The 72089-nt window shown below is 39.2% G+C and overlaps 3 protein-coding genes, 1 long non-coding RNA gene and 1 pseudogene across 4 annotated transcripts in view; 3 read left to right on the top strand and 2 right to left on the bottom strand.

The window, feature by feature from the left end:
* Positions 1–2779, top strand: part of LOC120286753 — a 5830-nt gene extending 3051 nt beyond the window's left edge. Inside the window, exon 2 of the long non-coding RNA XR_005545460.1 lies at positions 1549–2779. This is a non-coding gene — a long non-coding RNA (uncharacterized LOC120286753). The remainder of the gene's footprint in view (positions 1–1548) is intronic.
* Positions 2780–7421: 4642 nt separating this feature from the next.
* On the top strand, positions 7422–9665 carry LOC104415147 (translationally-controlled tumor protein homolog). Its single transcript, XM_010026403.3, has 5 exons — positions 7422–7594; positions 8325–8398; positions 8896–9024; positions 9111–9268; positions 9359–9665. The coding sequence occupies exons 1-5, from the start codon at positions 7567–7569 to the stop codon at positions 9474–9476; spliced, it is 507 nt and encodes a 168-aa protein (XP_010024705.1). The 5' UTR covers positions 7422–7566; the 3' UTR covers positions 9477–9665.
* A 22482-nt stretch (positions 9666–32147) lies between these two features.
* LOC120287364 (acetyltransferase At1g77540-like) lies at positions 32148–32594 on the top strand. Its single transcript, XM_039300148.1, has one exon. It carries the CDS (start codon positions 32193–32195, stop codon positions 32592–32594), a length of 402 nt encoding a protein of 133 aa, XP_039156082.1. The 5' UTR covers positions 32148–32192.
* A 2378-nt stretch (positions 32595–34972) lies between these two features.
* Positions 34973–37104, bottom strand: LOC104415146 (inositol 4-methyltransferase). Its single transcript, XM_010026402.3, has 4 exons — positions 36639–37104; positions 36035–36345; positions 35849–35913; positions 34973–35503 (listed from the first exon to the last, which is right to left on the bottom strand). Exons 1-4 carry the CDS (start codon positions 37046–37048, stop codon positions 35195–35197), a joined length of 1095 nt encoding a protein of 364 aa, XP_010024704.2. The 5' UTR covers positions 37049–37104; the 3' UTR covers positions 34973–35194.
* Positions 37105–62373: 25269 nt separating this feature from the next.
* LOC120286902 lies at positions 62374–64474 on the bottom strand (annotated as a pseudogene).
* Positions 64475–72089: the final 7615 nt, after the last annotated feature.

The raw sequence follows: 72089 nt of genomic DNA, 5'->3' as shown, positions 1-72089 counted from the left end.
TGAATGATTTAGGTGTGACATATAATAATGCTGGGACTTTGTGACTTTAGTTACTCTTTTTGAACGCAAAAGATGTATTGCTTTTGATTGTTTTGATATGTGATGATTGTTTCTTTCATTTGTATACACCTAGTTATTAGTGTGTTAGATTAGATTTAGATTAGGGCCCCAAAGATGGACCTTTGCGTGAAGATGGTGGAGGTCGACGTCCACTCCGACCGTTGTCAAGTACTATTTGTTTTCCCGACATATGTCTCGGGTCTTATGCATTGTATAAAACCCGACGAGTTGCGGGTTTTCTTATTTTCTCTTTTACATTTTTTAGAATTGCATGATTAGGTTTAATTGCTTTACTTGATTGTCTACTTAATGTCCTGCACTTTCAATTTTATTGATTGTTTTCCTTTCTTTTTTAGAAATAAATTAGAATGAAGGTAATTCACCACACATGATCATTTAGTATAGAATTGACGATCCTGAAAATATTTATAAAAAAAAATGCATTGACATGTTAGGAAAAAACACAACATACTATTTAGGTATCGAAAGGGCGCTAATAGCAATATTAGCGTAACCCAAGTCCCCGAACCTAGATATCTGGTTACGTAGGAATCGAGGGAACACTCCCGACCCTCGATTGGGTTTCTAGCCGACCTCCAAAATGAGGTTAGTGGCGAATTCTGTATATTTTTTAGGTTGTTAAATACCTAGATCGTATAAATAAATCCGCTGTCGCGTGGGGTACAAGCTTGGGAGAGCTCGTGATCTCGTGAGGAAACTCTCGTGATCAAAGTACCCTTCAACTCGACCTTTCCCCTCCTTGGACATTACAAGGACGGCGAGATCAGGTCGCGACAGGCTTAGCGACTCCGCTGGGGACTGGTTATTAAATTAAGAGGACTTGAAGCCGTTCAAAAATGGTTGTTGTGTTTAAACTAACATGTCTTATGTAGGATCGGCTGCATGTCAAAGTCGCGTGGAAAATCAGGTTAGTCGCTAACCTCGTGTTAAATGGTTTTGTAGGTGGGAGTTATAAGGGGAGACGTGCTTGTAAACCCTTTGTTTTGCAGATGGTGTAAGGATGTATGAATGTATGTGGGTTTATATTAAAGTGCTGGATGTTTAAATTTAAATGCATGATTACAAGCTTTAGCACGACACTACACACACAACCGCGGTCTAAAACCTCGATCACCCAATTTAGGACCTTAGGAGGGTTTATGGGTGGAATCTACGAGTGGATGCTCGTGGTAATCCATTACTTACATAGACCCGCTCATCCCAACCGATAAAGATAGCACTGACCGACGATAGTAGCGATGGGTAAACTATTTTTGTCCTTTGGGATGAGGACCTTGAACCTTTAGTACCCTCACCTTAGGCGTCAAAACCTCACGGTTTCATGCGACATGTGATTTGTGCTTGTTATGTGTCTGGTGGGTAAGATATCGTTCCTTCTTCATCGTGCTTATCTTTTACTTTCCGTATTTTAATTATGCAATTTTATATTTCAGCGACGATATGTTTTAATCATGGATGCTCATTTAGGTTTAGGTTTAGATGGGTAGACCCGAAGTGGACGTGATCCCCGTGCCTGAAAATCTCAAGACTCTATGGGAGAATCTCGATCCAAGACATCAAGACTACGTGGAAAAGCGCATAGGCTTCCTCCCAACTTTATTAAAAGTCGAACCACGTATTGCAATGGTCAAAGCATTGGCTCATTTTTGGAATCCTGTGACTTCTACTTTCGTGTTTAATCAATATGAATTAACCCCTACAATTGAGGAGTTCCAGAAAGCCATTGGATTAGGTAAAGCTTCTTTAGGTTTCGTCACTCCTTCTATTGGCCAAAATCCAATCTCTCTTCTAAGTCAATTCCTCAATATCCCTTATGATAAAATTGAGGCTATTCTTATTGGAAATTTTCATGCCATGCCTTATAATTTCCTTGAACAACATTTCCTTAGCCTTAAGCCTAAATCTGGGAACCAAATTCCTCGTGTCTTCCTACTCATATTCTTTGGCTTTGTGATATTTCCATATACCCGAAAAACAATGGATCCTTTAGTCGCTCATATTGTCAACCAAGTGTGCGCATTTAATTGTTTCACACACATGATTCTTGCCGAAACTTTTGTGTCTCTTAATCAGTTCAAAGCAAATGGTCGAGGAACTTTTAAAGCCCCATTAGGACTTCTCCAAATTTGACTCTTTTCACATATCAAAGAGTTTGCCCCTCACATGAAGGTTCTTGATGTCACAAAATATCATCATCCAATTCTTAGATTTTCCCAAAGAAACGAATCCTTTCCATCATGGTCTTTCTCTAGGTGGTTCCATTTCCTCAAAAGCCTCAACCCTAGCTTAATTCAATGGCATGTTCGATGGCTTGGGAATCCGAGGTGCGCCTTTTTAGTGGAGTTGACCATCCACTCCCCCTCGTGGGGCTGACTGGTTTAACGTCATATTACCCTTTAAGGGTACTCCGCCAATATCGCGCGCTTCAAACGATCCCGCTAATCCTCAAGCTAGGGTTATATCGTATTGATTATCACGATAAAGTCATCAAGGAAAACCAAATAGACATATAATACGCTTGATTTGGCAATTGTTTGCCCTGTCATATGTTTGTTGCAAAATAGAAGTCAATGTCTTCATGAATTCTGCTCCTCATATCTGAAAGTCTGCTGTCCCAGAATGATTTTTATAAAATGGTGTGTTCTCAATCTGACAATAAGGTCATATAGCTTTAATGCTTGTCATGTTATACGTTTCACATGTGATTGATAGATGAATGATTTAGGTGTGACATATAATAATGCTGAGACTTTGGGACTTTGTGACTTTAGTTACTCTTCTTGAACGCAAAAGATGTATTGCTTGTGATTGTTTTGATATGTGATGATTGTTTCTTTCATTTGTATACACCTAGTTATTAGTGTGTTAGATTAGATTTAGGTTAGGGCCCCAAAGATGGACCTTTGCGTGAAGATGGTAGAGGTCGATGTCCACTCCGACCGTTGTCATGTACTATTTGTTTTCCCGACATATGTCTCGGGTCTTATGCATTGTATAAAACCCGACGAGTTGCGGGTTTTCTTTCTTTCCCAATTGTTTTTCTCTTTTATTTTTTTAGAATTGCATGATTAGGTTTAACTGATTTCCTTGATTGTCTACTTAATGTCTTGCACTTTCAATTTTATTGATTGTTTTCCTTTCTATTTTAGAAATAAAATAGAATGAAGGTAATCCACCACGCATGATCATTTAGTATAGAATTGACGATCCTGAAAATATAAAAAAGAAATGCATGGACATGTTAGGAAAAAACACAACATATTGTTTAGGTACCGAAATGGCGCTAATAGCAATATTAGCATAACTCAAATCCTCGAACCTAGATATCTGGTTACGTAAGAATCGAGAGAACACTCCCAACCCTCGATTGGGTTTCTAGTTGACCCCCAAAATGAGGTTAGTGGCGACTCCTGTATATTTTTTAGGTTGTTAAATACCTAGATCGTATAAATAAATCCGTTGTCGCGCGGGGTACGAGCTTGGGAGAGCTCATGATCTCATGAGGAAACTCTCGTGATCAAAGTACCCCTAAACTCGACCTTTTCCCTCCTTGGACATTACGAGGACGGCGAGATCGGGTCGCGACGGGGATCACCAATCCCCAATTGACTCATATTCTCCCAGCACCCTTAACTCATGCAATGTTGGGATTTTCATTTTGATTCAATTAAGCCTATAAGATTATATATGAGGAGACATCATAAACTTATTGAGGTTGGTTAGAAAAGTAAGCTAAATAAACTACCTACTCAACCAAAGATTTAGGCTCAAAGACTTGATTATACGGGATAAGTACACTATCGGTGCCATAAATTGTGTACGGTGTTCACTTTGGTGCCAAAAGTTTCTATCAGATCACTTAAGTGCCAAAGAGTTTGAAAAACGATCATTTTAGTGTCAACTCCGATCTGGTTGGCTGGAAATTCGATATGGCACTTTTTTTTTATTAATTTTTTAAGCTGATGTGGCTTACCGAAGAGTACAATCAACATCCTAACACCAAACAACGCCGTTTGGTGTCTCCCCCAATTTAAAACCCTAAATCTCCGACCAGTTGCCGTCCTGATGACCCCGCACTCCGCAGTCGTGGCTCCAACCCCAACCCAAACCCCGACCCTAACCCCGATGATGGCCACTCGGCGGTCGCGGCTCTAACCCCGACCCTAACCCCAACCCCAACAACAGCCACTCGACGGCCAAGTTGAAGGCTGTGATCTAGCCAATGCTCTGGGAGGCCGCCGACGAGTATGCCGCCATTAATGTCTCCCTCTCCATCTCCGATCTCCCAACGAATTCTTGGCATGCGTCTTCTAGTACCTAGGCTCCGGTGACCAGGGCTAGTGCTCTCTCATGTGCTGTCGAGGGCGTCCGAACAGCGTTGAGCAACGACGGCCGAGCAAGCAACGGTGGCCGAGCGAGCGACGGTGGCCTAGTGACGACGGCCGAGCGAGCTAGGTTAGAAAAATCCTAATTTCAATCCCCAAATTAAAAAAAAAAAAAATCCCAAAATGAGTTCAATGACATTGTTTTAAAGCAACCGAAACTTTTTTTTTTTTAAAATATAAAAGCCACATAATTAATCTGGTCGGAATCTCTCGCCGGTGGCACCAATGTGATCGTTTTTTCTCCGATTTGGCACTTAAGTGATCCGACGAAAACTTTTGGCAACAAAGTGAGCGTCGTACACAACTTATGGCACTAATTCACTTATTATACTAATTATCTAACTAGTGCACTTTCATATTTAAACTTGATTATTTGTCGAATAAGTGACCATGCAGTTTTTTTTACCAAATTATAAACCCTAAAATTCTTACCCACTAAGTGTCCATGCAATTTTTTTTTGTTTAATTATGGTCCTAAAATGTAATTTAACCATTCAACTAAAACATGCAAATCACAACTCAAAAAAGTAATATAAAAGAATCATAATCCATTCATTGAAGATAGTATAAAAGAACAAGTAAAATGTAAAATGTAGTGAAGCACCTCAATACAAGTCAAGTATAGAATATATTATGGTCTTGTTATCAAAGCCCACGACAACAACCCACCAACTAATTTTAAATCAAATTTGTCTTCTAAAAGATTGATCTTCCTAAACCTTAACTAAATCAAAGGAACTCTCTAATCCATGAACTATATGAAAATAAACTAATTCTAATAATAAAAACTAACAACCTAATCAAGTCCTATTGGTCCAATTTTTTATTTTTCGAAAAAAAAAGTTATATATTTATATATTTTTATTTTCATTACTGTTCTCTTCTATGACCATGTAACATTTTCCTTCTTTTTTTCCTCTTTCTTTTTTTCTTTTATATGCTGATAAATGGGATACTGGCCTAGGCCCCTGGGCCTGGTCCGAATATGCATCAAACTTGAGCTTTATGGGTCTGGACTAAGGACATAAATTGGGCTTTCTATAACAAGCACCTTCAATGGAATGAAAATCCAAACCACCAACGGTTTATATCTCACCATTTGAACTCCCTAAAACCAAATCAGGCCCAAAATCTCTAAAACACTAGTCAAACCCATTTTATTGTATAGCTACATTAAGCCCGTCTTTTCTATAATTGCACCAAGCTCGCCTTACGTACATTACTAAACCCATCACCCATCATTACTACTCTAAACTCATGGTCTTCTTCCTATATTGAGAACTCCATTTTTACTGATTCACCATCAACAAAACCTTATCCATGATCAACATATCCAAGCCTTAAATTGAACATCATCATATTCTACCTTCAATCATAGAACTGTCACCCTTATCCATTGGCCACAAGCCTACAAAAACAGAACATCCCCCTCTAGTGACCAATTCTGAATGCCATCATCATTCATGCACATAATACAATTTCAAAGCAAATGTAAACACAATTTAAAGAAAATTTGTATGACATATGCCATGAATCTTCAAACAATATTACAACTCATTCACAAAACAAAGTTGTCCAGTAATCATTGCACCGTAGCACAAAGAATGAACTAATAGAACTACTTCAACATGGAGAGAGCGTAGCAAGTTCAATTGACAAACAAATGGACATATGAATCAACATGGCTCTACTCAAATTCAGCACCTAATCTCATCAATGGGTTAGTTTCAAACACCGATTCAACTTTATCTAACAACCACCATAACTACTCAGAAATTATGCAAACAGCAACACGATCCTAGAGTTTTTGTTCTTACTCGTAATAAACTGAGATGGAACATATTGAACTCACCTTATTGGAGCAGAATTTCTGACTGTAGTTGTAGGTCAAGCTCAGTCGAGGAGATTCTAGAGAATGTTGTTAAGGAGGATCAACATTGGCAACGAAACTTCCATCGAGAAGGGACTATGCTCCGAGCGTTCTCGGCCAAAAGCAGGGGCGAGCAAGGTTCTGGGCTGCTAGGCTTCTTAGATTTTGTCTCTGGGCCGAAATGAATTTGAAATTAAGCCGGGCTTATGGGTAAAAGTCATGCAAGTATGGTTTGGTGGGTCTGTCCTGATTTTATTGGGTTGCGCTTGTGCACTTATGGTAAAATCAATTCATTTAATTTTATTATCTATTTTTTTAATCGTTTCATCATGTTTTATTACAAAAATTGCATACTTGATTTATTAGCAAAAAATTCAGGTGTTGACAAGGATGTTTTAAAAATTAACTACACTTATATGCCAAGTTATAGGACATCTAGTGCACCGATCCCTAACTTCTTTGGCCATATCGTTTTGAGTTATTGAGTTCATTTACTCGCTTAAGCATATTAAATGCACTTGCGATCCAACTATCTAATGACTATTGTGAGTTGGATTGATTTTTATGGCCTCATGGTCGATTTCTTTAAGACGTTAATGTTATTTAAATAGATAAATTGACCCTCATCTTTCTAATTTATCACCCCAGTTTATTCGTAAATATCTCAACCCATAATCGCTTGGCTCAATTATAAATTTATCATGGCTTAGTCTCTGGAAGGTTTTTTTTGTTCTTTCCAAAAAATGCTAATTTAGACATTTCATCAGAAAAGTTAACGCATGAAAAATCATTCTAATTCCTAATTAACATCAACTTAGAGGCGTCATTCAAGTCGAGTCGATCACAAAATATGAGTCGGCCCAACTTGCTTAAGTGCCACTGAGGACGGACCGGCGGCGGGCCGAGCGGTCCCGCTGCCCAGCCGAAACTGGCCATCCGACGATCCCCCGGAGCAGCCGCCCGCTGAGCAAGACGCCAATAATTGTGGGGAGAGAGAAGAGGGAAGGACGCTCTCGGAATATTCGCATTCCTCGGACCCATAATCGTAATTTTCGGGGCGATGTCGCAGCACGTTCCTCGGTCCGAAACCCTCGCCTATATATGCTCCCCTGTCTCGCCCGACGCACACCCCCTCGCTCTCGCCATCTCCCCTTCCTTCTCTCTCTCCTCCCGGCTCTCGATTCTCTGTAGGTACGATCCGAAGGGAAGCTCCGCCGCGCATCTCCAGCCATGTTGGTCTACCAGGATCTCCTCACCGGTAATTCCTTCGGGCCTTTTGATTCGACGAATTCTGCGCGTGGCTTGCGTTCTTGCGCGGGGGCGCCGCCGGTCGGCGACGGGCTTGTTTTCGATTTTGGGTTGGTGGGTTTTTTCGAGCATCGGGATCTAGATCTGGGTTGATGTGTTGGTGTTCTGTGGATCTTCGATCGGGTTGCGTGGTGGGATGATGGGATCTGGGTTCCTGGCTTTTGATGAGCGGATGAGGGGATGATATGAATGAAATTGCTGATTTTTCGTACGTTTTCTTATGTTCAGCGATTGATTGATGCTGTTAATTGATTCGGTGGATCGTGGGTTTTTGGATGGGAGCTTGAAAGTTGCCGACTTTATCGGTGAAATTGCGTGTCGGGTTGTGTGTCTTTTGAATAGGTGTGATTGATTATCTCGTGAGGGAGTGTCTGTCGAGGGTCTATGCCTGACAGACTGTGCCTCTTTGAGTTGCTGTCGCAGCCGATCCAAACATGTTTTGTAATTCCCTCCCTCCTTTGTCTGGAGGGAGATGGAAAAGTAATTAAGGGAAGCGACAGAGAAAAAGGAAGACTCATAGAGAAATAAATTGTATAGAGGGATGCATCGTGTAGATATGTATGTTCATCTTTGTATTTTGAGATCGGGAAGGTGGAATTAGACCGAAGAGCGATTGTTTCATTGAATTGATAGCTGTTACTTGTTACTAATCAGATGTTTGCAATAATTGCTTATCCCAGGTGATGAGCTTCTCTCGGATTCGTTCCCCTACAAGGAATTGTTTGAAGGAGTGCTGTGGGAAGTTGAGGGAAAGGTACTGTATCAAAATAGCCCTTATGTAATATCTTAACATCCATATCCATGGGATAGTGAGTTTGGTGATGTTAGGCTAATACGTCAGTGGGACATTGAGGAGTTTCACTAAGTTTATAGTGACAACTTATTTTATTAAACGTATTTTATTTTATTGAGGATAATAACATGTAGTTGTGCTGAGTTTTTTTCACAGTTCAGGTTGTAGCTTTTTTCCCCCCCTAAATATCAAGTAGCTAGGGAAAAAAAAAAATAATTGTATGGTCTTCTGGTAGTTTCTGCCCAATCACAGCAATTCTTTTGGGCATTCGGTCAAGATTTGTTCATTCTTAGATTGGATGAATTATTTGGGAGGATTGTTTAAATATTTGCTCTCTATTGTCTTGAGACTTATCATGATATGTGAATACATAAACTGAATACATAAAGTGGTTGATCTGTCTCTGCTACTCTTGCAAAGTCATGAACACTTGAACTCACTGTCCTTTGTTTGAACAGTGGGTTATTCAGGGTGCAGTTGACTTTGACATTGGTGCTAATCCCTCGGCTGAGGGTGGCGGCGAGGACGAAGGCGTTGATGATCAAGTTGTCAAGGTGGTTGACATCGTTGACACATTCAGACTCCAGGTTATGATCACTCTATCGTTGCTTGCATGTTTGTTAGCTTTCCTCGATTAAGGTATTTGATGAATTGTTGTTACAACCTTGAGCAGGAGCAACCCCCTTTTGACAAGAAGCAATTCGTCACCTTCATAAAGAGGTACATCAAGTTGTTGACACCCAAGCTGGAGGGGGAGAACCAAGAACAGTTCAAGAAGAACATTGAGGCAGCGACCAAGTTCCTTCTTTCTAAGCTTAGCGACCTTCAGTTGTAAGTGGAATGAACAACAAGGTTGTCCTGCGATGTCTTTACTTCTGCCGGTTGTTCTTAATTGTGCATTTGTCATGTGTTTCCTTGCAGCTTCGTTGGCGAGAGCATGCATGATGATGGCAGTCTGGTTTTTGCTCACTACAAGGAAGGTGCCACCGACCCGACCTTTTTGTATTTTGGTCATGGTCTGAAGGAAATCAAGTGCTAAGAAACCGGGGGATGCTGCCAAGTTAACCTATGTGTTTTCTGTAGTTTTAGCTATTTATTGAAGGACGTTTATTTGGATGTTCTGTATTGGATGACTCACGGCTTCAATAGGCCTGGTGTTTTGATCGAATGTTACTCTTGTGGTTTGATGCGTCGTTTCTTCGAAAATTCCTCTTTTATTAACTTTTCATACCGCTCGATATTATACCTAGAGATTCTGTCTGGTTGCCCGCAATTTGTATCATGCGGTCTTTGCTTTTCTCTTTTTCTTGAACATCTCTTGGCAGCAAAAGGAGTGTGTGGTCGGAAGAGATTTGGCATTAGATTCTCTCTGTTCAATTGACTGCAGCATGGATCAGATTCGAACTCCACTTCATCGCGATCTGCATGAAGTCGTTACATGAAGTCATTGAGTTGGGACGGTCGATGTTTCGATTCCACTGTCCGGTTGTGAGGACGGTATGTCCTCGATTCGCAAGTGGAGGAAAATACATCATACCCAGAATGATTTGAGGGATGAGAGATTGTTTATATTAATTATTCCAGTTTGTCGTGGTCTGTGTAGCTCATAAAAAATAGCATGTTAAGCGATAATCACTACTAGATTCTACATGAATCAAGGTAGAGAGCAAAGTGATTATTTGAAAATAGCTCATGCATACTAACGAAAAATTAGCTCGTTCCACAAAACAGATTGAAGACATTCGAGAAAAGTGAATCCTCTCTGCTTCAAGAACATCATTATCGACAACCAATGAAGAACTTAGCTCAAAGATGCAACGATTGCTTCTGTTGTGCATATCATATAGTTGGTGAAGACTGAGGAGAGCTTACATCACGGTGTGGTGTCTTCCATCTAAAATGCAATATAAGTCCTTCTATGGCCACGGAATCCTACTCTGAAGATCCGAGATATTTAATTATTCATCCACGATCCTTTCAATTTGATCACGTTTTGTTCTGAAATATCAAGCTTCGAGCCTCTATTTCATCTTTGGTTCCCTCAACCCTACCTTTTGTCCATTGAGGAATGTTTGTTGAGGCATACCGTTAATGTCCCGATCAGCTTTGCTCGATCTTTTAGTTTGTTTCTTTATACTTTCTTTGATCGCACTGACCTTGAACAGTATGTGGGAAGGGTTGAGTTGAGACTTATTTGTTCTGCATCTTCATTACTGTATGATGTGATATTGTTAGCTCAGCCTTCATGTGGCAAGTCTAATTCGCGTTTCTTGTCTACTTCGTTTTTATTAACGATGACTCGGCACTATGGAATCCACTAACAACTACATTTCCTCTGAGCATAATGCTGAATATCCTGCCAGAGTTTTCGTGGATAATTTCTTAAGAAATACCTGGTAAGAGTGATGTTAAAGGGCTCGTTTGGTGAAGAATGGAACGCCACATTACTCGAACTTTGCTCAAATGGTCTTTGAAAGGACAAAGCAAACAAACTAAGTAATTCACAAACTCCATAAGTGATCCCATACTTCGAATGGCTGATTCAAATTGGAATTGCGACGGCTTTAAACAAATTACAATTCTTGGAATTATAATTACTATGGGAGCTACAAGTTATGTCCAATCAAGAAAAATTAGAATATCATTGGATAATTAAAAAAAAGTTGGCATTTTTCGAGCTATGACGTGTAAGGAAAACTCACCATTACTCATGGAAAGTTACTAATCACATTGAATTACTTGTATAACGACCCACATCCCTAGTTAATCTAAAATTCCCCCTACAAAGGTGTTGACTTGGACAACCCATTTAGTCATTTATTGCATAAAAATTGGGGATTAATTTTTAACCCCTAAAAAATATTATAATTCAATCGCATTAATTTTTTTAGGTGCATTTATTTTTAATTTACATGTTTTGCATTTTATTTTTATTTTTAGGACCGGTGGTGGATGAGCTCAAATTTTATGTTTTGAGCTCTAGTTCGGTAGGCCGGGCTAAGCCCATGAAATGATAAAATTAATCAAAACTCGTCGTTATTTTTAATTGATTATCTTGCGAAAAATTAAGATTTGATACGATATTATGATTTTTGAAAATTAAAAAATCGCATTGTAATCTTATTTTTTATCCATAGGCGATAAAATCGTTAGAGATGAGGAGAATAAAAATATTTTTTGTGATCAAGAGGTTATCGGCAATCTTTTTGTTAGAGGAAATATTGATAAAAGATCACATTTCGTTTTGGCCTATAAAAGAGTGCGGACGGAGGTCGAAAAAGGGGGCTTCTCTGGAAAAAAATTGAGAAAAGAAAAGAGAAGGAGAAGAAAAAAAGAAGAAAAAAGTCAGAACGTGAGAGAGAGAGTGAGAGAGAAAGGAGAAAAGTAAAAACAGTAAAGGTTGATTTGACCTTTACCGTTCATCGTCTTCCCCAAATCCACTCCCTCCGCCCGAGATCCGGCCACGACGCCACGACGCCACGCCTCCGCACCCCTGCGCCGTCGCCACCCCGCCGCCCACGCCGCGTCTCCGCCTCTCCGCAACACCACCGCTATCCCGATCTGCCCACTTGAGAGCCCCGACGACCGCAGATCCGAGCTGGTCGTCGCTCCACGGCCGAGCGAGCCCTCGCACCGGCCCGCATCTCCTCTGTTGCTCGTGCCGCGCCACCACCAGGGTTCCCCTCGCCCGCGAGCAGCTACGTCGAGCCTCCTTCGCGAGCAACCCGTGACACCAGCCTAGTCGTCTGCGACTCCCCCCTGCTGACGCCGCTCCCGCCTCGAGTATCGCCGCTCCGTGCCACCCCGGCGCCGCCCTGCCGTGTCGATCCGCAACGACCTGCCGCTCAAGCGACGAGCTACTACCCCTGGATCCGAATCTGCTGCTGTCCTCGGTGCACCATCAGCTACTGCCCGAGAGATCAGCCGTTTTGTCGCAGGTTTACTTTCACCGGAGCCACCATCGTGCAACCACCGTCGCCGCCTTACCCTTCCCGCTGGACCCGCGCCGTTTGCGACCCGGAGCCGCCACAGCGAGACCACCGCGACGCCGCAGCCCCGACCCGCACAACCGCCGCTCCGCGTCTCGCTGATCCGCCTCCGCCCGCATCGGATCGCGATCACCCTCGCTCGCCACTGCAGATCGCGACCCCAACACCACCGGAGCCCGTGCGCCGCCTTGCCGCTGACTACCAGCAGTCCCGGCGCTGTTCAGCCCTCGCCGGAGTCCGAACTCACGCCGGCCGACCACCTTCCTTCCTCCGGCGTCACCCTCTATCTCCTTTACTTACCTAGGTAGTTTTTTTATTACTTTTTACTTTTACTTTTTACTTTCTTTATAATTTAGCTTATTTTATTTGTTATGTTATTTTTGTTTATTTCATTAGATAGCATTTTCAGTTTAGGTATTTAATTTGTAATATTTGATGTTAATATCTGTAATTTTTGTAGGCATTATCCACATGGATTTTGTCCGGAATTATTATAATTATTAATTTGGTCCGAGAGACATTGGATCATTTTTCTAATTATTTTAATTGTTGGGCTTTTTTTAGTGAGATTTTAATTGTTAAATCACAATAATTATTTAATTTGGTCCGTAAGACCTCGGATCGATTTGTAATTATTTTGATCTCTTTGATGTGATAATTAGGTTAGAATAACCGTTAATTTGACCTCGTGAGATAACATGTTATTTTTTCGATTATTTTAATCATTCCTTACTTGATTTTGTTGATAGTTTAGATTTAATAATTACTTATCTTTAAAAAAACTAAAAAATCATAAGATAAAAAAAAAAAAATCAAAATTCTGCATGAGCATATAGGTTTAGTAAATCAAGCATGTAGGTTTAACAAATTAGAATTTTCTTAGGATTACATTTTTAGGATTGCATTTTTAGGAATAAGTTAGGGTTGAACCTAAATATTTTTAGGGTTTTAGATAATGTTCGCATATTCCCAAAAAATAGTTTTTCTAAGATAGGATATGGTTTAAGTCAAATTAATCCCTAGAATAGATTAGAAAATTATCCATTTTTAGATAGATTAATTAGGGTTTTTATTAGTTTTGAATTTCAATAAAAAAATAAAAAATCCAAAAATCTAGGTGCATGTTAATTAGTTGCATAATATGATCATTTAATTAGAATTTATTAGTGAAGATAGGTCATAAGGTGCATAATAATTAGTTTGCATAATAGGCCCATTTAATTAAAATTTGCATATTAATAAGATTAAGTCATTTGGTCTAAAAATGCATTTTCATAAATCATTCTAATTTTTAAGAAAACCCAAAAAATGATTGCTTGCTTTGTGTGATGCAATTTATTTATTTGATTGCTTTAATAATGGATGAGCACCCGTGTGGTCACCACATTTGCATGATAGTAATTTAGGTTAAAATAAATCACCTGCTTGCAAAAACATTTTGAAAAATTAAAAAGAAATGGTACCGAAAGGGCATTAGAAAATTATAATGTAACGAAGTCCCCGTACTTAGTCTCTGGTTGTAGGAGTAAAATAAATCTCCATTTATTTTACTTAAGTGTCTAATCGACCTACCATAAACCGATTAGTGGCGACTCCTAGATAATCATCTTTTGCATGTTAAAAAAAAATTAAACCTAAGTCGCGATTTGGTATGGGCTTGGGAGAGCCCGAGCTAAGTGTAAAAGCTTAGCAGTCCATTAACCTAGTTTTAAGTGGCTTACACCCGAAAAATTCTGATCGCGACAGCTTGGCGACTCCGCTGGGGACTTGTGTTAAAACACTTAGTGGACTTAGGCCAATTTTTCTTTTTAAAAATGTTTTTGTTTGGCAACGAGGATCCCAGGTATGTCCCTAACATTCCTAAGGTGTTAAATGTTCTTGCAGATAGGAGGTATAAGGGGAGTAGTGTTTGCTAACCCCTGTCTCGCAGGTTGGAGTAGGGATGAATGTTTGAATTAAAACTATAGAAGTGTTGTTTGCAATTAAACTGTTGTGCATGTTTTATTGTTTTTAGCACTACACTATTGCACACACAACCTGCTGCCGGACCTGGGCTGCGATAGGATTCTTAGGATGGTGTTGAAAAGGATACTTCCTCTAAAGCGAGACTGCTATATAGAGGTTGACATTCTCTTTCCCGAAAGTTCTTCATGGTGTCAAATGTGTTTGTCCATATCCGCGAGACTGCGTGATTATTGGGCATTCCATTCGACTGAGTCAGGGTTAGGAGGACCTGACACGTTAATGCGAGACTGCAACGGTCAGATCATCCTCTTAGCTCCATTTTGTAAAGCCATCTAGATAGAAATCGAGCCTCACATTTCATGTGTGTGTTTATGTGATTGTCATCCATTACCAGTGAAAGTAAGTTGTTTAAATTCCCACTACTACAATTTACTTACTTGCAATTTCGTTGGTCCATGACAATTAGGTTTCGTCGTCGGTCTTATTTTACATGAAATGGGGAAAACCGACGTACAATTCATTTCCACTCCCAAAAAAGAGCTCAAGAGGTGGTTGAATCAGTTGAATCAAGATGGTCAGAGATATGTGAAAGCCAGGATTGCCCGACTTCTCCCACTGTTAGAGGTCAACGTCCACTCTAGTGTGATTCAAGCACTCCCTCACTTCTGGTGTCCACAAACTTCCACCTTCATATTTAGTAAGTTTGAATTGACTCCGACACTTGAAGAATACAGTGTTGCCATTGGAATGCCCCTGGAAAAGGAACTTGTTAGGCCGCCTATCAGTATAGATTCTATCTCTGAATTATCCCAATTTTTAAGAATCGAAGCCGAAAGAGTAAGGGAAGTTGTCAAAGCCAATTGTTTTGCATGTCCATTCTTAGAAAAGTGTTTTGCAAACCAACCAATGATTTCAAAAGCCAAGATTTTCATGTTAGCATTTTTTGGGCTAATCGTTTTTCCTTATCGAAAAAATGCCATTAATCCTTCAATTTCATGGGTGGTTAATCGTGTTTGTGACGGGTTGAATTATGTCAATATGATTTTAGCCGAAACATTTTTATCATTAACCCGTTTCAAACAAAATGAGGAAAAGACCATGCGTGCCCTCCCCAAACTTTTGCAAATATGGTTTTTCTCCCATATAAGAGGATTTGGGCATCTTATAAAACAATTCAGGATAGACGATTCTCGGCATCCCATACAAAAGTTTGCGGTCTTAGAACGCTTTTCCCCAAATAAACAGTATGCCCGTTGGATTAATTTTTTGAAAAATCATGATCCTAAGGCATTCTTATGGCATACTAAATGGCTCCACATTGAGGAGGCTCGTTTGTCTCACAAACACGATGGACCAATCCCACGGCGGGCCTTTCCTAGGTGCTACTTCCTATTATCCACATAGAGTGGCCCGTCAGTACAAAGCTCTTCAAGAAATTCCCCCACCTCTCAAAACAGATTTGTTCCAAGTTCATTTCATTCGAAAGGATTACGACTACTTCAACGAGATACAGATGATCATTACTACGTGGAGCGAATGTCATCCGTAAAAGATTTTGGTGCCCATGAGACTCGAAGGGCGAGGAGGAGATTCACCATGCATCGGCGTTCTACATCCAACAACATCGGATCCCTACCGCCTTGCGTCCAGTAGTCCCTGATGTGACTGAGAAGCCAACCCAACGAGCACAAATTGAGCATCTTAAGCGGAAAGTGGAAATGATTGAAGCAGAAAATGAGAAGCTTCGCAAGGCATTGAAATCCTAAAAGCATATAAAATGAGATGTCTTGAATTTTGATTCAATGTTTAGGACTTTGATTTCTAGTTCAGTATTTTCAATTTTTAGATTCAATGTTTAGGATTTTGGATTTCAATTCTTAGTTCATTGTTAGGAAATTTGGTTAAAATTTCAAATAAAATCAGGCGATTAGACCATTGTCATGGGCCATTTTTCCTATCTTGTCATTGGTTCTTACATTACTTTTATCCAGTTAGGTGATAACGGATCCTCCGCGTTCGCCCATCATTACACGATCAAGGGCTAAAATGGCTGACCAAAATGAAATGCGTGATCGTATGTCAGCTGTGGAGACTCAACTCCAACAAGTACTCGCCTCTTTACAACTTGTGACGGATCAACTCCAATTCCTCCAAGTGAATCCAACAGCCGCACATGCTCTTCCTGAAGTAGTTATCCCGAATCAAGCAAACAAGGTTCAAACGATTGACGACGACATGCCTGGGCTGGAAGATGACCCAGTCATTGTTGGAAATGCCAAGCTTGATGGCATTCCCAAGACAGATCAGGATGAGCGTGTTGCAAAGCTGGAGGAGAAAATGAGATAGCTGCAGGAGTCACAAAGGTCCCTCCCGTTCGACCTCTCGGTCTATGAGAAGGTCAAAATGCCGAGCAAGTTCAAAATGCCGAGTTTGAGAAGTATGATGGCACATCTTGCCCAAAATCTCATCTGCAGATGTACCACGTACGCATGGCCCAAAGACGTAAAAAATGAGCCCTCATGATCCAATCATTCCATGCGAGTTTGACTGGACCCGCATTAAACCGGTACGTGATGAAAAATGTGAACCTCGCTCGACACTTGGAATGAAGTAGCTGACGCATTCCTCAAACAATACAAGTTCAACATGGACATCGCACCTTCCCGTGAAGACCTGGAGCGGATGGAAAAGAAAAGAAGCGAATCATTTAAAGAATATGCTGTGAGATGGAGGAACTTGGCGGCTCAAATTACTCCTGAGCCTACCAACAAGGAGCTGATGAAGTTGTTCGTGAAAACCCTTCCGTCTGAGTTTCACAACAGAATGGCCAGTACATACGTCGAAAGCTTCAATCAGCTTATTCATGTAGGAGAACAAATTGAGATGGGGATAAGAGAAGGATGGTTTACTGAGTCATCTAGTAAAAGATTCACTGCCAAGAAGGAGAAGGAAATGGCTGTGGATGTGAATGTGGCTTATAGCCAAGAAAATGTCAAACGTGCCCCGGCCATCCAAATGAATCCAAGACAACCACAAACCATCAAGCCGCCAATCATTTGCCCAAGCAAATAATAGAAGGCAATTTTCTCTTATCCCCGGGTCTCCATCCCAAGTGCCGACGATCCTCCGAAAGAAGGGTTTGCTTACTAATGAACCAAAGGCCCCAATCGCGAAAGCATTCGCAGTTATGACCCTAAGCAAAGAAGTGTGACTACCATAACGGTGAATTGGGGCATTCAACTGATGAATGTTTCACCCTCAAGCACAAGATTCAAAATCTCTTGGACACAAAGGCCTTCTCATTTCAAACTGCTCGGCCAAATGTCCAGAAGAATCCGCTACCGGAGCATGAGGGTACAGTGAATGCTATCCTAGAACCTAAAGTTAGACGGATCAAGAACTCAAAGGTGAATGTGGCAGATGCCTACAATGGACTGGTGAGAGCTGGTTATTATCCAAATCAAGAGGATGTTCCCTTATCGTTGATGAAGGAAAGAATTGCCAAAATGGTGGATGATGGCATCATCGTGTATGCCGACCGGTGAATCGCGTGGTTTCCACCATTTCCCACATCATCATCGATTGGGAGGAGGAGCAAGCTGCTCTTGATGATGGTAAAGAAGAAGTAGATCCGTCACTCGCAGATATGCCCCCGCTAGAAGATGCAACTGATGAGGAGGTTGTGATTGAAATACCTTAGCCGTATGAGTATGTCGATAATAAAGCGGTGCCCTGGTCTTATGACCTAGATGTTGACCTCGTTACAAGGTCTGGTCGAACTTATGCTCAAAATAATGCTCAACCCGCAAAGCCCGTCACCGACGAAGAGGCTAAGGAATTTCTGGCCGTGATTAAAGCAAGTGAGTATAGTATCGTCGATCAATTGCGAAAGATGCCCGCTCGCATCTCTTTGCTCGAGCTCATCCAAACCTCCTATGTGCATCAAAAGTCGCCGATGAATGTGCTAAGCGAAATTCACCAAACAGCTTGAAGGAGATAAGCTGGAGGATTTGTGGGATCACCCTTCTTAAGGACATGATTGCTTTTTTCGATGAGGAATTTCCTCTTGAGGGTAGGGGGCATAATAAAGCACTCTACATATCTGTCAAGCACAAGGTTTCTCATGTGTCTCGAGTGCTCATTGATAATGGGTCTGCCCTAAACATATGTCCATTGGCCACTCTTCACCGCCTCAAGGTAGACCCGTCAAAGATACATGCTGCGAAGACTTCGATGAGAGCTTTTGATGGAACAAAAAAGGAGGTAATCGGGGAAATCCATCTTGACGTGCAAATAGGGCCGGTCGTCTTTAACATCCCTTTCCAAGTGCTGGATATCCCTACCGCGTTCAATTTTCTGCTAGGTCGTCCCTGGATACATACTGCCGGTGCAGTCCCTTCAAGTTTACATCAAGCTGTGAAATTTGTGATCGAAAGGAAGCCGGTCACTGTGTATGGTGAAGAAGACCACCATATTTATCATGAGACGGCTATCTCTTATGTAGAGCCGGATTCTGAGCTCGAATCAAGTTACCACTCATTTGAGTTAGTGTCTACCATACATGCTTCTCGAGGTTCATCGCCACCCACTCCTGAGGTTTCAGATGCTGCCCTCATGGTAGGAAGAGTAATGGTTGGGAATGGTTTTGTCCCTGGCAATGGTTTGGGAAGAAATGGTCAGGGTATTCGAAGCCCCATTGAAGCCCCTCAGAGGTCCCGATCTGCTGGGTTAGGGTACCATGGGAGAGGTGGAGGAAGTTCTGGAAGGCAAAGACAGGGAAGGCATAACTCATCACCTGAGCAAGGGCGAGGGAGGCAAAATTTACCACTTCCAAACATTCATGAGACGTTCCCTAGTCCTCCAATTATGATGCAGGATGAAGCTGAAGTGATGGATACTCTCGGATAGCCAAGTGGGAAGTTCGACTATATGGTGAAATATTCAGCTCCTCCCAGCTTTTACTTTGATGCCCCCAATATAGTTCTGAGTGGATGGGATGGCATGGATGATCCGGCGCCTTTAAAGAAGGAAAACTCTGATGACACCCTGGAAGGAATTTCAAGTTTGTTCGATGATCTCTCCATCGGAGCCATTGATGGAGAACCTCGGAAGAAACGGGCTCTCACCCACAAGAGTAACCCATTTATCACTTTTGCACATTCCCCGCGTGGGAATTTTTAATGCTTTCTAGGAAATGTTTTTGATTTCTTCTTTTTCACTTTCTTTTTAGGACTTGAATTGCATTTTCCATTCAATAAATTGTAATTGATTGATGAATCTCAATGAAATTACAAGTTTTATTTTGAGGGCATGATGAGGTACACCAAACCAGCCCGGTGATGATATCCACTGATAAAACAAAATTAAAATCCAAGGAGAATTCTGAGGCCCGGGCTTCATCATGCTTCCTCGTGTCAAAATGTTTCAAAAAAAAAAAAATGCTTTTGCAAGAAAAAAATTTCAAGAAAATTTTTTACAAAAAAATTAAATATGATTAACCCCGTTTTGTCTTTTTGATCCTTCTATTTCATGTTTCGTGGATGATCATATAACATGCAAAGGTATAGAAATGGTCCAATCCAATGCAACAAGTGCTGATAATGATTCTGGAGAGTCGATCAAGGATTCCATTGAAGATTCCGTTGAGGTATAAAGCAAAGCCGGGAACAACATGAAAAAGCCAAGACTCTCACATCCGAGCAGACCGTCACTATTAATTTAAGTGACATTGAAGAAGCCAAGGAGGTGAAAATAGGGGCGAATCTCCCCAAAGACGAGGCTAAGTGCCTAATTCAGTTACTGAAGGAATATCAGGACATCTTCGCGTGGACCTACGTCGACATGCCTGGGTTAGACCAGTCAATTGTGGAGCATTGTTTGCCTACTAACCCGGACGTGTCTCTTAAGAAGCAAATGTTGCGAAGAACTAAGCCTGAGCTCTCGAAGAAGATAGAGGAAGAGGTGATGAAGCTTCTAAAAGTCGGATTTATTGAAGTCTCGCAATACCCTAAATGGGTAGCAAACATCGTGCCGGTAATGAAGAAGGATGGTCGAGTTCGAGTTTGTGTCGATTATCGGGATTTGAACAAGGCTAGCCCAAAAGATGACTTTCCGCTACCTCACATAGATGTCCTTGTTGATAGTACTGCCGGATTTGAACTATTCTCATTTATGGATGGTTTTTTTGGATACAATCAGATAAGGATGAAGGAGGAAGACAAAGAGAAAACTGCATTTATTACTCCGTGGGGAACCTTTCATTATAAGGTCATGCCCTTTGGACTCAAGAATGCAGGGGCAACTTACCAGCGAGCTATGGAGCACTATTTCATGACATGATGCATCAAGAGATTGAGATCTGTGTTGATGATATGATCGCTAAAACTCGACCTGGGAAAAGCCACGTCGAAACCTTGAAGAAATTGTTTGATCGACTCCGTGAGTTCAAGTTTCGTCTAAACCCCACTAAATGCGTGTTTGGAGCAACATCTGGTAAATTACTTGGGTTCATTGTGAGCAGTAAAGGGATTGATATCGACTCGGCTAAAGCTAAGGCCATATGTGAGTTGCAACCTCCATCAACAAGTGAAAGAAGTTCGAGTCTTTGGGAGGTTGAATTACATTGCTCGATTCATTTCCCAACTTTCTGAAACCGCCAAGCCATTCTTTAAGCTCTTAAAGAAGAATGCACAAGTCAACTAGGATGATGAGTGTCGAAAAGCATTCGACAAGTTGAAACAGTACTTGATGAATCCACCAGTTCTTGTCCCACCATCGCTGGTATCCTTTGATTCTTTACCTCACCATTCATGGTGAGTCATTGGGTGCGATGTTGGCTCAGAAAGTCCTGTCGATAAAAAGAACGAGTCGTTTATTACTTGAGTAAAAATTCACAAAGTGTCGAGCTAAAATATTCTAATGTGGAAAAGACTTGTGCTGCATTAGTGTGGGTATTGCATAGATTGAGACAGTACACACTGCATTACTGACATTCCTCGTAACTAAGAACGATCCTATCAAGTATTTACTGAACCGGCCAGCTTTGGTGGGTAAGTTGGCTAAATGGCAAATTTTGATCTCGGAATTTGATGTGCAATTCATGCCACAAAAGTCGGTTAAGGGTCGAGTAATTGCCGATCTATTGGCTGAGAATCCAGAAGCCTCAAATAATGACGATCGTTCTTTGGATGACGCATCTTGAGTGTAAATGAAGATTCATGGACAATGTTCTTTGATGGAGCGTGAACTTGTCCGGTTCATGTGCAGGGCAGTTTTGATATCCCCTGCACGGATAGCATCACCCAAAGAGTCGTGAAATTGATATTCACATGCACTAACAATATAGCCGAGTATGAAGCTTGCATCCTTGGGCTTCAAGCTGCAATCGAGATGGGTGTAGCCAAATTAAAAGTGTTCGGGGATTCCGCGCTGATCATACTACAGACCATAGGCGAATGGAAGACTAAAGATGCTAAGTTGCTCCCATATCATGAGTACTTAGAAGACTTGATCAAGAAATTCGATGAAGTTTCATTTGAATACTTATCGAGGTCTCACAATCAATTTGCAGATGCACTCGCAACTTTATCATCTATGTTGCAAGTCACTGACGGATTAGAAGTTGAACCATTGAAGATAGAGATTCTTCCAAGGCCGGCTTATTGTATGGTAGTGAGAAGAGTCGACGGAAAACCATGGTATTACAATATCATGAACTACATCCAAAAACAAGGATTCCCCGAGGGAAGTACTCCACTGGTGATAGGAAGTACATCATAAAGATGGCCTCAAAGTTCTTCGTTAGTGGTGAGAATTTGTACAAGAGATCTTATTCAATCTTGTTGCGGTGTGTGGGTGCAAACGGAGGCCACTCAAATCATGCAAGAAATTCACGAAGGAATATGTGGCCCTCATATGAATGGACACATGATGGCTAAGAAGATCATGAGATTAGGCTATTATTGGCTCACGCTAGAAGGTGATTGTATACAGCATGTTCGAAGTTGTCATCGTTGCCAGGTCCATGGTGATAAGATAAATGTTCCTCCAACTGTGCTGCACCAGTTTTCCGAGCCATGGCCTTTCTCAATGTGGGGGATTGATGTGATCGGCCCAATAAACCCAAAGGCTTCCAATGGACATAGATTCATTTTAGTGGCCATAGACTATTTTTCAAAATGGATCGAAGCTACATCCTTACAAGTGTCACCGTCGCAATGTTGTGAAGTTCATCAAACGTGATATAATCGTCGCTATGGTGTCCCCAAACGATTATCACCGACAACGGGACAAATTTGAACAACAAGCTCATTGATGAGTTATTCAACGAGCTCAAGATCAAGCATCTCGATTCATCCCCTTATCGCCCTCAAATGAATGGGGCTGTTGAAGCGGCCAATAAGAATATTAAGAAGATCTTGGCTAAGACAGCCGAGAATTATCGAGACGGCATGACAGATTACCCTTCCCACCGATGGCGTATCGGACATCGATTCGTACTTCTACCGGGGCAACTCCTTTTGCTGGTATACGGCATGGAGGCGTTTTGCCTCGTGGAAGTGGAGATTCCTTCCCCGAGAGTATTATCCCAAGTAGAATTATCTCGAGGCGTAATGGTCGCAACAAAGACTTGAACAGTTGAACTTGATCGATGAGAAAAGACTGAAAGCTCTCTGCCATGGCCAAGCATATCAACAGAGAGTAGCCAGATCTTTCAACCGAAAGGTGCGGCCAAGACATTTCGAGGTAAATGATCTTGTTTTAAGGAAGCTGTTGCCAATTTTTCCAAATCCTGGGGGAAGTTTGCTCCAAACTACAGCGGCCCATGTGTGGTAAAGAAGGTACTTCATGGTGGTGCTTTGATCTTGGCAGAAATGGATGGTCGTGTGTTTTCCACTCCAGTTAATTCAGATGCTGTCAAGAAGTATTACCCATGATAGAGTTTGCCATGTCATGTTTTGAATTGCAAACATTTTATGATGAATAAATTGCCTCAGTGAATTGAATTGTTCAAATTTGTCGCAAATATTGCATTTTTCTTCCTTGATGAATTGTGTGAGATAAGTTGAATGTGTCAAATGGGATACTTTGAAATGATAAAAGGCCAACCCTATTCCATACACTTACCCCCAGTGAGTTGTGTGAAAAATTCCATGCTTACAAGGAAGAGGGTGATCTCGCAAATGGTACGTCAACCAAGATGATGAGAGGCAGTTTCTTCTGCTACCCAAAACACTACAGGTATATCCATTGTTCAGCCTTTTGAGCCCACACACATGAAGAGCTTTTTAAATCATCCCTGTCAAGAATCGTCTCATACTGGGACAAGATTTAAAATGACTGATAGGAATTTTCTTACTCACACTTGCATCAATCTTCGAGTATTGCTTTTACAGTGTGACTTGTACGATAATTTAAAGTGCCTTAGAACGACGAAGAGCAGTTCTTTCTTTATCCTATACACTTTATCCATTGCAGAGCCCCCTTTGAGCCTAAGAATTAATTTCACATTAAACCCAGTTGGTGATCATCCCCCACACTGGAGCGAGGCAAGAAAAATCAAACCACTCAAGTAGCATGATTTACAATGCTGATAAAATGGAGACTTTGTAAAAAAAAAAGTGTAAAAAATGGGGCATGAAAAAGCAAAGTGTGCCCCTAGTAAAAGCAAGGCCAATGCCCAAAAGAAAGAATCAAACACTTGATGAAGTGAGTTGTATCTCCAACAATGTGGTACCGAAAAAAACTCAAATGTTGTGATGTTGCAATCAGTGGAGTTATGATGTGAAGAAAATCTTCGACAATGGGGAGGAAAATTGTTGGAAATGTCAAGATGATCACCAACTTTGACCCCATAAACACTTTTTGAGCCAAATGATTATTTCCCAACCCATGAACCCAACCTACGTTACGTCCCTTACAAAGTCTCTTCAGATTAGGGCACTTGAATTAGCGTAAAAGTTCATACGTTTGGAAGCATCGCTTGAAGAAGTGCGAGTAAGATAATTTCTGCTTCATTTCTCATGTTTCTTGGTTTGTAAACCCTAGGATGATTATGAAATATCATTCATTTTTTTAATAGCCTCGACTCAAAGAGTCTCATTTGCTAAGCCGTTGACCAAACTAGCGTTGCAGTCCTTCTTAAAGACCTCTCAGATGGGTGAGATCGTACCACTTGCGAAATTGCCAGACCCTTGTTTGGCATGACGATGGTGAGATAGAGTGATTGATAAAATCCTGCATCAAAGGTTAGGATGAAATTGCCATGAGGATGAGAGAAAAAGTCCTTTCAGACCAAATGATCCCTCATTTGACACATTCATGACACTCATGTGTTCAGAATGGAAATTAGGTGATGCAAGATTAATGGAAATTATCATGAACCTCCATTAAATTGATGCATGTTTATGATTACCAATGCATGTTGTCTCTCTTACGACCATGTTTTGCAGGAGACGTATCCCCGAAGATCAGAGATGTTACCAGGTAAGTATATCTCTATCCATACCTTGAATATTTGTCATCGCACAGGTATTCCCTTTTAAACATACCGACACTCAATTGAGTTGTCCCCCAAAAATTTCTCTTCAGATTCAATCTGATTAAGGCGACCGAAGAATGGTTTGGGTCCTGGTCAGTTGATCTCTGTTGCAAAGCTGGGCGACCGAAGAATGGTTCGGGTCCTAGCCAAGCAAAACCCCGTTTAGGCGACCGTAGAATGGTATGGGTCCTAGACAAAACCTATTTCCCTATTCAGGCGACCGTAGAATGGTACGGGTCTTGGAAGGTAAATCCCTGTTTAGGCGACCGTAGAATGGTACGGGTCCTAGACAAAACCTAAATCCCCGTTTAGGCGACCGTAGAATGGTACGAGTCCTAGACACAACCAAACACTGTCATACTAGGCGACCGTAGAATGGTACGAGTCCTAGGAAGCAGTCTCTTTGCAAAGCCATGTTACTATTCTGGGCGACCGTAGAATGGTACAAGTCCTGGACATGTAATATCAACTACCTTGAATCACTGTACCCTCCTTGAAGGTAAGTCATTTCAGGTAAGTCTTTTATCATCTGCATTAGCATTTCCATACATCATATAAATTGGATAAAAAATGGAATTTATTTTCCAACAAAAATCATCCATTGCATACACATAACCAAAATTTAGGTCTCAAATTATCTTTGAAGGCAACCTCTTCGAGCTCACCTTCAAAGAGGGCAGCTATTGACACCTAAATTTTGGACAACCCATTTAGTCATTTATTGCATAAAAATTGGGGATTAATTTTTAACCCTAAAAATATTATAATTCAATCGCATTAATTTTTTTAGGTGCATTTATTTTTAATTTACATGTTTTGCATTTTATTTTCATTTTTAGGACCGGTGGTGGATGAGCTCAAATTTTATGTTTTGAGCTCTAGTTCGGTAGGCCGGGCTAGGCCCATGAAAGGATAAAATTAACCCAAGCCCGTCGTTATTTTTAATTGATTATCTTGCGAAAAATTAAGATTTGATGCGATATTATGGTTTTTGAAAATTAAAAAAAAAAAAAAAATCGCATTGTAATCTTATTTTTTATCAATAGGCGATAAAATCATTAGAGATGAGGAGAATAAAATATTTTTTGTGATCAAGAGGTTATCGGCAATCTTTTTGTTAGAGGAAATATTGATAAAAGATCACATTTCGTTTTGGCCTATAAAAGAGTGCGGATGGAGGTCGAAAAGGGGGCTTCTCTGGAAAAAAAATTGAGAAAAGAAAAGAGAAGGAGAAGAAAAAAAAGAAGAAAAAGTCAGAACGTGAGAGAGAGAGTGAGAGAGAAAGGAGAAAAGTAAAAACAGTAAAGGTTGATTTGACCTTTACCGTTCATCGTCTTCCCCAAATCCACTCCTCCGCCCGAGATCCGGCCACGACGCCACGACGCCACGCTCCGCACCCGCGCCGTCGCCACCCCGCCGCCCACGCCGCGTCTCCGCCTCTCCGCAACACCACCGCTATCCGGATCTGCCCACTCGAGAGCCCCGACGACCGTAGATCCGAGCTGGTCGTCGCTCCACCGCCGAGCGAGCCCCCGCACCGGCCCGCATCTCCTCTGTTGCTCGTGCCGCGCCACCACCAGGGTTCCCCTCGCCCGCGAGCAGCTACGTCGAGCCTCCTTCGCGAGCAACCCGCGACACCAACCTAGTCGTCTGCGACTCCCCCCTGCTGACACCGCTCCCGCCTCGAGTATCGCCGCTCCGTGCCACCCCGGCACCGCCCTACCGTGTCGATCCGCAACGACCGCCGCTCAAGCGACGAGCCGCTACCCCGGATCCGAACCCGCTGCTGTCCTCGGTGCACCATCAGCTATTGCCCGAGAGATCAGCCGTTTTGTTGCGGGTTTACTTTCACCGGAGCCACCATCGTGCAACCACCGCCGCCTTTACCCTTCCCGCTGACCCACGCCGTTTGCGACCGGAGCCGCCACAGCAAGACCACCGCGACGCCGCAGCCCCGACCCGCACAACCGCCGCTCCGCGTCTCGCCGATCCGCCTCGCCCGCACCGGATCGCGATCACCTCGCCGCCACCGCAGACGCAACCCCAACACCACCGGAGCCCGTGCGTCGCCTTTTGCCGCCGACTACCAAGCCCTTGCGCTGCTCAACCTCGCCGAGTCCAAACTCACGCCGGCCGACCACCTTCCTTCCTCCGGCGTCACCCTCTATCTCCTTTACTTACCTAGGTAGTTTTTTTTATTACTTTTTACTTTTACTTTTTACTTTCTTTATAATTTAGCTTATTTTATTTGTTATGTTATTTTTGTTTATTTCATTAGATAGCATTTTTAGTTTAGGTATTTAATTTGTAATATTGGATGTTAATATCTATAATTTTTGTAGGCATTATCCACATGGATTTTGTCCGAATTATTATAATTATTAATTTGGTCCGAGAGACATTGGATCATTTTTTTAATTATTTTAATTGTTGGGCTTTTTTTAGTGAGATTTTAATTGTTAAATCACAATAATTATTTAATTTGGTCCGTAAGACCTCGGATCATATTTGTAATTATTTTGATCTCTTTGATGTGATAATTAGGGTTAGAATAACCGTTAATTTGACCTGTGAGACAACATGTTATTTTTTCGATTATTTTAATCATTCCTTGCTTGATTTTGTTGATAGTTTAGATTTAATAATTACTTATCTTTTAAAAAAAACTAAAAAATCATAAGATAAAAAAAAAAATCAAAATTCTGCATGAGAATATAGGTTTAGTAAATCAAGCATGTAGGTTTAACAAATTAGAATTTTCTTAGGATTACATTTTTAGAATTGCATTTTTAGGAATAAGTTAGGGTTGAACCTAAATATTTTTAGGGTTTTAGATAATGTTCGCATATTCCCAAAAATAGTTTTTCTAAGATAGGATATGGTTTAAGTCAAATTAATCCCTAGAATAGATTAGAAAATTATCCATTTTTAGATAGATTAATTAGGGTTTTTATTAGTTTTGAATTTCAATAAAAAAATAAAAATCCAAAAATCTAGGTGCATGTTAATTAGTTGCATAATATGATCATTTAATTAGAATTTATTAGTGAAGATAGGTCATAAGGTGCATAATAATTAGTTTGCATAATAGGCCCATTTAATTAAAATTTGCATATTAATAAGATTAAGTCATTTGGTCTAAAAATGCATTTTCATAAATCATTCTAATTTTTAAGAAAACCCAAAAATGATTGCTTGCTTTGTGTGATGCAATTTATTTATTTGATTGCTTTAATAATGGATGAGCACCCGTGTGGTCACCACATTTGCATGATAGTAATTTAGGTTAAAATAAATCAGCTGCTTGCAAAAACATTTTGAAAAATTAAAAAGAAATGGTACCGAAAGGGCATTAGAAAATTCTAATGTAACCAAGTCCTCGTACCTTAGTCTCTGGTTCGTAGGAGTAAAATAAATCTCCTTTATTTTACTTAGGTGTCTAATCGACCTACCATAAACCGATTAGTGGCGACTCCTAGATAATCATCTTTTGTATGTTAAAAAAAAATTAAACCTAAGTCACGATTTGGTATGGGCTTGGGAGAGCCCGAGCTAAGTGTAAAAGCTTAGCAGTCCATTAACCTAGTTTTAGGTGGTTCACACCCGAAAAATTCTGGTCGCGACAAAAGGCAATGCATAAAATGATCACTTTTTAAAGAAAAACAGACAAATTATCCCTGCAAATTTATCAATATAAAAAGGCCAACCGGGCTTTCTGCTCGCACCCAGCCCATGTTCAAACTATAAATGGGCCTCACGGTTAGGTCCATCCGTACAAGGAAAACTTCACACTACGAGAGGCACAAGCAAAGAAAATAATGAGAATCACTCGGAATAATGTTAGACGTACAAAACACAACTCACATAGATCAGATGCAGAAGCCGCACATAAGATGCTCGGCGCCCAATCGGAATTCGGCATGTCACATGAAGGACGTGCTTTAGGCACAAAGGAATCTTAATTAGTATTTCCAACATTTTTTCGCGGTGCATCGAAGATAACAATGTGCACATTTGGAACTAGGAAAAACAGCGGTCAAGCCGAAGCTGGAGATCTAGAGGACCGAGGAAGGAGAGGGCCTGGCGTGGATGATGATGACATGGGTAGGGCTACCTTGGCTCCTGATGAGGGAAGAATCAACCAAGAGAGTTCAGTTAAGGGCGTACAAGCCGTAGCTGCTCTCGTCCACTCCCACTACCATCGCCGGACTCTTCTCTCCACTTGCCACCACTCGACTGAATACTGCGACGGCGACTCGGTTCAAAGTACTTTTTTTGTGTGATTGGGAGGACAAGGTTCTTTTTGTGTTGAGAGTGGAATTGAAAGAAGAGGCAGAAGGGGAAAGCGAGTGTGTCACGGCTTAAGAAAAGGTGTTTGTGTGGACTGTTCATAGATAAGTGATGATATTTTGGTTAGATAGGCTCAAATTCCATGAGGTGAACTCGTATTGTGTTTCGCAAAACTAATGTGATCACGCACATGATATAAATCCGATCCTTCAATTCACTAACAGCAGACAATCTCACATTTGAGTCATTAAAATCAGGTTTTGAACCAAAAGGATGGAAATATTCAAATTAGGACTTTGGCCACTTACAATCCCAATCTTTCTACTCTCTTATTGCAAAAAGATGGATCCTTGAAGATGCATGATTAAAAATAAAAACCACATTTACAATAATCTCTTTATGTGTTCCAACTTTAGTAATTTGATTTTTCATAAATAATTCATCAAGCAAACACATCTAATCATCATTGAATGATTCAACAAGAGTGTTCAATTACACGCATTTCTCAAAGATCTGCTCAAACAGAACACCACATACAATGATCAATCGATCCAAAAAGCAGCAATTCTACCATGCAAAAAAGCAAACCCAACTCAATTTCGCTCTCCGTCGTGTCCGGGCCATCAACCATTCTAATCACCGGTGTCTTTCGCCGGCCTAGTAATGAAGTAATAAACGAACCTAGACAGTCCAAAACTCGGCCAACCCTCACTAGTAGATGGAGATTCATAATCAAGTTAATCATGATGATGCATGGAACAACTCCCAACACGCCACTTCCGTAGAGCTTTGGAGGTGGTCCAGAAAAGGAGACACCCTAGTACTTCCCAAATTGAATTGCGTCGCAAAGGACTTGGACCCGCGAGATCAGGGCATTGATTGCCGGGCTTCCGCAAGGACGAAGCTCGTCTCCGTGCAGAGAAACTACGGGCAAGAAAAGGACATCGCTACGGGTTTTAGGTGATGTACACATGGTCACATTTGGTTTTTGTAATGGTCGGAGTTCATTCTCCCTCCGAACCGGCAAAGCGAGTCAAGTCGTCCCGCAGATATTCAAATATGATAATTGGAATCATAGATCGTTGTGTAGAATGATTGGTAGGGGCAAGGTAAAAGAGGGTATTGATCGATTTTTTTTTTTTTAGAGGATCAATGACCACACTTTTGACTCTAAAATAGGAACATATAGTGACGCTTGTACACTGAGCACCAGACGAGCTTCTATTATATGAGACCGACCATCAATTCTTGCAGCATTATGGCCATTACAATGTATCGATAATATCTTAATCGCATAAGCAATCGTTAAGTTATTAGCAAAAATAGAGTGAACAAGTATCCATTATTATGATTTTCTTTTTTGATAATAACACAAATGGTTCTTAAATTTTAGCCCGATATGTTATCTAATCATTAAATTTTTAATTTGTTCAATGTGGTCTTTGAATTTTATCCTAATGTACAATGTCGTCTATGGACTTTTAATTTGTTCAATGCAGTCCATAGACTTTTGATATATATTCAATGTAGTCTCTAAACTATATAAAAATATTCCATAAAATCCTTCTATTAATTTAAGTTTAAGGACAATATTGAACATTTTCATATACTCCAAGGATTACATTGAACATGTACCAAAAGTCTGGGCTAATGGATAATATGCAGCTCAGGGACCACATTGAGTAAATTAAAAATTAAGAAATCAAACGAACCTAAATTTAGAGATCATTTGTGCATCCCCTTTTACATTCGACTCTTTTATTTGTGGCTGATGAGGTTTGCCGACCCTCGTTGATTCTTATCCCTTAATCCCCCCTCGGCGCTCGCTCTCTATTTTGTGGAGGTGTGTTTTGCAATTTTGTTGGTTTAATTTTCAGTCTCTTTTTTAAAATTTTGTTTTAAATCTAACTCTAATTATAATAGGAGCAAAAAAAACATCGTTCTCGTTATCTGGGCTCTTCATTGGCATGGTCACATTGAAAGAGAAGGTAATTAAAAAAAAAAAAAGACCACTGTAAGCATTTTTTGTAAGTCAAATTAGACAAGGTTAAAGAACTTAATTGCATTAATTAAATAATTATAGGATTAGATTTTTTTTTTAGAATTTTAGAGCTTAACTGTACTTTATCGATAAATTTTAAAATTTTGGAAAAATAAGTTGAATTAACAAAAGAAAGGTGAGGGATGTTATGGAATAAGATTAATATGATTCCCGCCTATCAATATATGATGAAAAATAAGAAAAGACATTCTTCATTGCCGGATATTTTAATATACACTTGCATAAGAGCAAATATATGTATGCATATTATTATATAGAAAAAAAGTCACCAAAAAAAATTCAAATTATATTCATTATGATATAATTTACCCAAAAAAAAAATTGATGACATAAAAAACTTTGAAGTATACACATACTAACACATTTACCTTAATTTTTTTTATTGTGATATAAAAAAAATCCAAAACTTATGTCTATGTATCACATTTATCCTCCATCAATATTAAATCGAATGATTTTTTAATTTCACTTAACTCACATGGACATTATGTTAACACCATGCTCCGACGTTTACATAGGTAGGTTTTTAACGGTATTTACTGATACAATTCGAATGAAAAGTAAATGTGTCTTACAGAGACAAGTTTAAAATGTTTTAAGTCATAGAGAAAAGTTTAAGATAAATATATTAGGTTTTTGATTATTTTTTTCCTTTACTATTTTCGTCAATTTTTCAGCCAAGATATTCGAAAATAAAAAATAAGAATCTAGAATATAATGTGAAAAAGGAAAAAAAGAATTTAAATTGCAATTTACAGCGCCCGTGCATGCTCAAGTGGTGGCGTGGGTGCATGTCCTGTCAAACGTCACCCTTCCCGAAAACTGACCGAGGTCACCTTCGTTGATCCAGTCTTCCTGACGCTCACCGGACCGAGGAAGCGGAAGCCCCACAGAGAGAGAGAGAGAGAGATGGCGGCGACCACCACCACCGGAGGCGGAACCTCCGGCGAGGGCCCGAAGATGGTGTGGAACCAGCCGCAGCAGAGGTTCGAGACGGAGGACAAGAAGGCCTACCTCCGGTACGCGCTCCGCGACGGGGGCAGGGTGATGGACATCGTCCACACCTTCGTCCCGCCCTCGAAGCGGGGCCTGGGCTTGGCCTCCCACCTCTGCGTCTCCGCATTCCGACACGCCAAGACCAACTCCATGTCCGTCGTCCCTACCTGCTCTTACGTCTCGGTCCGTTCTCGAAACCTTCTTTGTCCTCTCTTTCTGTTTCTGGACGTGTCTCCTTGTTATGCCCGCGAACCGTTTGATGAAATTGATCTGACGATGGACCTGGGTTTTTGTCATTTCTTTGGTGTTGCTTAGTGATTTGAAGGAATGAAGCAATCCAACTTTGTAGTTCAATTCCTGTTTTTGTTGTCTAGCATCACTCGTTCTTCCTGTAACCCACAGAATTGCTCGTGTTCGTGCTGTTTCTTTCCCTAATTCCCTTTCTCTACTTATAATCAGTAGACGCGGATCCATATCTTCTCGTGTTGGTTACTCTTACTGCATTGAGTTCTTCAATCACCATGTACAGAATTGTTTGGAAATGCTATTCATATGTAAATTTTCTTCTAAATGTTCGGCGAAAATAAAGGCAAGTCTCTGAGTGTCTAGTGGATGTAGCCGCTAGCTTGAACTGCTCTATTCGTAGGTCTTTCTGGGAACCTGTCCCATAACTTGTAGCAGGGAATGGTTCCCCCGCATAAAGATGCTTGTTCCCATATCGCATTTACAGATTCCTTCTTCGAGAGATTAAAAAACTTGCTATAATTCTGGTTTTAAATAGCGCTCTATTTTTTTTCTCTTCTGTAATGCTATTTAAGCTCTGATTACAAGATATTCCATTTTCTCTTTTGCAACAGAACGTTGGGAATTTCTCATGGCCCTGATTACTAGATGCTATCACCTGTCTTTATGGTATGGTATAGTATAGTGGGAGACAATGCTAAGAGGATTGAGTGTGAAGTACTTCTTGGCCAATTTGTAGGGATGACATTTTGAAGAGTCACGCTTTAAATATTACAAAAGGCAATTATCTGATTCACACAACCAACGGGACGATAAAAACATAATCCAATCCAACACTTGGTTCCGCATCTATCAGAGTTTGAACTAAGGGTGTGTTTGTTTGATGGAATACATTTTCAGGAAAACATTTTCTCATTTTCCGGCGTTTGATTCATTCAGGAAAATGAGTCAATGGAAATCGTCTTCCTAGTCAACAACAAAAAATTTATTACGACAGCTTAAATTCAGAAAAATGATTTCCCATTTGAAAGAACCGGAAAACATTCTCTGAATCTACCAAAGGTTAGATTTGGTGCTTGGTTTACAATATATATATATATATATATATATATATATATATATATATATATATATATATTCTTATAAAAATATATTTTTAAAAATTGAATTTCCTTTTTGTTTTGTTTTTAAAAAATCGATTATTTATTTTTATTTTCTTCTTTTTCTTTTCTTTGCTTTTTCTTTTGCTTCTTCTCCACCTGTCACCGGCCATGGAGACAATTGGTGAGCTCGGCCTCACTAGATTGGGCGAGCTCACGGCCTTCGATAGCGAGGCTCCGGCTCACTCGAGGCCGACAAGCCTCAAGCCTCGCCATATCGGGCAAGCTCATGGCCTCGATGGCGAGTCTCAAGCCTCGCCGGATTGGGTGAGCTTGCAATCTCGATGGCGAGCGGGTGAGGCTCGAGCCTTGCCACTAGAGGCCGGCAAGCCTAGGGCCTTGCTAGATCAGGCAAGCTCACAGCCTTGGGTGGTGAGGCTCAAGCTCGCTTAATGCTGGCAAGCTTGCGGCCTTTGATGACAAGCCTCAAGCCTCACCTAATAGGCGAGCTCGCAGCCCCTAGCGATAACTCGAGCTTGCCACTCATAAGCTGACTAGGAACAACAACAACAGGGAAAACATTTTTCTCATTTTCCGGCGTTTGATTCATTCAGGAAAATGAGTCAGCGGAAATCGTCTTCCTAGTCAACAACAAAAAATTTATTACGAAAGCTTAAATTCAGAAAAATGATTTCCCATTTGAAAGAACCGAAAAACATTCTCTGAATCTACCAAAGGTTAGATTTGGTGCTTGGTTTACAATATATATATATATTCTTATAAAAATATATTTTTAAAAATTCGAATTTTTTTTTTTTGTTTTTAAAAATCGATTATTTATTTTTATTTTCTTCTTTTTCTTTTCTTTGCTTTTTCTTTTGCTTCTTCTCCACCTGTCACTGGCCATGGAGACAATTGGCGAGCTCTGGCCTCACCAAATTGGGCGAGCTCACAGCCTTCAATAGCGAGGCTCCAGCTCACTCGAGGCCGACAAGCCTCAAGCCTCACCATATCGGGCAAGCTCATGGCCTCTGATGGCGAGTCTCAAGCCTCGCCAGATTGGGTGAGCTTGCAACCCTCGATGGCGAGCTGGTGAGGCTCGAGCCTTGCCACTATAGGCCGCGCGAGCCTAGGGCCCTGCTAGATCGGGCAAGCTCACAGCCTTGGGTGGTGAGGCTCAAGCTCGCTTAATGCTGGCAAGCTTGCGGCCTTTGATGACAAGCCTCAAGCCTCACCTAATAGGCGAGCTCGCGGCCTCTAGCGACAACTCGAGCTCACCACCACAGGAAGCAGAAGGGATAGCATGAAGAAGTAGAGGAGCGAAGGAAGGAAAAGAGAAAGAGAAAGAGGGAAACAAATAACAATAACAATAACAAATTTGATTTTTTTTTGTAAAGTGTGAAATTATTTTCTAATGGGATCCAAACAACAGGAAACGTTTCAATTATACATTACCAAACAAAGGAAAACAAATCTTATTCATGGAAAATGCTTTTCGAGAAAACATTTTCCTTTATTATTGAGTTTTTTGCAAAACACACATCCTAAAATTAGGAATAGACCTCGAAAGACTTAATGACCCGCCGTTTTGGGGAACTCCACTACCCAGTTGTTGTAAGCGCAACACTTGACTTCACAGCCGGTGAATCCCGCCTGCACCGCCAGGGCCTCATACTCCTTCTGCGTCCTCTCTTTACCGCCGGGATTTTGAGCCAACATGAAGAGGTCTTGCTGGAACACATTAATCGAAGAGACATTCCTCTCTGGAACCACGGGGAGAATCGCCTCGACGAGGATCACCTTCCCATTGGCAGGCAAAGCCTCAAAACAGTTCTTTAGAAGTTTCGAGCAATGCTCATCACTCCAATCATGGAGTATCCACTGCAATTAGATGTCCATAGATTAGAGAATTGTAAAGAAGCAATGTGATTGTGAAGGCCAATGAGCTTTGATGTTGAAAATAATCTTGAAATCAGAGTACGAATTAATCCCAAGGGATATGGTGCAACTCTTTCGAGTAATGGGAATTTTACTATTGTTCCCTCGCCTTAAGGTTTCTCTGGATTCCTAGCGACATTTGTGGAGACTATTTAGGAAAAAACAGATTATTGTTTCGTGAAATGGTTTGAGCAGTGAAAGAGGAATTTTGCAAAGTGATGAAGAAAACAACTACAAGGCCTCACGCATCACAAGCTGGATGAACATTAGATAAGTTGACGTCTTTACCTTCATGAAAATGGCATCTCCTCTAGGAACACTCTCAAACATATCTCCACCAACATGCTCGACACCTAAAACACGAGACATCAACACATAATCACAAGAAGAGAACCAAGATATTGTCGAATGATGTCATTAGAAACAACGAGTTCAGTGTTCTTGCAGACTGCTGGAGTCCTGGATTTGATTTACCTGGATAAGAAGGAACATCGGCCAAGACGTGAGGCAAGTCGAAGTTGATGCCCTTGATGTGGGGATTCTTGGAGGTGATCATCTTGAGATTGAACCCGACTCCGCCTCCCACATCGACCAGCACTTCGATGCCTTCAAACCCTCTGTAGACATCGAGTATTTTCTTCATGATGAGGGAAGTATGACTCGCCATGGCCCGGTTGAAAACTTGATTGAACCTATCGTCAACGGCAGGATACTCGAACGCCGTCATCCCGTATGCCCTCTCGAACGGAACCCCTCCTTCCATGATGACATCGTTCAAGTGGTACCTGAGATTAGTCCATGAAAAATGAAGCAGCCGTAGATCTGTACAAGTAGAATTCCATAATCTTCGGAAAAAAATCGTAAAATATTTCATTGAATTGAGCGTTTTTCCAAAAATCACAATCGACGACACTGTGCGACTTGTCCCCATCAGGCGCTGCGATCATATTTTAGTTTCAGCCGTTCAACAAGTAACCTAATATTCACCGTTGGAATCGCCGAACAAAAGCACAGAGGCCATTGTTCATAGAAACTACTTTTTTGACTGGTGATAGTCCAAAAATAAAAATAATATTACCAACTCTCCATGAAGACCTTGTCGTGAATTAGCAGAAACAGAGGACCAACATCTCCACCTTCTTGGTCCTTGGCAAAGAACCTGCACATGGGTCCTGGACCGTACTCTCTCTCCCCTCCATCTCCGTTGCCGTCGCCCCTCCTCAACCGCCACTCGATCACGCCGTGGCTCGCCAGGAGGCGCATCATCCGGTCCACCAGGACCGGGGCCCCCGGGTTCTTGGCGCCGACCCGGCTTGCTATCTCGGTGGGCGAGAGGAACCCACCCGTGGAGACGAGGGCATCAATGATGCCGAGCTCGAGGGCCGACTTGAGGGTCATCGGAAGCACCACCGCGCCAGCCAGCCGGACCGCCAGCTTCCCGACTTCGTCCTCTTGATCGCGCCCTTCGCGTTCTTGGTTGTTGGCCATTGTTGGGTTTCTAGGAGCACTGACGAGAGAGTAGAGAGGGACAATTCTTAAGGGTTGTGAGTAATTATGTTGGACTTCTTCATCTATCTATATAGCTGAACTGTCCTTTTCTGCAAAATAAATTCACCGAAATATATAGTGGAATTATAACTCTAGATATTTTTTTTTGGTAGGAAAATTATAATTCCAGATAGTTAAATTATAAAAAGGTTATAAAAAGTTACATTTATCTATAATTATAAAGCCTACTCGAATCACGTGTTAAGATGATTAAGGACTCGTCAGTCAGATTCTCTGGCCTTTCCCCGCAGTCTCTCTTGCACGCAACTCCTAGTTTAATTCAAAACACCAAAAGAAAAAAAAAATCCAAAAATATCAAACCTAACGAAAAATCATTGTCTGTATCGTTTTCTTTATTTTACAATATAAGCTAATTATCCAAATAAAGTAATTTTTTATTCCCCTTCTTTTTCGGGATATCCCGTGCGCCCAACAAAAAAAAGAAATGTTTTGTTCCCCAAAGTGGTAGGTAGGTACACTAAATGTTTTGACCAAAAAATGACAGCCCACAAATGCTGATAAATTAATAAAATGAAAAAAGAAACGATTATGATAAATTGGAAATTGGGATTTCCAATCTCAAAAAATGAGAAGAAAAAAAGCTCCACATGGGCTTGTCCGTTCCGTATTAAACTACGTTTGACTTTTGTTTGTGGGCACGGAGACACTCGTTGGGCACACATTTACGCAAGCGTTTCCCAAGATTAGTGCCGTCCTCCCATGCACAAGTTACCTCTTTAAGTAAACAATCAACATTGGAGATAGTGCATCAAGCTATTTGCAAGGGCCAACCGTAACAAGGTAGCCGTACTGGAAGGTGCGGTGAACCGATAACCATCTTTCGGCTAACCTAGCCTCCTTCGTCCCTCAAACCAACAAGGAGTAGTACAGGAATAAGAAAACGAGCATTAGGCCCTAACCAAAACAAGTTTTGTCACATCTCTTGTTGCTTCTCGTGTTCCCCGGCCATGCGTTACTGATTTTTGTCTTGATTTTTGTAATCGGGTAATTTTCGTAATTTTGAAATGACTTCCATATTCCCATCCCGAATGCCGACCAATCTCAATTTTCTTTTGAGATATACAATTTGTAGGAGTGAGGAAGAAATGGTGTGAGCAATGTTGCTATCATTTTAGGGTTAATACCACAAAAAAATTATAAATTAATATACCTATAACAAAAACAAACTCTAAATTAGTGCACTCATGATGAATTTACCCCTCACTAATTTCCGTCAAATTTTATCATGAAATTATTAAATTAGATGATACATGATAATAACCCAATTAACATGGCAAATCAACATGGAAATTCATATTAATTTTAGATAAACTTGTCATAATTGTATCAATTTTTTTAGTGATATTTGGAGTGAATTTTTGATAAATCTATATTAATTCAATTTTTTTCACGATATTAATCTATTTTTTCAATTTAAAAATCGCTTGCCGTCCCCAAAAAGGAATTGCATTATTTTTTGTACACATATATTTGCCCCGCTTTGGAGTGCACTGTACGGACTTAGCTGTCCTGGAAACCCCAACTTCACTTTCAAGGAAACGATTCTTTTCTTTTTTTTAATTGAAAATATGAAGGTTGAATTACTTCACATAATTCCATTTGATTTTATCATTCAACTGACTTGTAGAATTTGACGTCACGATATGACATTTCTTCTTCTTCTTTCTTTTTGCATTACTCTTCTAGAAACAAAGCTCGTATGTGTTTTTTTTTTTTTTTTTTTTTTGGCCTTGAATTTGAGAGTTTATCCATGTTAAATTGGAGAAGTAGGATTTAATGACGTCAAGCAAACACGCACACACGTCTAGTCAAATTCACAACACCTTATGGAAAAATTGCATCAGGTTCGTGCTGCTCCGGTGCGTAAATTTCACCACAAGACCCCACATTTTCTACCATGCGATTGTTGTATAGACAAATCTAACATGATTTTCAAGGAAGCCACCTAAAAACTTACAAAAAATCGACAATATAACCCAAGAGGGAGGGTTTAATTACGTAAGATCAATTCGATTTTGGGACGATACATGTTTGCCTACAAACTTTCACCAATTGAAGATCGAATTGAATTTTCATTTAAGTGGCTGTGAACCTTCCGTTATATTTTTTGTTAGATGCGTAACGCTTGTTGACTCATGAGAGGTAAAAGTATATTCCCATCTTTTTTTGAAAGAAATTTCTCATATAAATCAGAAGAAATTTCAAATAAAAAGAAAAGGAAGAGAAAAAATGACGTGCTCTCTAATTTTTTTTGAAAGAATCCATTTTTTTATCAAGCCAACAATGTTTGTTACTAAGCCAACAATGTTTGTTACTAAGTTTTACTCATGATTTTATATATATATATATAGCTCTATGTACAAAATATGGTGATACTTAGTTCAAAGGAATAACCTCATTGTGAACAACAACAAACATTACCTAAAAGTTCAAAGACTCGTAATATAATTATCCTTCTGTTTCAACTTAAATCTTAAATTGGATGATCGCATCCAAATTCCACTAACCTTTATAATATTAATAGATGTAGAATTTATTATATTACCTTACTTTGTCATTTTTCCTTATGATGAATTACCTTAACACATTGAACCATGAATTTATATAACCAAGGATTTCTTGATGGGTGACAATTCTTTACATAACAAATTTTAAAAAAAATGCCAAACTATAATTCTTATTTTCAACATTCATCTTTCATGGAAAAAAGAAATTTCCATTAACAATATTAATAGATTGATGTTTGTGTTATCGAAATCGTACAATCGTCCCTCATGACACCATCGATAAATAATTTTCCAAATACGGATCAAATAAACTTTTTCTTTTTTGGCAAAATAATCACAACGTGAATGAAATGAAATTTCAAATTTTGGGGAAACGAACGTGGCAATTTGCTGGTCCAGCGGCAACTTCTTCTCTCCAAACGGTGGGGCCCCGTCGCGTCTCTCCTCCGACTCCCAAACCGCAGCAAATGGCGCGCGTCCGAAGCGCCTCGTCGTCTTCTCGTCCGTACGAGACGTTTGCAAAATTACATTCGGCCAAAAGCAAAAAAAAAAAAAAAAAAAAAAAGCAAAAAGAAGAAAGAACTTAACAAAATCACATAATTACCACGTCGCCGTTGCAGTCGGTTTTTTCTTCCTTTTCTTCTTTTTCTTTCCCAATTAGGCGTTTAATCAATATTATTTCGAAAAATTAAGAAAAAGAGTCGCGACTACACTCCAAAATAACGTCAATTTATCTTCCTCCTCTCTCTTTCTCTCTCTACATTTCATCGCAGAAACCTCTCTCTCCAGCCTTCTCGGCTCGCGATCATCTCCTGCCGTGCTTTGCTATAAAGGGGAAGAAGAGGCGTCATTGATGCTCTTCCCCTCCTCCTATGACGGTGGTGAGGCTCCGATCTTCCGTTAGGGTTCCTCCGACCGCCGGCCACTTAGCCCCTCGGCGAGGGCTTAGCCTTCAGCCACCAGTTGAACCTCATTCTCTCTCTTTTTCTTTTAAAATTTTTTAAAATTTGGTTTTAAATTAAATTTAATAAATTTTTATATTAACTATTTGTCCACATTAGTAGCAAGACGACGTTGTTTTGGTACTTGTCTAACCATGCTAGCATGCAAAATGACGTCATTTTGCACTTGGCTCACTGAAAAATCACCACATCATTGTTTGGTCGGATTTTCTTACTATTAGCACTTAACTAATCTATTTTGCTCCGATTTTAGCACTTAAGTGTCATTTTCATGACTTTTGACACTTAAGGGCGTGCATGACAAAATTTATGTTTCTCGATTTCTCTGTTTCTCTGTTCCCCGGAACGGGTTTGGAACAAAAATCCGTTTGGTAACGTAATTTGATTTCTCTATTTCTGAAACAGATTTCTATTTCTCTATTTCTGAAACAGATTTCTATTTCAGAAATAGAGAAATTGAAGAAATCGAAGCTAAAATTTTTAACTTCTCGTTTCTGAAATAGAAATCAAAACTGAAATCAAATCATATAAAAGAACCTTGCGCTTTCTTGCTAAGTTAATTCACCATAACCACAACTTCACAAATTATTGCTAATTTTCTTTTTATTATTTTGCTCGTATTTTTTTTTTTTTTTTTGCATTTTTTTTTCAATTTTTTTTATAACTTCCTCTTTAGGGTGAAAGGCAATTGAATGGGTCCCCAATTTTCAAAAACGACCAAAATTCTTAAATGCTTACTTAAAAACAATGGGGCTCTTCCCTCCTAGAAAAGGCACGTGCATGGCCAGTTGAAGAAAAAAAAATTTGGTAAAATAGTTGAAGAAAAAGTTCTTACGTAATAGATGAATAAAAAACATGCCTAGAAATTTAACCTTATTTTTTTACGGATTCAAAATTCTTGCAAAATCAAAATAATTAGATTGTTACACAATCTTGAATTTTAATTCGAAGGCAAGAGATTCAAGAGAATCTCTCTCTTTGCTATGCAAGGGAAATTAAAGGTTCATTGAGCAACAATAAAGAAATTAGGGAGGAGCAACTGGACTGATTCAATTCGAGAATCAAAATAAACCGACCTTCCCCTAATTGGTTCCTAACCAAAAACATTACCTTAAGGTAGAATTATCATATATTCCTTGACACCATTAATTTTATTTTGTTGATAATCTTGTATAATACTAGTTTTTCATAAAATGACAAGGTTGTATAGGCACAATTGATGGCACCCATATTCATGCTTCCGTAGTACTTGTCGAACCTACGCAGGATGAGCTTGCAAACGATACATTGACCGAGGAGAGAAACCAAATAAATACGCTTAGGAAAACAATTGCTAATAAAATAGCAAGGGATAATAATATGCTGAAAATTCCATGAAATTGTATTTTAAACTTTTGTAATGTATTAGCATTATTTCGACTATTATTTTGTATTTAAGGATTTCTCATGTTGTTTTAATATTATTTCGATGTATTTGAGGATTTCCTATGTTTATTATCTAATCAATTTATATTCCTAGAAATAGAAATTTTGTTCTGTTATCAAACGGATTTTTGTTTCAGAAATAGAAATTTTGAGTCGTTATCAAACGGGTTTCTTTGCTCAGAAACTTGTCTGGGGAATAGAAATTAAGAAATTGATTTCTAGTCATAAATCAAAATCTATTTAAGAAATTTTGTCATGCGCAGCCTAAGTGTCCATTCGTGCTAAATTTTGACACTCAAGATGTTTCGGACTCTTTAGAATGGACAGAACAACATAATATTTCTTGGCGAATGATCGCAAAGCAAGCACCACATGAACACATTCGTGATGGCAACAATAATGAGCTTTCGCTCATGTTCAAAGCCTTATCATGCAAGAAAATTAAAGAGCTCGGACTCTTGAAGAGCAATGGACTTCTTTTGTGAATCTCAGATTGCTGACAAAATTGAGGATTAGCATTAAAAAAATTGTTCCTCCCTTAAACAATAGTACAATCACAACGTCTCAATTCACGAGTCGACACGCGTATTGATATACACGTCAGGCATATTCCAAAGAACTTACAAGGGAAGACGACTCCTACTAACTGTTGGGTACAATGAAAATGAACATTCAAAGCCCAAGATTCATCTCGGGAAAAATGGAAAAGTGTGGAGCAACAGACTTTGGTTACATCACATGAAGTAAGAATGACATAGTAAGTGAATTAAAGCATCATCCCGTAGTATTCTATTAGCACTAGAAGCTTTTATTGATTCTAGTTCCTCCATGACTTCAGTCCCTGGAAGGCTACTCGTTAGGAGTCTTTTGGACGCATTTTTAAAGCAAGCTATGCTATTTGGAATACAAAATCAATACATGTGAGGTATAAAGACGGTATATATTTGGTTCCCATTTTTCTACAGGTTGCAACATCATGAGCGATGAACTTCTTCTAAAATAACCAATGTTTCTTTTTCGATTTCTAAGGAATTGGAGCACCAGTAGAAAATGAAAAGTTATGTAGGCAATACAACTCTATATTCCATGCCACAGGATTTAAGTAGCGAAAAGGAAAACACACCTTGTATTGCAAAGAGGGGATCATAGTGAACCTCACACCAAAAACTCAACCAATACTCTGCATCAGTTGAAAGTAAGGTTAGCAAAAAAATATGGAGTTTCAAAAGACTAGTTGCACATTGAACAAAATCAATAGTAGAGCAATTGCAAATGTTCACATCCAAGTTCTAAATCAATCAAATATATATTGAATCGTACCCAAGAAGCTGTTCTAAGCAAGCAAAAGAACAATATTTAATTTTCTAGAGGAACAACAAGCAAAGCATCACAAAGGAGGATCTATGCGCATATATATGCGAGCAACACACTGTTTTCCAAGACAAACAAGAAGTAATATAAACCCATTCGAACTTCTAACAAACCAAACCCAAGAACTTCGCATTCATCACATTGCACCTACTAATAATTTCACCCAACAAAACAACTATGACGAAGAAAACAAGCAAGCAATACCCTAAGCAAAGGGAACATATAAATCCAACTGCCCAACAGTAATCAAGCTGTGAATATAAGTATCATCTGGAGGCTCTCCAACATCAACCAAATAACCATTGAACATCATCGACTCACTGGAATAAATAACTTCATCAATCTTCAAAATCCTATTTTCCAACAATTGCTTGATACATTCATACAGCATTACCTATCGTATATGCAACCATCAATCACAACATGGACTAATCTACTCAAAACAAGCTCAATCATGGAAAGTATTACAACCAAAAAAGCACATAAAAGAAACAATCTGTAATGGTAGAAAAAGTAAAATCCTAGGCAGCATCAAATAGCTACCATTCAATTCAATCGAGCAAGCTAAATTCAGGAACAAATGGTAACAAATCAATTGTTACTACACTTTTGATGTAGATTAGCTAATCAAACCAAATCATGTCCGAGCCCAATCAAAGGCAACTAAATTGCCGATCAAGTTGAGCTAGACATTAGTGGCGGAGATTAGTAGGGAAAGCAAAGGTACTTTGCTAGTGGAGGTGAGGAGAGAGAGGAAGCCATTGCGATAGACCTTGTACTTTAGCTTCTACTTCTACTTCAAGTGCTTCATGAAGGTAATACTCTATTACTTTGGAGCTTCCATGGTCGTTGCATTTGGGATGAAAAAGATTTCTAGGGATATGTTCAAAGCCCAGGCAAAGGCTCCGAGGCCACCAGACCCTAGGCACAGTGATGTTGAGTTGAGCGCAAGCCTCACAACAATAGATTTAGAGCAACGATAAAGAGATCCATCCATGTCCAAATAATTTAGAGAATTATTCGATCTCATTTTACTCTTTTATCAAACATTAGTATTCTGCATCTAGTTAGATATATATATATATATATATATATATCTTTTGAATTAAGGGAGAATTTTAAAAGCAACTAGTCATATCAATATTCTACATTCTAGTTAGGATTCCACGTATCATATGGGACTCTAAAACTAAATCATCCTCCCAATTCATGATCGAGTGATTGATTACACCAACTTGACAGAAAAGTAGCCAGAGAAATTGGAATAGATTATCATATCCAATACAATTTTCAAACAAGTCAGCGAGGATTCAAAAGAATGGCCCTCTTTATTGCCATGGGACGTTTTTGCAACTATCACCTTAACCTTAATAAGTAGGCAACCAAAGAGAAAAGAGTTAGGTCCTTTTAGTCTTTGTGATGGAATAATAATGTCATGTGATATATGCATCATACAGAAAAATGCCTTCATATGGTACAAAAGGAAAACATGAATTCGCAAACTATATATTTTCCATCATTTGTGTTGGGATATAATACGCGAAAACGACAGGATCTTGCAATTTACGTCAATGCGAAATCGCTAGAAAAATAAACAAAAAATAATAAGGACACCAGAAATTTACGTGGTTCGGTCCGAATATCAGTACCTACATCCATGGGGAGAGTTAGCAGCAAATAATCAACTATAATCGAAGAATCAGGGTTTGCATCACTCACACGCTCAAGTATTTCCCACATCTAAATTTAACTCAAAGTGTTTATAAATAAACAACTCACTTGGACATAAACTCATGGCACAAAAATACCGCACGTTCAAGCTCAAAACAATACGCTCTATGTACGGCTTCGCGTATCTCTTCAAAGCTTCGCGCGGCTTGCGGCTTCGCAGGGATGCAGCAGCCACTCATAAAAAAAAAAAAAAAAAAAAAAAAAAAACCCTGCATAATAATTCTGTTTTGGGATAAGTACACTAATGGTGTTATAAGTTGTGTACGGCGCTCACTTTGGTGCCAAAGTTTCCGCCGGATCACTTAAGTGCCAAATCGGAGAAAAAACAATCACTTTGGTGCCACCGGTGAGAAATTCCGACCAAAATGATTACGTTGCATTTTTATTTTAAAAAAAAAGTTGCTCGGCTTTTAAACAACATCATTTTTCATCCTCTTCAAGAAACGACGTCGTTTTGCTCTTATACATGGACACCCTCACAAAAATGACGCCGTTTAGCTCGTACATGGGTTGAAATTAGGGTTAGGGTTTCTCCTCGCCGCTCGGCCACCGTTGTTCGCCCGCTAACGCTCGGCCACCGTCGCTTGGCCACCATTGTAGATGCTCGACCAGGTGAACGAGGAGGGAATGAGATTGTTGCTCAAACAAAAAGTGGCAGAAAGAATAGGAGGCGAGGCGGAGGAGGAGGAAGAAGAGGGGTTGAAGGTGCCGCAACCGGTGCGCGCCGCCGCCGCCGCCGTTGGTGCCGTTGTTGGTGCTGCTACTGGTGCACTGCTGGTGTTGCCGCTAGTGCCGTTCGCTGCTAGTGTCGCTCTTCAAGGAAGAAGACAACGTGCCTCCTCTCTCTCTCTCTCTCTCTCTCTCTCTCTCTCTCTCTCTCTCTCTTTCAATTTGGGGATTTAGGGTTTCGATTTGGGGGAAAGAAGCCAAACGACGTCGTTTTTGTGGTTTAGATGCTGATTGTGCTCTCCGACAAGCCACGTCAACCTAAAAAATTAATAAAAAACGTCACGTCAGATTTCCGGCCGACCGGATCGGCGTTGGCACCAAAGTGAGCGTTTTTCAAATTTTTTGGCAGACTTAAGTGATCCGACGGAAACTTTTAAGACTAAAGTGCCGTCGTCAGACACAACTTATGACACACCATTAGTGTACTTATTTCCTTCTGTTTTATACGTGTGCCCAGGTCAAACGTTGACCTGGGCCCACCATCACTTTTGGCTTCACGTGGGAGACTTCCTATGTGCGTCTCTCCTTCCCTCGGCATGGAATATGTGTGCCCAAAGCCAAATATTTGACTTTGGGCCCCACGTTGAAAACCTTGCCTTCACGTGGGAGACTTTCTACGTGCGTCTCTCTTTCCCTCGGCGTGGAATATGTGTGCCCAAAGTTAAATATTTGACTTTGGGCCCCACATTGAAAACCTTGGCTTCACGTGGGAGACTTTCTACGTGCGCCTCTCTTTCCTCGGCATGGAATATGTGTGCCCAAAGTTAAATATTTGACTTGGGCCCCACGTTGAAAACCTTAGCTTCATGTGGGAGACTTCTTATGTGCATCTCTCATTCCCTCGGCGTGGAATATATGTGCCCAAAGTCAAATATTTGACTTTAAGCCCCCACATTGCAAGCCCCACCTTGAAAACCTCTAGTAGATAAACGAAGAAAATTTTGCTGCTTTTTTTCTCTTTGTGCAACTTTAAGAAGTCCAGCGAATTACTTCTACTTGGGAAATCTTTATCAAAAAAATTCGGTATAATAAATTATCATCCGAATTCAAACTCGAGACATTAATTTAACAATTTGTTTGCAAGGAGATTTCATTAATTAATGTCCCATTTTCCTTGCACAATTATTTTCATGAATGTAGATAATGTTTGCTCTAAAGAAAAATCTCGATACCATAATTACTACCTGATATGGATGGTGTGAGGATATTATCTCCAATGACCATGGCGGTGCCTAACTTGGTCAAAAAAGAGCAAGTACTCGGTTGCTTTACCATTCTCGAGCAACGACTTCATTGCAAAGGCCCACCCGAGGCGGCGGCTCATCAATTTAAGGCAAGAATTTGAAACTTTCTTGTTTTCGGCTTGTTGATTAGGAATCAAGCTCACCTTGGCATAGGGGCATATTAGAGAGTACAGAGCAAACGTTCCTCTGATATTTGTCATAGCCAGAAACCTAACACAAAAGTACGTTAATTGGGATAGATAAAAATAAAACTTGCTTGTGAAATGGTGAGAGACAAATGGGTTGCCCTCACCTTTGTCGTTTGTCATTTGAACATTGAAGACATACTTGATCAAGCCAATGACAATGATCGAGTAGAAGATTAGAGACAATGCTCCGAGGACATTGTTGCCGTGTTTTACCCCGTGGGGGAACTTGTTGCCCAAACATAGATGATGTGCCTAATGTAGAAAATTATTTACATAGACAACTAATCAATCAAGAAGAATCAGATCCATATATAACTGTAAAACACTGAAATCAATAAGCACAGCGGAGTTAAAGTGTACCTATTTGAGCCATTGCTTTACTTGAAGAAAAATAAATCAACTTGATAATCAGAGATCGATTGGAATACCATATCTTCATCTCTATGACATATTTCAGTAGAGCAGCTTTTAATGAGATTAAAACGACTTATAGGTATAACCTACCATTTTATAGGATAAAGATTGGATCTAACAAAACCTAATCAATAGCGTGTCAATTGAGCCTTTCCCATTACGAGTTTCGGTTAAATACAATTACCTACACTTTGCTGTTCAACTAGGCCCGTTATTAATAGATGCTAAAACCCAATTCAATAAGATCACTTAAGGGTTTAACAAATATTGGAGGTAGAAGAATGCTCCAAGTGCCATAACTTAGCACAAAGGAACATTTAAGTGCCATAACTTACGAAAGTGACATTTAAGTGCCACATTCAAAGAAAAACGGATCACTTAAGTGTCACTCCGGCCAAAGTCCGACCAAAGCGCTAACGTGGCAATTTTACGATGAAGCGAGTGCAAAATGACGCCGTTTTGCATACTGACGTGGCCAAATAATGCAAAAACGGCATCGTTTTGGACTGACGTGGTAAAATATATATATATATATAAATTAATTTAATTTAATTTAAAATTAATTTTAAAATATTAAAAAATAATAATTTTGATATTAAAAAAAATTAAATAAATAAAAAAATAGGGGGGCCCCGGCCGCCACCGCCTCCTCGCCGTCGCCGGGAAGTGCCGACGACAGAGGGGGAGGGTCGGCTAGGGTCGCCAAGCCCTACCAGGGCCTAGTGACCCCCGGTCAACCGGTGGCAAGGGCTCGATCTGGGGCGAGGGCTCGCGAGCCCTCGTCCAGATCCGGTGAGGGTTGGCAGTCCTTGCCCAGATCTGTGGCGAGTGGCGAGGGCACGCGGTCCTCGCCCAGATCCGACAAGGGTCAGCGGCCGTTGGCCTGTCTAGGCAAAGGCCGCCGACCCTCGCCCTGATTTGGAGCGAGGGCTCGCAAGCCCTCGTCGCCGGTCGGCCTAAGGTCGCCGGCCCCGGCTAGGGCCCGGCGACCCCGACCAACCCTCCCCCTCCGTCACCGGCCCTTCTCGGCGACGGTGGGGAGGTGGTGGCGATTGAGGGCTAAGCCCTCAACCGCCCCCACCCCATTTTTTCTTAATTTTTTAATTTTTTAATATTAAAATTTTTATTTTTAAATATTTTAACTAAACTTAATTTAATTAATTTTTATATTATTTTTATTTCACGTCAGCCCAAAACGATACAGTTTTTGCATTATTTGGCCACGTTAGCGTTTCGGCCGGATTGTGGTCGGAGTGGCACTTAAGTGATCTCTCTCTCTCCGATTTTGGCACTTAAGTGTCACTTTTGTAAGTTATGACACTTAAGTGTCCCATTGTGCCAAGTTATGGCACTCTAGGAGTCCGCATATCAAATATTGGAATATCCATTAACTTGACTATTTAAAATAGAAAAATTAATTAATTAATGTAAGCTTATATTACATAAAATTTCCAACACCTAAATCACCATACACCACCCCAATGCTCTAAGGCCTCGTTTGGTTCGACTTTCCCAAGGGGGCCCAAAGTTTATTGGGGAAAATTTTGTGTTTAGCAAATATTTTTGAAAGCTCATTTGCCAAATGTTAGCATTCCTAATGTTGAAAGCTGAATGTTGGGGAGGAGATGCTTTGAGCATTGGCATTTTGGAGATACAATTTCCACCGTTCATCGCTTCATGTTCAACTTCTTCCTCGCCCGAGAGTCGCGCTTCTCCAGCAACCGCCACCGCCGCCTGGGGTCACGTGTCCCTAGTGATCACCGCCTAGGCAGGCGTGACTCGTGACCCAAGCGACGTTACGCAACCTCAGGTGGCATCACATGGGTCGCGCGGAACTTAGGCAACACCGCCTGAGGTAGTGCGGACCTCAGGTGGAATCGCTTGGCGTGCGCAAACCAGGCAACACCGCGAGTGGTCAGATCTAGTCGCTGGGGGCCAAATCTAGCCACTATGAAGCATTTCCTAAGGTCGGGCGACCTCAAGCGTTGCCTGGGTCGCGCCTGAGGTAGAGCGACCCAAGCGGCGTCACCTGAGGCAACCTCATACGGCATCGCTTGGGTCGCTTGACCTCAAGCGGTGTCGCCTGAGGCTACGCGACCTTGGCGTCCCGAGGCTTGAGGTCGAGCGCGACCCAGGCAACTGGATTACGTGACCCAGGGCGTCACCTCAGGTCGCTGACCTCAGGTGAGTCGCCTCCCCCCACCGCCACCACCGCTACCACCAGCCACCTCCCCACCACCGCCACGCCACTAGCCTGCTCCCCTCGGTTTTCCCTCTCCAGTTGCATCTCCTCCTCCCTTTTCATTTCTTTTTTCCTTTTTTCTTTTCACCTTAAAGTTACTTTGCAAAATATACTCAATCAAGCACACTTGCTTTCACAAAATGCCTCTTCACTCAAAGATACTTAGCCATTTCCCCAAAGTTGAACTAAACGGGCCCTAAATTTTGAGCTTTGGCATTAGCCCCCATGCCAAATTATGCATTTAGCATGGCATAGCCAAGTCAAATCATAACAGTGAGACCCTAATGACCTCGCCTAGATTGGGGGCGAAGGTCCTAGGCGAGGCCTTGCAACGACCCTTGCCTACTTTGGGCAACGTTGCCCTCGGCCACCCAGCGGCCCGTGAGGGCCCTTGCGGCCTTGCTTAAGGCCTTCGTGACTGGCAAGGGTCATCTTGATTGTCAGATATCATTAAGAAATAGCAATCCGTATTATCAACAATTTCTAGCAATTCTTCCCAATATGAAATGAATACCAACTAACACTTTGACTTTTTTATTTTATTTTATGGGAAACAAATTACCCTCATTGGCCCTACAGAAAAATACAAAATATAAATAAAAATTAAAAATTAAAAAAAAATCTATATAAGACATTTGGTTGAAATTGGCACTCAAGTGATTGAGTTTTCCTCGATGTGGCACTCAAGAGAGTAAAAAAAACAGTTTCAACACTCAACTGAGTGCCGTACGAAAGTTTTGTTGCCCCTAATATTCTTATGCCTAGATAATTGCCTCTTGGCTTAATGTCTAGATATTGATTCCTCCATGCAATAATTTGCTGCTTGATAGCAAAATGTGACATTTCATTTTGAAATTTGTTTGTTAAAGTACCATTTTCAAATTCACAGGATAACGAATGATCATTTCCTTTATTCATTTTTTTTTTCCAGAAAAAATGGAGTCCATGATCTTTTAAGATTTGGAGGATACAGATTTAGATCATGGACAAACCGTCCTGTATATCAAAACATGATCTCTTTCTTCTTCTTTCTTAGAAAATCAAAGTGTCATTTCGTTGGCACCCAATTTTAGCTCATAATTTGTTAAGGATCCTTTGAAACAAAAAGTAGTATCTAAGTCATGTAATCTCGTGATTGCATTAGATTTGACCAGACACTTCTTACGTGAGATTGTGATCTCAAACTCACACCTCGACGTAGAAGTACTCAACCAAGAATTCAACGGAGAAGAGCGAAGCTTGACCTACTTCTCAACTCAAAGTTTTTTTTTTTTTGGTAAGGATTCTCAACTCAAAGTTAATTCCTTCATCGACCAAAAAAAGTTCAAGAGTTGATAAAAAGTAAGCTCAGGCGGCGAGGAAAGCAATTGTAGAAGGAGAAGTCGGAATTTAATGTTGCCACAATAAGGGTGATAAAAAAGCTTACATATGAAAATTAATGTGACGAGTATAAGCACGGGCGATTAAGTGGTGTGAGTTATCTTCTCCTAATCATGACAAGTTATTAAGGGAATAGGGCAAAAACGTGGATCAAGCGGTTATTGGCAGGAATAAGAGAAATTTCGTAGACATTAACGTTGTCTTTACCATTTGTTGAATGGATACTATCTCTGCGTGCTTCTTCTTTTTGTTATGATTTGTTTATTGATTTCGAATCTGATCTATACTTTAGTTGGGGTCTAGAAGCTAGAGCATTTCCATCCTCATAATCATTTTATTTAATTCTTTTCCTTCATAAAAATGTCTTTCACTCATTTTTTTTCTTTGTTTTCCTTCTTGAAATTATAAAATGTACTTGTAAAGTTTAAAAACAAAGAGACTATCAACTAGCACTAAGAAATTTCGAACTTGGAATTTGAATCTGACATATCAAGATCGGTTCCAAATTTTTGCGACCTGAAATCTACACTCTAAACCCCCAAACAAACCATGTCGTTCCGGTGTAACCAATCAAATACTTTCTTTTATAAGGTTTCATTTTTCTTATTCCTTGGAAGTGTTGCTTGAAACTTCAATTATTTAGTTAAACAACTCAAATGCCTATGATAAATCTCTGAATCTGCTGGACTTGGAGAAATGGAGCACGAGTGTCTTCAATTCTTCTTGTACGGCCAAGTGATTGATCTACAGGTGGCTTGTGAGCTTCAAATGGTTGATTCACAATGGAATTGTGACGACTTTAAACAAATTACAATTATTGGAGTTATAATTACTATGGGAGCTACAAGTTATGCCCAATCAAGAAAAATTAGAATATCATTGGATAATTACAAAGTGATGACATTTTTCGAGCTATGAAGTGTAAGGAAAAGTCACTATTAGTCATGGAAAGTTACTAATCACATTGAATTACTTGTGTGATGACCCAAATCCTCAGTTAATCCAAAAATCCCCCTCCAAAAGCAATTCATAAAATTATCACTTTCTAAGAAAAAAGGACAAATTATCCCTCCAACTTTATCGATATAATTATTCGGGCTTCTTGCTCGCACCCGGCTCAAACTATAAATGGACCTCATGATTAGGTCCATCCGTATAAGGATAATTTTACACAACCAAAGGCCCAAGCAAAGAAAATAAGGAGAATCATTGGGAATAATGTTAGACGTACAAAATACAACTCACATAGATCAAATGAAGAAGCTGCACATAAGATGCTCGGCCTCCAATTGAAATTCGCCACCTCAAATGATGGACATGCTTTAGGTTTAGAAATTTATTCACATAAATAATTAATTGATCGAGAACAATTATTTCCATATATGACTGTAAAACACCAAAATCGATAAGCACAACGGAATTAAAAAATACCCGTTTAAGTCATTGCTTCACTCGAAAAGAAAATAAATCAATCAGATAATCAGAGATCTATTCGAATGCCATATCTTTCTTTCTATGACCTATTTCAGTATAACAACTTTTAATGTGATTAAACAACTGATAGGTATAACCTACTTTTTTATTGGTTAGAGAGGGAATCTAACAAACCCTAATTAATAGCGTGTCAACTAGACCCCTCCCATTACGGGCTTTAGTTAAACACAATTACTTACACTTTATTACTCAACTAAGCCCGTTATTAATAGATACCAAAACACAATTTAATAAGATCACTTGAGGGTTTAACAAATATTGAAATATCCACTAACCGATTTTTTAAAATAAAAATCAATTAATGTAAGCTCATATTATGGGAACTTTCCAACATTCTCCCATTTGGATTACATTAATTTATGGGAACTTTCCAACATTCTCCCATTTGGATTACATTAATTAACTTATTTGTATTTTGAAAAAGATTTTATATTGAAAACGACACTATCGGGTTAATAATTGAAATTTTTGTTTTATGTGACCATAACTTTAAAAAAAAAAATTCCAATAACGACATCTCAAAATCAATCTAATCATATATAACATCAGTATAAGATTATGTGGATCAATGTGTTAAATAATACCACAACACATGACCTTCTATAATCACATATAATAAGCATTATATTTTCATAGATTATGAGCTTAATAGTGTAGTAAGAAATAGTGCCAACATGTTATCAAAATATACACTATTTCTTATCGGTTCACAATGCAATTTCTCAACGACGTGAAACTACATTAGCGCAATTTCTAAACAACATGAAATTACACGACTAGGTCACAATCCAACATGAGATCTCATAATTAGTGATATTCAGTCGTCTTTAAACTAAAATTTATTTAAAGATACTGTTTTATACTTCCATTTCTCAGTCAACAAAAGAAAGGATAACGATAAAATCAACAATAACAATTATTAAGAATAAATGCTTTAATAGACATCATGAAAGTATTATCAGTTTGTCTATAACTATAATATCCAAAAATACAAATTATATAACTGTCACTAACAAAAGAAATCAAAAGAATCTAAAACACTCATATTCTTCATAAGTTCTTTAAAAAAAATGGGTTGTAAGCCTTTTGTTAGAGGATTAGCCAACATGGACTCAGTTCTGATATTCTCAATTACAATATCTCCCTTTTTGATCAAGTCTTTAATAGTATAATATTTAATCCAATCAATATTTCAACCGTGGCATTGTTGTTGTTTATAAGCCTTTGTCACATATAATGCAATAAGATCAATTATGGGCAATAAGCAATTCAACAAAAATAATTAGTCTATTTTAAACTCCTCTTTGGGCAGTGTATAATGTGTCATTATTTTCCACAACATGAAGTTTATAAAACAACAACAAGGAGAATTACATATAATTGTCAAGAATCCATCCCATTTGGACAAATAAATTCATTAAATTATACATCCCCATAATATCAATATAAATGAGAATTACTTTACCAATATATATATATATATATATATATATATATATATGAGAATTATATATAATTTTCAAAACATTTATCCCTTTTACGCAGATAAATATTTTTCAATTATATATCCCCATCTTTTAAATTTGAGAATCAATCTTCATGCTATTTTCCAAATTAACATACACAATAACCCCATTTGGGTGAGTTATTGTATATACTAATTTTTATCAATAGGGAACTCCAAAAATTTATGCCCAAAATTCATTTAACAATATAAAGCGATTTACAACATGTGCTTCCCAATATTATATTGCATTTATCAAGAGACAATTTTTGCCACAATTTTTTTAAATCTTTTTTTATTTCTTTTTTTTAATTTTTTTAAATATTTTGGACTGACCCGCGAGTAGCCCAGATTAGATCGCGGGGCCAGACCCGCGAGGCCCAAAATTCTAGCCCAGACCCGCAAGAGCCCATGCTCATAAGCTAAAAGAAATATGGGCTTATTTGGCCTCAACCCAAGTGAGTTATAGCCCTAAGATTCTGGGCGTGAGCCCAGAATCCGAATTTCGAATAGAATATGGGCAAAAAGCCCATATTTTGGCCCAAGCCCCGCTGGAAGAATTGGGCTCATGCCCATGAATAAAAAAAATGGGCTTAGACTCATTTATTTTTGGTTTTGGTATCACGCCCATAACCTTTCTTTTCCTTGGTTAATGGGCGTGAGCCCAGAACCTTTATTTTATTCTTGGTTCTGGCCCCAAGAACCTTTTTTTTTTCTTAATGGGCGTGAGCCCAATTTATTGGCTCAGCCCAGCTGAAAGTCTTCGTCAACCTCCAACCGGGTCAAAAAACACATATAATAGTTGATTTTTGATGAAATTTTTTCATGAATCTTACATCTAATATTAATATAATTGAATATAATTAATTAAACAAAGAACAAACGAAATAATGAACCATATTCAAGATTTAAAATTTCGGATTTTACACCTCCATGGCTGAAATTGATTTTCTCTTGTTTAAGCCAAAAACTTACCTTAATATAACCGAAAGATGCTAAAACATATATAAAATAATACCCATGCAACACTTTATAACAAACATCAATCAATTGCATGTAATTTAAAATTCTAGAACTTTTTCAATGTATAAACTCTAGAATTTCAAATTCAAAATTCTCACTCAATTCTCAACGAAATTATATAAATTATATATGGTTGAAAAGATCTCAACATGTAGAACAAAAGCCATAAGGTTTCAAGATTAATCGAACAAAAAATCCACACGAAAAAATAAAGACAATATTCGGTTCAAAGAGGAAAATTTCAAATTTGTACATGAAAAGAAAATAATTTTGGGTTTTATAATCATATATGACGTACTATGATATCACATGTAGAAATTTATTCACATAAATAATTAATTGATCGAGAATAATCGGATCCATATATGACTATAATACACCAAAATCGATAAGCACAGCGAAATTAAAACATATTTGTTTAAACAATTGCTTCACTCGAAGAAAAATAGATTAACCTGATATTAAAGATCTATTAGAATGCCAGATTTTTCCGTCTATGACCTATTTCAGTATAGCAACTTTTAATGGGATTAAGTGATTGATAGGCATAACCTACTCTTTTATAAGCTAGAAAGGGGACCTAGCAAACCCTAATCAATAGCTTGTCAACTGGGCCCCTCCCATTACGGGTTTCGATTAAACACAATTGCCTACTCAACTAGACATATTATTAATAGATGCTAAAATCCAATTCAATTAGATCATTTAAGTGTTTAACAAATGTTAGAATATCCATTAATCTGATTATTTAAAATAGAAAATCAATTAAAGTAAGCCTATATTATAGGAAATTTCCAACATTAGAGACAAAAAAAATCTCAATTAGTACTTCCAACATACCGTCGCGGTGCATTGAAGATAAAAATCTGAACATGCGGAACATGGAAAAACAACTGTCGCGCCAAGGCTGGAGATATGGAGGATCGAGGAAGGAGAGGGCTTGATGTGGACGATGATGACATGGGTAGGGCTACCTTGGCTCCTGATGAGTGAAGAAGCAATCACGAGAGTCCACTCAAGGGCGCACAAGCCATAACTGCTCTCGTCCATCCCACTGCCATCGCCGGCCTCTTCTCTCCGCTCGCCACCACTCGACCGAATACTGGGGCGACTTAATTCAAAGGTGCGATTGGGAGGATAAGGTTCTTTTTGTGGTCAAAGTGAAATTGAAAGAAGCAGCATAAGGGAAAGCGAGGTCATGGTTTGAGAATAGGTGTTCTGTGTGGACTGTTCATAGACGAGCGATGATATTTTGGTTGTATAGGCTCAAATTTGATGAGGTGAACTTGTCTTGAGTTTGGCGGAACTAATGTGATCAGGCACACGGTATAAATTCAATACTTTAATTCACTAATAGCAAACAATCTCACATTTGAGTCATCAAAATAAGGTTTTGAACCAAAAGGATGGAAATATTCTAATTGGGACTTTGGTCCAACCCCAATCTTTCTACTCTCTTATTGCAAAAAGATGGATACTTGAAGATACATGATTAGAAAAAAAAACCGCATTCAGAGTAATCTATGTATGTGTTCCAACTTTAGTAATTTAATTGTTGATAAATTATTCATCGAGCAAACAAGCCAAATCATCATCGAATGATTCAACAAGAATGTTCAATCACACGCATCTCTCAAAGATCTACTCAAACAAAACATCAAATACAATGATCAATTGATCTAGAAAGCAGCAATTACCATGCTAAAAAGCAAACCCAACTCAATTTCGCTCTCCGTCGTGTCCGGGCCATCAACCATTCTAATCACCGGTGTCTCACGCCGGCCTAGTAATGAAGTAATAAACGAACCTAGACAGTCCAAAACTTGGCCAACCCTCACTAGTAGATGGAGATTCATAATCAAGTTAATCATGATGATGCATGGAACAACTCCCAAAACGCCACTTCCGTAGAGCTTTGGAGGTGGTCCAGAAAAGGAGACGCCCCGGTACTTCTCAAATTGAATAACGTCGTAAAGGACTTGGACCCGCGAGATCAGGGCATTGATTGCCCCCGCTTCCGCAAGGACGAAGCTCGTCTCCGTGGAGAGAATCTACGGGCAAGAAAAGGACATCGCTACGGGTTTTAGGTGATGTACGCATAGTCACATTTGGTTTTTTGTAATGGTCGGAGTTCATTCTCCCTCCGAACCGGCAAAGCAAGTCAAGTCGTCCCGCAGATGTTCAAATCTCAATATGATAATTGAAATTGAATCGTAGATCGTTGTGTAGAATGATTGGTAGGGGCAAGGTAAATGAGAGTATTGATCGAAAGATCTTTTTTTTAGAGGATCAATAATCACACTTTTGACTCTAAAATGGGAACGTACATCGATGCTTGTACATTGAGCACTAGATGAGCTTGTATTATATGAGACCGGATCATCGCTGTTACAATATATCGATAATATCTTAATCGCATAAGCAATTGTTGAGTTATTGTAGCAGAAATAGAGTGAACAACTATCCATTATTATGACTTTCTTTTTTGATAATAACACAAATGGTTCTTAAATTTTAGCCCGATATGTTATTTGATCATTGAATTTTTAATTTGTTTAATGTGGTTCTCGAATTTTATCCTAATGTACAATGTCATCCATGGACTTTTAATTTGTTCAATACAGTATGTAAACTTTTGGTACGTATTCAATATAGTTTCTAAACTATATAAAAACATTCTATATAATCCTTCTATTAATTTAAGTTTAAGAATAATATTGAACATTTTCATATACTCTAGGGATTACATTGAACGTGTACCAAAAGTCTAGGCTAATGGACAATACGCAGTTCAGGGACTATATTGAATAAATTAAAAATTTAGAAATCAAATGGACAAAAATTTAGAGATCATTTGTGTCATCCCCTTTTACATTCAACTCCTTCATTTGTAGTCCTAATTGGTCAACCAAGACTAACGGAACAATGCCTGAATAAAAATGCCTCTCCATTCCAAAAATGTGAACTTTAAAACACTAGGGATGGATGCCCTAATTTCAAGTTTGCAATCTCTAATTAGTTGGACCTCATTACTCAAGACTCTTACCCACATGCTTTAAGTTAAAGCGAGGCTCTATTTCAACAGAAGTGTAACGCAAGATATGATAGGTTAAGGAAGGCTACGTTTATAAAATACCCCCTCCCCCCACCGATCACCATCGTCCATCAGTTTCCCATCTATGTGGCCCCATCCAGCCTAACACGGTTGATTCATCTTCTGTGCTGGCCTTTTGCTTTCGGTTGATATGGGCGGTTTGAGTTGTGCACGGTATCTCCTGGAAGTGATCGATTTGAAAGTTAGACTAATTTTGTTACGTATGAATCTACGGGACCCCAAACAATTAGTTCTAAAACTATTGATTTCGGTCCGGTTCCCAAGTCTATCAAAAAAATCAGTCTTTTTATGTTTTAGGCAAAAAAAAGGAAAGTATTATAATTAAGTATAAAAAATAAAATAATATAATTTCATGTGCGAGTCAATTATTATGTTCAGACCAAAAAAAAAAAAAAAAAAAGTAGTTACATTGTTATTTGTATATGTTAACAAATTGGACCCGATGCTTGCCCCTACTTGAAATTGTTTCACATTGGTCTTGCACACTTGCCATCGAGATTAAATAGAAAACGCTTCAAATGTTAATGGAGAAAAAACACCACACAAAGGACATTATTTGTGGCTGATGAGGTGGCCGACCCTCGTTGATCCTTATCCTTTAGTCCCCCCTCGGCGCTTGCTCTCTATTTTGTGGAGGTGTGTTTTGTAATTTTATTGGTTTATTTTCAATCTCTCTTTTTTTAATTTTTTTTAAATCTAACTCTAATTATAATAGGAGCAAAAAAAGCATCGTTCTCGTCATCTAGGCTCTTCATTGGCATGGTCACGTTGAAAGAGATGGTAATTAAAAAAAAAAAAAGAACTTAATTGCACTAATTAAATAATAATAATAAGATTTGTTTTTTTTTTAAATTTTAGAGCTTGATTGTACTTTATCAATAAATTTTAAAAAAATTGAATAAGTTGGATTAACAAAAGAAAGGCGAGGGATGTTATGGAATACGATTAATATGATTCCCGCCTATCAATACATGATGAAAAAAAGAAAAGATATTCTTCATTGCCAGATATTTTAATATACGGGATGAATCCATTTATTTTATTTCATTTTATTATCGTTACCATAATCTCGCATAAGAGCAAATATATGCATGCATATTATTATTTAGAAAAAAAAAGTCACAAAAAAATTATATTCATTATGATATAATTTACCCAAAAAAAAATTATGACATAAAAAACCTTGAAGTATACACATACTAACACATTTACATTAATTTTTTTGTTGCGATATAAAAAAATCCAAAACTTATGTCTATGTATCACATTTATCCTCCATCAATATTAAATCGAATGATTTTTTAATTTCACTTAACTCACATGGACATTATGTCAACACAGTGCTCTAACGTTTACATAGGTAGGTTTTTAACGGTATTTACTGATGCAATTCGAACGAAAAGTAAATGTGTTTTACAGAGACAAGTTTGAAATGTTTTAAGTCATAGAGAAAAATTTAAGATAAATATGTTAGGTTTTTTATGGTTTTTTTTTCCTTTACTATTTTCTTCAATTTTTCAGCCAAGATATTCGAAAATAAAAAATAAAAATCTAGAATATGAGGTGAAAAAGGAAACAAGAATTTATATTGCAATTTACAGCGCCCACGCATGCTCACGTGGTGGGTGCATGTCCTGTCTCCCGAAAACTGACCGAGGCACCTTCGTTGATCCAGTCTTCCTGACCGCCGTGGAACCGCCGTGGAACCGCATACTTGCAGTTCCACGCTCACCGGCCCGAGGAAGCGGAAGTCCCAGAGAGAGAGAGAGAGAGAGAGAGAGAGAGAGAGAGAGAGAGAGAGAGAGAGAGAGATGGCGGCGACCACCACCACCGGAGGCGGAACCTCCGGCGAGGGCCCGAAGATGGTGTGGAACCAGCCCCTGCAGAGGTTCGAGACGGAGGACAAGAAGGCCTACCTCCGGTACGCGCTCCGCGACGGGGCCAGGGTGATGGACATCGTCCACACCTTCGTCCCGCCCTCGAAGCGGGGGCCTGGGCTTGGCCTCCCACCTCTGCGTCTCCGCATTCCGACACGCCAAGACCAACTCCATGTCCGTCGTCCCTGCCTGCTCTTATGTCTCGGTCCGTTTGATGAAATTGATCTGACGATGGACCTGGATTTTTGTCATTTCTTTGGTGTTGCTTAGTGATTTGAAGGAATGAAGCAATCCAACTTTGTAGTTCAATTCCTGTTTTTGTTGTCTAGCATCACTCGTTCTTCCTGTAACCCACAGAATTGCTCGTGTCCGTGCTGTTTCTTTCCCTAATCCCCTTTCGCTACTTATAATCAGTAGACGCGGATCCATACCTTCTCGTGTTGGTTACTCTTACTGCATTGAGTTCTTCAATCACCATGTACAGAATTGTTTGGAAATGCTACTCATATGTAAATTTACTTCTAAATGTTCGGCGAAAATAAAGGCAAGTCTCTAAGTGTCTAGTGGATGCAGCTGCTAGCTTGAACTGCTCTATTCGTAGGTCTTTCTGGGAACCTGTCCCATAACTTGTAGCAGGGAATGGTTCCCCCCGCATAAAGATGCTTGTTCCCATATCGCATTTACAGATTCTTCGAGAGAGATTAAAAAACTTGCTATAATTCTGGTTTTAAATAGCTCTCTATTTTTCTCTTCTGTAATGCTATTTAAGCTCTGATTACAAGATATTCCATTTTCTCTTTTGCAACAGAACGTTGGGAATTTCTCATGGCCCTGATTACTAGATGCTATCACCTGTCTTTATGGTATGGTATAGTATAGTGGGAGACAATGCTAAGAGGATTGAGTGTGAAGTACTTCTTGGCCAAATTGTAGGGGATGACATTTTGAAGAGTCACGCTTTAAATATTACAGAAGGCAATTATCTGATTCGCACCACCAACACAGGACGATAAAAACATAATCCAATCCAACACTTGGTTCCGCATCTATCAGAGTTTGAACTAAGGGTGTGTTTGTTTGATGGAATACATTTTCAGGGAAAACATTTTTCTCATTTTCCAGCATTTGATTCATTCAGGAAAATTAGTCAGCGGAAATCGTCTTCCTAGTCAACAAGAAAAAATTTATTACCAAAGCTTAAATTCAGGAAAATGATTTCCCATTTAAAAGAACTGGAAAACATTCTCTGAATTTACCAAAGGTTAGATTTGGTGCTTGGTTTACATATATATATATATATATATATATATATATATATATATATATTATAAAAATATATTTTTAAAACTTCGAATTTCCTTTTTTTTTTTTTTTTAAAAATCGATTATTTATTTTTATTTTCTTCTTTTTCTTTTCTTTGCTTTTTCTTTTTGCTTCTTCTCCACCTGTCACTGGCCATGGAGACAATTGGCAAGCTCTGGCCTCACCAGATTGGGCAAGCTCACAGCCTTCAATAGCGAGGCTCCAGCTCACTCGAGGCCGACAAGCCTCAAGCCTCGCCATATCGGGCAAGCTCATGGCCTCTGATGGCGAGTCTCAAGCCTCGCCAGATTGGGTGACCTTGCAACCTCTGATGGCGAGCTGGTGAGGCTCGAGCCTTGCCACTAGAGGCCGACGAGCCTAGGGCCTTGCTAGATCGGGCAAGCTCACAGCCTTGGGTGGTGAGGCTCAAGCTCGCTTAATGCTGGCAAGCTTGCGGCCTTTGATGACAAGCCTCAAGCCTCACCTAATAGGCGAGCTCGCGGCCTCTAGCGACAACTCAAGCTCACCACTCATAAGCTGACTAGGAACAAACCACCACAGGAAGCAGAAGGGATAGCATGAGGAAGTAGAGGAGCGAAGGAGAAGAAGAAGGAAAGGAGAAAGAGAAAGAGAAAGAGAGAAACAAATAATAATAATAATAATAATAATAATAATAATAAAATAATAATAATAATAATAATAATAATAAAATTTTGATTTTTCTTTGTTGTTGAGATAAAGTGTGAAATTATTTTCTAATGGGATCCAAACAACAGGAAACGTTTCAATTATACATTACCAAACAAAGGAAAACAAATCTTATTCATGGAAAATGCTTTCTGAGAAAACATTTTCCTTTATTATTGAGTTTTTTGCAAAACACACATCCTAAAATTAGGAATAGACCTCGAAAGACTTAATGACCCGCCGTTTTGGGGAACTCCACTACCCGGTTGTTGTAAGCGCAACACTTGACTTCACGGCCGGTGAATCCCGCCGCACCGCCAGGGGCCTCATACTCCTTCTGCGTCCTCTCTTTACCGCCGGGATTTTGAGCCAACATGAAGAGGTCTTGCTGGAACACATTAATCGAAGAGACATTCCTCTCGGAACCACGGGGAGAATCGCCTCGACGAGGATCACCTTCCCATTGGCAGGCAAAGCCTCAAAACAGTTCTTTAGAAGTTTCGAGCAATGCTCATCACTCCAATCATGGAGTATCCACTGCAATTAGATGTCCATAGATTAGAGAATTGTAAAGAAGCAATGTGATTGTGAAGGCCAATGAGCTTTGATGTTGAAAATAATCTTGAAATCAGAGTACGAATTAATCCCAAGGGATATGGTGCAACTCTTTCGAGTAATGGGAATTTTACTATTGTTCCCTCGCCTTAAGGTTTCTCTGGATTCCTAGCGACATTTGTGGAGACTATTTAGGAAAAAACAGATTATTGTTTCGTGAAATGGTTTGAGCAGTGAAAGAGGAATTTTGCAAAGTGATGAAGAAAACAACTACAAGGCCTCACGCATCACAAGCTGGATGAACATTAGATAAGTTGACGTCTTTACCTTCATGAAAATGGCATCTCCTCTAGGAACACTCTCAAACATATCTCCACCAACATGCTCGACACCTAAAACACGAGACATCAACACATAATCACAAGAAGAGAACCAAGATATTGTCGAATGATGTCATTAGAAACAACGAGTTCAGTGTTCTTGCAGAGTGCTGGAGTCCTGGATTTGATTTACCTGGATAAGAAGGAACATCGGCCAAGACGTGAGGCAAGTCGAAGTTGATGCCCTTGATGTGGGGATTCTTGGAGGTGATCATCTTGAGATTGAACCCGACTCCGCCTCCCACATCGACCAGCACTTCGATGCCTTCAAACCCTCTGTAGACATCGAGTATTTTCTTCATGATGAGGGAAGTATGACTCGCCATGGCCCGGTTGTAAACTTGATTGAACCTATCGTCAACGGCAGGATACTCGAACGCCGTCATCCCGTATGCCCTCTCGAACGGAACCCCTCCTTCCATGATGACATCGTTCAAGTGGTACCTGAGATTAGTCCATGAAAAATGAAGCAGCCGTAGATCTGTACAAGTAGAATTCCATAATCTTCGGAAAAAAATCGTAAATATTTCATTGAATTGAGCGTTTTTCCAAAAATCACAATCGACGACACTGTGCGACTTGTCCCCATCAAGCGCTGCGATCATATTTTAGTTTCAGCCGTTCAACAAGTAACCTAATATTCACCGTTGGAATCGCCGAACAAAAGCACAGAGGCCATTGTTCATAGAAACTACTTTTTTGACTGGTGATAGTCCAAAAATAAAAATAATATTACCAACTCTCCATGAAGACCTTGTCGTGAATTAGCAGAAATATAGGACCAACATCTCCACCTTCTTGGTCCTTGGCAAAGAACCTGCACATGGGTCCCGGACCGTACTCTCTCTCCCCTCCATCTCCATCCCCGTCGCCCCTCCTCGACCGCCACTCGATCACGCCGTGGCTCGCCAGGAGGCGCATCATCCGGTCCACCAGGACCGGGGCCCCCGGGTTCTTGGCGCCGACCCAGCTCGTTATCTCAGTGGGCGAGAGGAACCCACCCGCGGAGATGAGGGCGTCAATGATGCCGAGCTCGAGGGCAGACTTGAGGGTCATCGGAAGCACCACCTCGCCAGCCAGCCGGACCAACAGCTTCCCGACTTCGTCCTCTTGATCGCGCCCTTCGCGTTCTTGGTTGTTGGCCATTGTTGGGTTTCTAGGAGCACTGACGAGAGAGTAGAGAGGGACAATTCTTAAGGGTTGTGAGTAATTATGTTGGACTTCTTCATCTATCTATATAGCTGAACTGTCCTTTCCTGCAAAATAAATTCACCGAAATATATAGTGGAATTATAACTCTAGATATTTTTTTTTTTGGTAGGAAAATTATAATTCCAGATAGTTAAATTATAAAAAGGTTATAAAAAGTTACATTTATCTATAATTATAAAGCCTACTCGAATCACGTGTTAAGATGATTAAGGACTCGTCAGTCAGATTTTCTGGCCTTTCCCCGCAGTCTCTCTTGCACGCAACTCCTAGTTTAATTCAAAACACCAAAAGAAAAAAAAAAAAAAAATCCAAAAATATCAAACCTAACGAAAAATCATTGTCTGTATCGTTTTCTTTATTTTACAATATAAGCTAATTATCCAAATAAAGTAATTTTTATTCTCCTTCTTTTCGGGATATCCCGTAAGCCCAACAAAAAAAAAGAAATGTTTTGTTCCCCAAAGTGGTAGGTAGGTACACTAAATGTTTTGACCAAAAAATGACAGCCCACAAATGCTGATAAATTAATAAAATGAAAAAAAGAAACGATTATGATAAATTGGAAATTGGGATTTCCAATCTCAAAAAATGAGAAGAAAAAAAAGCTCCACATGGGCTTGTCCCGTTCCGTATAAACTACGTTTGACTTTTGTTTGTGGGCACGGAGACACTCGTTGGGCGCACATTTACGCAAGCGTTTCCCAAGATTAGTGCCGTCCTCCCATGCACAAGTTACCTCTTTAAGTAAACAATCAACATTGGAGATAGTGCATCAAGCTATTTGCAAGGGCCAATCGTAACAAGGCAGTCGTACTGGAAGGTGCGGTGAACCGATAACCATCTTTCGGCTAACCTAGCCTCCTTCCGTCCCTCGAACCAACAAGGAGTAGTACAGAATAAGAAAACAAGCATTAGGCCCTAACCAAAACAAGTTTTGTCACATCTCTTGTTGCTTCTCGTGTTCCCCGGCCATGCGTTACTGATTTTTGTCTTGATTTTTGTAATCGGGTAATTTTCGTAATTTTGAAATGACTTCCATATTCCCATCCCGAATGCCGACCAATCTCAATTTTCTTTTGAAATAGACAATTTGTAGGAGTGAGGAAGAAATGGTGTGAGCAATGTTGCTATCATTTTAGGGTTAATACCACAAAAAAATTCTAAATTAATATACCTATAACAAAAACAAACTCTAAATTAGTGCACTCATGATGAATTTACCCCTCACTAATTTCCGTCAAATTTTATCATGAAATTATTAAATTAGATGATACATGATAATAACCCAATTAACATGGCAAATCAACATGGAAATTCATATTAATTTTAGATAAACTTGTCATAATTGTATCAATTTTTTTAGTGATATTTGGAGTGAATTTTGATAAATCTATATTAATTCAATTTTTTTCACGATATTAATCTATTTTTTCAATTTAAAAATCGCTTGCCGTCCCCAAAAAGGAATTGCATTATTTTTTGCACACATATATTTGCCCCGCTTTGGAGTGCACTGTACGGACTTAGCTGTCCTGGAAACCCCAACTTCACTTTCAAGGAAACGATTCTTTTCTTTTTTTAATTGAAAATATGAAGGTTGAATTACTTCACATAATTCCATTTGATTTTATCATTCAACTGACTTGTAGAATTTGACGTCACGATATGACATTTCTTCTTCTTCTTTCTTTTTGCATTACTCTTCTAGAAACAAAGCTCGTATGTGTTTTTTTTTTTTTTTTTTTGGCCTTGAATTTGAGAGTTTATCCATGTTAAATTGGAGAAGTAGGATTTAATGACGTCAAGCAATCACGCACACACATCTAGTCAAATGCACAACACCTTATGGAAAAATTGCATTAGGTTGTGCTGCTTCGGTGCGTAAATTTCACCACAAGACCCCACATTTTCTACCATGCGATTGTTGTATAGACAAATCTAACATGATTTTCAAGGAAGCCACCTAAAAACTTACAAAAAATCGACAATATAACCCAAGAGGGAGGGTTTAATTACGTAAGATCAATTCGATTTTGGGACGATACATGTTTGCCTACAAACTTTCACCAATTGAAGATCGAATTGAATTTTCATTTAAGTGGCTGTGAACCTTCCGTTATATTTTTTGTTAGATGCGTAACGCTTGTTGACTCATGAGAGGTAAAAGTATATTCCCATCTTTTTTGAAAGAAATTTCTCATATAAATCAGAAGAAATTTAAAATAAAAATAAAAAGAAAAGGAAGAGAAAAAATGACGTGCTCTCTAATTTTTTTGAAAGAATTTTTTTTTGAAAGAATCCAATGTTTTTATCTAAGCCAACAATGTTTGTTACTAAGTTTTACTCATGATTTTATATATATATATATAGCTCTATGTACAAAATATGGTGATACTTAGTTCAAAGGAATAACCTCATTGTGAACAACAACAAACATTACCTAAAAGTTCAAAGACTCGTAATATAATTATCCTTCTGTTTCAACTTAAATCTTAAATTGGATGATCGCATCCAAATTCCACTAACCTTTATAATATTAATAGATGTAGAATTTATTATATTACCTTACTTTGTCATTTTTTCCTTATGATGAATTACCTTAACACATTGAACCATGAATTTATATAACCAAGGATTTCTTGATGGGTGACAATTCTTTACATAACAAATTTTAAAAAAAAATGCCAAACTATAATTCTTATTTTCAACATTCATCTTTCATGGAAAAAGAATTTTCCATCAACAATATTAATAGATTGATGTTTGTGTTATCGAAATCGTACAATCGTCCCTCATGACACCATCAATAAATAATTTTCCAAATACGGATCAAATAAACTTTTTCTTTTTTGGCAAAATAATCACAACGTGAATGAAATGAAATTTCAAATTTTGGGGGAAACGAACGTGGTAATTTGCTGGTCCAGCGGCAACTTCTTCTCTCCAAACGGTGGGGCCCCGTCGCGTCTCTCCTCCGACTCCCAAACCGCAGCAAATGGCGCGCGTCCGAAGCGCCTCGTCGTCTTCTCGTCCGTACGAGACGTTTGCAAAATTACATTCGGCCAAAAGCAAAAAAAAAAAAAAAAAAAAAAGCAAAAGAAGAAAGAACTTAACAAAATCACATAATTACCACGTCGCCGTTGCAGTCGGTTTTTTCTTCCTTTTCTTCTTTTTCTTTCCCAATTAGGCGTTTAATCAATATTATTTCGAAAAATTAAGAAAAAGAGTCGCGACTACACTCCAAAATAACGTCAATTTATCTTCCTCTCTCTCTTTCTCTCTCTACATTTCATCGCAGAAACCTCTCTCTCCCAGCCTTCTCGGCTCGCGATCATCTCCTGCCGTGCTTTGCTATAAAGGGGGAAGAAGAGGCGTCATTGATGCTCTTCCCCTCCTCCTATGACGGTGGTGAGGCTCCGATCTTCCGTTAGGGTTCCTCCGACCACCGGCCACTTAGCCCCTCGGTGAGGGCTTCAGCCTTCAGCCACCAATTGAACCTCATTCTCTCTCTTTTTCTTTTAAAATTTTTTAAAATTTGGTTTTAAATTAAATTTAATAAATTTTTATATTAATTATTTATCCACGTTAGTAGCAAGACAACGTTGTTTTGGTACTTGTCTAACCATGCTAGCATGCAAAATGACGTCATTTTGCACTTGGCTCACTGAAAAATCACCACATCATTGTTTGGTCGGATTTTCTTACTATTAGCACTTAACTAATCTATTTTGCTTGATTTTAGCACTTAAATGTCATTTTCATGACTTTTGACACTTAAGGGCGTGCATGACAAAAATTTATATTTCTCGATTTCTCTGTTTCTGTTAGGAGAACGGGTTTGGAACATAAATCCGTTTGGTAACGTAATTTGATTTCTCTATTTCTGAAACAGATTTCTATTCTAGAAATAGAGAAATTGAAGAAATCGAAGCTGAAATTTTTTAACTTCTCGGTTTCGAAATAGAAATCGAAAGCGAAATCAAATCATATAAAAGAACCTTGCGCTTTCTTGCTAACTTAATTCACTCATAACCACAACTTCACAAATTATTGCTAATTTTCTTTTTATTATTTTGCTCGTATTTTTTTTTCAATTTTTTTTATAACTTCCTCTTTAGGATGAAAGGCAATTGAATGGGTCCCCAATTTTCAAAAACGACCAAAGTTCTTAAATGCTTACTTAAAAATAATAGGGCTCTTTTCTCCTAGAAAAGGCACGCGCATGGCCAGTTGAAGAAAAAAAAATTTGGTAAAACAGTTGAAGAAAAAGTTCTTACGTAATAGATGAATAAAAAACGTGCCTAGAAAATTAACTTTATTTTTTTACGGATTCAAAATTCTTGCAAAATCAAAATAATTAGATTGTTACACAATCCTGAATTTTAATTCGAAGGCAAGAGATTCAAGAGAATCTCTCTCTTTGCTATGCAAGGGCCATTAAAGGTTCATTGAGCAACAATAAAGAAATTAGGGAGGAGCAACTGGACTGATTCAATTCGAGAATCAAAATAAACCGACCTTCCCCTAATTGGTTCCTAACCAAAAACATTACCTTAAGGTAGATTATCATATATTCCTTTACACCATTAATTTTATTTTGTTGATAATCTTGTATAATACTAGTTTTTGATAAAATGACAAGGTTGTATAGGCACCATTGATGGCACCCATATTCATGCTTCCGTAGTACTTGTCTGAACCTACGCAGGATGAGCTTGCAAACGATACATTAACCGAGGAGAGAAACCAAATAAATACGCTTAGGAAAACAATTGCTAATAAAATAGCAAGGGATAATAATATGCTGAAAATTCCATGAAATTATATTTTCAACTTTTGTAATGTATTAGCATTATTTCGACTATTATTTTGTATTTAAGGATTTCTCATGTTGTTTTAATATTATTTCGATGTATTTGAGGATTTCCTATGTTTATTATCTAATCAATTTCTATTCCTAGAAATAGAAATTTTGTTATGTTATCAAACGGATTTTTGTTTCAGAAATAGAAATTTTGAGTCGTTATCAAACGGGTTTCTTTGCTCAAAAACTTGCAGGGAATAGAAATTAAGAAATTGATTTCTAGTCGAAATCAAAATCTATTTAAGAAATTTCGTCATGCGCAGCCTAAGTGTCCATTCGTTCCAAATTTTGACACTCTAGATGTTTCGGACTCTTTAGAATGGACTGAACAACATAATATTTCTTGGCGAATGATTGCAAAGCAAGCACCACATGAACACATTCGTGATGGCAACAATAATGAGCTTTCGCTCATGTTCAAAGCCTTATCATGCAAGAAAATTAAAGAGCTCGGACTCTTGAAGAGCAATGGACTTCTTTTGTGGATCTCAGATTGCTGACAAAATTGAGGATTAGCATTAAAAAATTGTTCCTCCCTTAAACAATAGTACAATCACAACGTCTCAATTCACGAGTCGACACGCGTATTGATATACACGTCAGGCATATTCCAAAGAACTTACAAGGGAAGACGACTCCTAGTAACTGTTGGGTACAATGAAAATGAACATTCAAAGCCCAAGATTCATCTCGGGAAAAATGGAAAAGTGTGGAGCAACAGACTTTGGTTACATCACATGAAGTAAGAATGACATAGTAAGTGAATTAAAGCATCATCCCGTAGTATTCTATTAGCACTAGAAGCTTTTATTGATTCTAGTTCCTCCATGACTTCAGTCCTGGAAGGCTACTCGTTAGGAGTCTTTTGGACGCATTTTAAAGCAAGCTATGCTATTTGGAATACAAAATCAATACATGTGAGATATAAAGACGGTATATATTTGGTTCCCATTTTTCCACAGGTTGCAACATCATGAGCGATCAACTTCTTCTAAACTAACCAATGTTTCTTTTTCGATTTCTAAGGAATTGGAGCACCCGTAGAAAATGAAAAGTTATGTAGGCAATACAACTCTATATTCCATGCCACAGGATTTAAGTAGCGAAAAGGAAAACACACCTTGTATTGCAAAGGGGATCATAGTGAACCTCGCACCAAAAACTCAGCCAATACTCTGCATCAGTTGAAAGTAAGGTTAGCAAAAAAATATGGAGTTTCAAAAGACTAGTTGCACATTGAACAAAATCAATAGTAGAGCAATTGCAAATGTTCACATCCAAGTTCTAAATCAATCAAATATATATTGAATCGTACCCAAGAAGCTGTTCTAAGCAAGCAAAAGAACAATATTTAATTTTCTAGAGGAACAACAAGCAAAAGCATCACAAAGGAGGATCTATGCGCATATATATGCGAGCAACACACTGTTTTCCAAGACAAACAAGAAGTAATATAAACCCATTCGAACTTCTAACAAACCAAACCCAAGAACTTCGCATTCATCACATTGCACCTACTAATAATTTCACCCAACAAAACAACTATGACGAAGAAAACAAGCAAGCAATACCCTAAGCAAAGGGAACTTATAAATCCAACTGCCCAACAGTAATCAAGCTGTGAATATAAGTATCATCTGGAGGCTCTCCAACATCAACCAAATAACCATTGAACATCATCGACTCACTGGAATAAATAACTTCATCAATCTTCAAAATCCTATTTTCCAACAATTGCTTGATACATTCATACAGCATTACCTATCGTATATGCAACCATCAATCACAACATGGACTAATCTACTCAAAACAAGCTCAATCATGGAAAGTATTACAACCAAAAAAGCACATAAAAGAAACAATCTGTAATGGTAGAAAAAGTAAAATCCTAGGCAGCATCAAATAGCTACCATTCAATTCAATCGAGCAAGCTAAATTCAGGAACAAATGGTAACAAATCAATTGTCACTGCACTTTTGATGTAGATTAGCTAATCAAACCAAATCATGTCCGAGCCCAATCAAAGGCAACTAAATTGCCAATCAAGTTGAGCTAGACATTAGTGGCGAGATTAGTAGGGAAAGCAAAGGTACTTTGCTAGTGGAGGTGAGGAGAGAGAGGAAGCCATTGCGATAGACCTTGTACTTCAGCTTCTACTTCTACTTCAAGTGCTTCATGAAGGTAATACTCTATTACTTTGGAGCTTCCATGGTCGTTGCATTTGGGATGAAAAAGATTTCTAGGGATATGTTCAAAGCCCAGGCAAAGGCTCCGAGGCCACCAGACCCTAGGCACAGTGATGTTGAGTTGAGCGCAAGCCTCACAACAATAGATTTAGAGCAACGATAAAGAGATCCATCCATGTCCAAATAATTTAGAGAATTACTCGATCTCATTTTACTCTTTTATCAAACATTAGTATTCTGCATCTAGTTAGAATAATATATATATATATATATATATATATATATATATATTGAATTAAGGGAGAATTTTAAAAGCAACTAGTCATATCAAAATTCTACATTCTAGTTAGGATTCCACGTATCATATGGGACTCTAAAACTAAATCATCCTCCCAATTCATGATCGAGTGATTGATTACACCAACTTGACAGAAAAGTAGCCAGAGAAATTGGAATAGATTATCATATCCAATACAATTTTCAAACAAGTCAGCGAGGATTCAAAAGAATGGCCCTCTTTATTGCCATGGGACGTTTTTGCAACTATCGACTTAACCTTAATAAGTAG

Source organism: Eucalyptus grandis, chromosome 8 (assembly GCF_016545825.1).
Source record: "Eucalyptus grandis isolate ANBG69807.140 chromosome 8, ASM1654582v1, whole genome shotgun sequence".
NCBI classification, from domain to species: domain Eukaryota; kingdom Viridiplantae; phylum Streptophyta; class Magnoliopsida; order Myrtales; family Myrtaceae; genus Eucalyptus; species Eucalyptus grandis.
The sequence above is the reverse complement of the archived record's forward strand: the minus strand, read 5'-3'. Positions and strand labels throughout refer to the sequence as shown.

What these genes read in the sequence shown, in the direction of transcription:
- LOC104415146 (XM_010026402.3), bottom strand. Translation starts at nt 37,048, where the DNA reads ATGGCCAACAACCAAGAACGCGAAGGGCGCGATCAAGAGGACGAAGTC. An exon ending in AAGGTCTTCATGGAGAGTTG is followed by an intron (nt 36,346 to 36,638) that starts GTAATATTATTT and finishes GACTAATCTCAG; the next exon opens with GTACCACTTGAACGATGTCA. An exon ending in GAGATGCCATTTTCATGAAG is followed by an intron (nt 35,504 to 35,848) that starts GTAAAGACGTCA and finishes ATCTAATTGCAG; the next exon opens with TGGATACTCCATGATTGGAG.
- LOC104415147 (XM_010026403.3), top strand. Translation starts at nt 7,567, where the DNA reads ATGTTGGTCTACCAGGATCTCCTCACCG. An exon ending in CTACCAGGATCTCCTCACCG is followed by an intron (nt 7,595 to 8,324) that starts GTAATTCCTTCG and finishes TGCTTATCCCAG; the next exon opens with GTGATGAGCTTCTCTCGGAT. An exon ending in TTGACACATTCAGACTCCAG is followed by an intron (nt 9,025 to 9,110) that starts GTTATGATCACT and finishes AACCTTGAGCAG; the next exon opens with GAGCAACCCCCTTTTGACAA.
- LOC120287364 (XM_039300148.1), top strand. Translation starts at nt 32,193, where the DNA reads ATGGCGGCGACCACCACCACCGGAGGCGGAACCTCCGGCGAGGGCCCG.